A 72089-nucleotide genomic window follows, 5' to 3' on the forward strand; every position below is an offset into this window, starting at 1 on the left:
GCTTTTCTTTGTTGGGAGCCTTCTGAAAACAGCTTCGATCTCTTTTATTGTTATTGGTCTGTTCAGATTTTCTATATCTTCTTGGCTCCATTTTGGTAGTATGTGTGTGTCCAGAAATTTATCCATTTTCTTCAGATTTTCAAATTTGTTGGCATATAGTTGTTTATAGTAGTCTCTAATGATTCCTTGTATTTCTGAGGTATCAGTGGTAATATCACCTTTTTCATTTCTAAATTTTGTTATTTGGGTCTTCTCTCTTCTTAGTTAACCTTGCTAAAGGTTTATTGATTTTATTTATCTTTTCAAAAAACCAACTTTTTATTTCATTGATCTTTTGTATTGTTTTTCAGGTTTCTATTTAATTTAGTTCTGCTCTGATCTTATTTCTTTCCATCTATTAACTTTGGATTTGGATTGTTCTTGTTTTTCTAGTTCTTTAAGGTGAAGTGTTAGGTTGTTTATTTGCCATCTTTCTGTTCTTCTGAAGTAAGCATTTAATGTGATAAACTTCCCCCTTAATACTTCTTTTGCAGTATCTCACAGGTTTTGGTATGATGTGTCATTATTTTTATTAGTTTCAATAAATTTTTTGATTTCCTGTTAATTTCTTCTTGGACCCATATGACATTAAGTGGAATGTTGTTTAATTTCCATGTATTTGTATAGTTTCCAGAGTTTCATTTGTTATTGATTTCTAATTTTATTCTGTTGTGATCTGAAAAAATACATGGAATAATTCCAATTTTTCTGAATTTGTTGAGATTTGATTTGTGACCTAATATGTGGTCTATCCTGGAGAATGTTCCATGTGTTGACAAGAAGAATGAATATTCTGAGATTGTTGGATGGATTGTTCTGTAGATATCTGCCAAGTCCAATTGGTCTAAAGTGTTGTTTAGATCTTGTGTTTCTCTATTGATTTTTGCCTAGGTGATCTGTCCAATGTTGAGAGTGGGGTGTTCAGGTCCTCTGCTATTATGGTGTTAGTGTCTATCTCATTCTTTAGATCTAATAGTGTTTACTTTATAAATCTGGCCACTCTGATGTTGGGTGCATATATATTTATGATTGTTATGTCTTCTTGATGGATAGATCGTTTTATCATTATATAGTGGCCTTCTTCATCTCTTTTTATGGTTTTTGGTTTAAAGTTCATTTTATCTGATATAAGAATAGCTACCCCAGCTCATTTTTCATTTCTATTTGCATGGTATATCTTTTTCCATCCTTTCACTCTTAGTCTATGTGTATCTTTATAGGTCCCTTGAGTGCTGTCCACCTGAAGCCCCAGGCACCCCAATCCCTCTTCTGGGTCACCTGATTCCCATGACCCAGTGACTTAAGGGTTATGTGTGACTTGGCAGAGGGCCTCCAGAACTTGCTCCAGCCTTGCAGCCTGGCTGCTATTCTGATGCGTCAGTGCTGGGTCACATTTTGAATATCTTCCATCCTTTAGGAGTCTCAGAATTTCCCACTTATTAATTTTTATCCTTGTGATTCTTCCTTCCATTAGGAATGGAAGGAAGGAATCTCCTCTGTCCCTGGAATAAATGACATCTCCTCTTCCCTTGGAATAGGTGACATCTCCCCATCTTCTCATGTTCATATTCTGTCTACATGAAGACTCAACTCAGAAAGCACCTTCTCCATGAAACTTTCACTTATCTCTTCTAACTAAAAATCCTGTCTCTTCATTGATCTTTGTCTGCACTTTCTTTGTAGCCTGTGAGACAGTCTACCTTGAATTATAGCTAATTTTTCCCTGTTAGCCCCTTGAGGACAGGCTGTAGCATTCCCATCATACCTTTTTTTGGTGGCACCACCCACCTTCTAGAGGGCATTCAAAGTCCTCCTAGGACAAGGACGTGATGGGTTAGTATTAGGCATGAGGACTTTTATGTGACATATGAAGAACTTAAAGGTTCTTATAGTCTTTTTCAACAGTTTAACATTTTCATGCAATAAGACTTCCTCTGGTTTCAACTCTCCCTGGCTCCCATATCCCCCCCCCCAGCTCTTGTACGGCCTAGGAATGGACAGGTTAGCTTAGCAATGTTCCTAGTCTTTAGGAAGAAATTGTTATGTTAGGGTGTTTTGGGTAAAAGTGATAGAAACTTGACTCATGCTGGCTTATGTAATCATGAAATTATTATTTATTATCTTCATAAAAAGAGGTCCCAAGTCAGAGCAGCCTCCAGGGCTGATTGATTCAGCAGCTCGGTGATGTCATCAGGGATAAGGCTCTTCTCTCTTTTTATCCTGTGGTCCACATTACCCTTGTAATCATAGGACGGCCACCAAGTGCTCAAGTGGGAGAGCCTTGCTTCTCTGTCCCAGAATCCCTGAGCAAGCTTCTCTTGAGTCTCACTGACCAAAGTGGGTTAGGCCTGCCTATCTCCAAACGAGTTGCAGGCCAAAGGGACAGAATTACCTTAGCTAGCTAAGACAAATTGTTTGGGGTGGAATGGATATTGGGGAGCTTATATTTTCCAGAAATAGTTGTAACAATATCTGCTTCCCATGTGCTCTTCTTAAAATGTGATCTTCACACTCTTTCCTTCAAGAGGTGGGGTTTATGTTTCCTCCCCTTGTATCTGGGTGGGCTTGTGACTACCTCAGAAGTGATGATACATGATTTCTGAGACTTTCCATTAAAAGGAGATATGGTGTCTCCTTGGGACACTCTCTCATGGAACTTGGCCACCATGCTGGTGGACAGTCCCAGATGGAGGACAATCAATCATTAGCCAGCACCAAATTGCCAGCCACGTGAGTGAGCTCTCCTGGAAGTGGATCCTCCAGCCTCAGTCGAGCTGCCCCAGCTGAAGCCATGTGAAGCAGAGGAGAGCTGTTTCATAAGCCACTAAGTTTTGGGGTGGTTTGTTATATAACTCGAACAGGGGCCACTATATAAATAATGTGTTTCCTCAGTCCTTTCTCTAGTGTCTTACTCTTTTTGTGATTGGATTAGTTAGACGTCATGGGTGAGGCCTAAGTTGAGGGCATCATGGAAAGATTTGAAAACTAAAACCATTTTATTGTTTTAGGTCAAATTATTCACTAAGGCTAGAAATTCCTTACGAGATTTTGGGATCTAAGCTTTATAATAATAAACAGTGATTTTGCACATTTCCCTTGAGAAGTTTCAGTGGACCATGGCCGGTTGTAATTTGGATGTTTGGGATCCAGGGAAAATAATCATAATTAATATCTATTCCTTTTTAATTTAAAGTGTGGGCCACCGTGGAAGGAGTAAGCCTTGTTAAGTCATCTTTCTCTTAGGGGGGATTCTTACCTGTTTCACCTATTCCAGGGATCAGGATCTTGACCGTAGCTGTCAAAAGGGTCTACTCAATTAAAGTAAATATTCCTCAAAGGAATTTATTTATTTATTCTAGGTGAAGAAGAGAATGACTGAATTCACACTTTAGAAAAATCTGTATTTGGTTTTTATAGTGTTAACTCCATTGAAGATACATAAGTAATATAATAATAATATATGGTGTGATTTTGATGGTGACTGGAATTCTGTCTCCCTTAGGGACCTGTCTAAGCTCCTTAACTAGGTATGGCTAAAGGAATTACTGCTGTGTAGATCCTCTACTTTGTCATCCTGAGCTTGCTTATTTCCCTGCCCCTGCCTTGCTGCCCTCCAGTCATATGATCCAGATTGGTCACTTCTTTATATTCAGAGATATTTTGCAAAGCAGTTTTTGCAGAGAAGTCTCAGAGTCTGTCTATAATTTCTTAAAGTTTGAACTTCAAGCCCTGTCTTCACCAACTAATTGGCAGTTACAGATTTGAATACCATTGAAATACAGAAGATTTATCCCTTCTGTTGAGTACATTTTGCAAAGTGTCTGCTGCGGTGCCCTGTTCCTGGAAATGGCTTTTCTTTCTCTGTACGTCCTTTGCCCTGCAACCTGGCAACAGTTGGGCTTAAGTAGAACATCTGGACCTTTGACAAGAAGAGAACAACTTCTGCATTCAGCATTAACGAAGATCTCTATCCTCCACTGATGAGACGTGGAGGTAACCTTGGTTGCTCCTGAATGACAAGACCGGACCTTCCTGTGGTTTTGCGTGCTCTGGGTTTCTATCACTTCAAGGTTTCTGTTATGTGGGCCACCAAGACACTCAAAAGTATGTGTTGGGTGCATGAATGATTTTATATGGTTTGGCATCTTGGAGCCGATTCCATTAGAGATAAAGAAGATGAAGGCAAGATGGATTGCAGGACTGGTGAAGAGCAGAGGCAGGCTGAGAGCTAGGTCCCTTGGCCTTATGGCAAATATTTGTTCATCTTAAGACTCAGCCATTCTGAAGTCTTTCCTGCCCGATCTCTCCCTCCCTCTGTCCACCCTGTAAAGCTGACCACTGTCTCCACAACTTCCTCTACCGATGCTTTCACCAGTTTCAGGCACCTGTTTATCTCTTCCTGAAGAGACTGAAAGGTCTTCGAAGATAGAAGCCATACCTCAGGTCTTTTTTTCCCCAATCTGCAACACATAACACAATTTGGCCTTCAATATGTAAATGAATGACTAATTGAATGAATGAGGGAGTGAATATAGTGACTGTATATCCCAAATTTTTCTCTCACAATATTGAATTTTAACCTTTCCGTTCTTTCTCTTGATGACCATACCTGCAGGATCAAGTGCTTCAACACTATAATAGTTTTCCTTAGACACTGTATATATGTATATATATGTGCATTTAAACTTTTTCTTTCAACAAATTTTTATTATTAAAAAAGTACACGATTATTAGAAAAAATTTAAACAATGCCGAAGGGTTTAAAGTGAAAAGCAAAAGCTTCTCATTCCTCCTAGTCTCACTACCCTCTGTAATCAGTTTCTTGTGGTCTTTTCAGTAATTGTTTTGTTCAATTTACATGCATGGAGTCACACTGTACACATGCATCTGCCATTTGCTTTGTTTTCACTTAATGATCTATTTTGGACATCTTTTCATATCAGTGCATGGAGTTCCACCTTATTCCTCTTAATGACTACATAGTATTTTATAATGTAGATATAATATCAAATGTCTAAGAGTGGGTTTTTGTTGAAAGATAACTAGATACTTAAAATTTCATTTTTCTCCCTAAGAAATGTTCTAGAAATCCTGTATATGTACGGGCATATCTGAGGAAAATCTCCTGGAAATAGAATCGATGGTATTCAGGATATGAGCGTTTAAAATTCAGACAGATATTGCAAAATTGGCCCTCAAGGTTAGTACTTTTTGATAGGGAAAACAAGTCACATAAACTTGTGAGTCAGCAAGTTACTGAGACACAAAACATCAAATGGACATAAAATGCTGTGGTGCAGTCTTGTGGTCAGCTGCGGTGGGGGCACTTCTGGAGCCAGTTGCCTCTGGAACGTTGCTCTGGTTCTGGTTGGCTCCTCTGGCCTCCCCCTCCTCATTTCCCAGCTAAGCCCAGGGAACTCTCTTGGCTCCACGTTCAGTCTCTCAGCACCTGCTAAAATTCTCTATTTTTAGTCACTTCTTGATTGGGAGCCAAAGCAACAACCAGTCAGTACCATGAACAGGAATTACCTGTTTCTCAGTCAACCCCTGGTTGCCAGAACGTTGTGTGACTTCCCGGTTATATTTTAGGGCCTCTCACCCAGGCCTCGCTTTGTGGTTTGGTGGGTGCTGTCTGGAGGAAGAGAGAAAAGCAAACGCCCTTCTAGAGTAAGGCAGTTTAAATTTTAAGTGGTGAACTTAAAATGTAAAAGAAAGGTTGAAGAGAATCACAGTGTGGGCATGGGAAGATTATTTACTCAGTAAATATTTATTGTGCCCCTACCCTGTGCCAATTATTATTAATTTTGGGGGGCTGGATGGTATGGGGATCTGAACCCATGACCTTGTTTTTATAAGGCTGCCCTGTGCCAATTCAATGTACCAAGGTACAAAGGGTGAGACTGAGGGGAATGTTGGGCATAAGTAGGGCAGAGTGCCAGTCAGATGTATTAGGAGTAGATAGGACCCCTGTCTGGACCCTGCCTGCCAATTTTACTCCCTTCAGAGAAAGGCCTGCTGCTCTGCACCTCCCCTCCAAGCTAGGCTGTTTAGTAAAGAGATTACCTGTGGACAGGAAGCTATAGTGGTTTTGATGATCTGAGTGGAAAAAATTACCTTTGCTCCTGCTGGATTTTGGTCCTGGAGCGGAGTAGAGGCTCAGAGCCACTACCTGGGAAGTGACTCACCAACACGTGATATCTGACTTGCTGCTTCTAGTATCTTGCAGGAAGGCTTGTGGGTGGGTCCGTGGGTGGGTCCCTGGGCTGTGGCTGCAGGTGGAGCCACTATAGGCTGGGCCCACAGGTCCCAGCCTGAGTCCAGCCCTGCTAAGTTCTACTCCATTTCCTGAACTCACTAGCCAGAACTCACCTGTTGTCTCAGATATTTGGGGGCAATAAAATTGCCAGAAAACCCTGCCCCAGAAGCTGCCAGAAAGAAAGGCTGTTGTGGTCCCTCATTCCCTCCACCCCCTTCATTGCTCACAGTCCCAGAAGGTGGCAATTCCGGTGACTTCACTGGAAGTCTGGTGAGCCCAGCAGGGGGGGCCTGGAGTCGCTGCAGGAAGAGCAGAGGTGGGGAAGGTGGGGCAGTGTCCTGCAGAAGCCACCTAATCCATTTCAGGTTTCCTCAACTAATGAGGAACTTATCGAGTTCTAGGAATCTTATGAGGCCTTAACCTCGGTATACCAGGAAAAATCATCATCGTATTTACCATTTGGGTCCAATGGACACTTTTTATTTATGATTTGTCTATCTATCAAATCATTTTATAAATGATTTGTAGAAGAGAATAGTGAAAAATAAATTTATTGGGAATTATAATAAAAATTTAGATATAACAAACCCAAATTTTTATTCCATATTTTCCTTGATTGGAATATACACACACATATATTTACTTATTTTGTGTGTGTGTATGTATGTGTGTGAATTTCAGTTTATGTGTATTTGAGTTTGTTTGAATGCACCTAACTGCTTCTCAATTGTCACGCATGAACCTGGAATACATCCATCTTGAGAGTACTAATTCCACATTTCAAACACATCTCTAATAGATTCTAGCTTAGCACTACTTCTGTTTCATCTTGCACTTGCGTTGTTAAAATGCAATACTATAAAAAACTTTGATGGCTTATAATTTTGTTGAAGAGAGACGACCGTCTTCTTTGTTCCATAATTGCAAAACACTTTCATTTTTAGATTTATAAACTCCAATTCAAATGGCCAATCCAGTAAATGTTACCATTTCTACATTATCTATTTCTATCTAGTTGCCTGTTACACACATATGTCTTCAGCATTTGTCCACTTGTTCACTGTGTCAAGTAAATTTTGGTGCACAAACATAGGCAATAAAAGAATAATGTTGTATGTCCTTTTTAGCAAAATGGGGTGATTCAGGTTTTTGCAAAATATTGTATGATGCAGTCCTTCCTGTTGAACAACTAACTGGAAGAGAATTCCATATTTCTTTTTTTGTCCTTAGAAATATATCGTTCACTCATTGATTCTTGCAAGCTTGTTAATCCTTGACCGAATAGCAGTCTTCTCTATTGGGGAAAGCCATCTCCCTCCACTGAGCAAACACCTTTGGAAGAGACACATCTGAGCCTTGAGGAAGGAAGGTGGTGTCCACCTAGGCAGCCAGATCAGCCAAATCAACCCAGATCATCAGTGAGGTGACGATATTTCAGTGGGATTATATTTCCCTGAGTTTGAAAAAATTCATCTAAGATATTGTCATCTGAAGACTCATGAGGTTTCACTTCTATGATCAATTTCATTATTGTCATTAGAGGGTGAAATCGGTCTCTTTACATTTATCTTCTGGTTCATCTGGGAACTGTGAAATGCATTCTTTTGTCAATTTTCTTCTTTTTGTCATCATATGAAGAAAACGAAACATCCCAAATTTTCAGGTGTGTTCAAAGAAAGCTAAAACAAACAAACAAAAACAACACCGTATATAAAGATGGTGTCTTTACACTTTTTAAAATAACTTTTTGAAAGATGTTGCAGTACTTTGGCCATTACCATAGGAAAGCTGAAGGACAGTGTGATGTCATGGTGGTGATGTATTTCACTCTGTGGCATCCTTCTAAGTGATCCCATCACACCTTTTTTCATAGGATGTTAGTCATTTTTAGAATAGTTGAGAATAAAAATGATGAGATAATTCCTAGGATGATACAACAGCAACATGCTTTGAGATAATGGAAAAAATATGATCAATAAGACCCCAAAATATCTTAGATTTCTAAAAGGGCCCAATGGAACCATATGGAACATGCGAGACAAAATGGGTTTTATTCTACTTTGTAAAGTAAGTAAGTCTTCCCTTTGTTCTTCAGAAGAGCTCTAAGAAAGAATAAAAGTTATGACATATAAATCCTTACAAATAGATAGAACTGCTCAAAAAGAAAACTCAAAAAAATGTGTGTTTCTTTTAAAGGGTACAACAAAGCCGATGCTTGTCTGACATACTTTCCTTTTTATTCTCCCAGCATCTGGCAGTTGTTAGGGAAGAGATCAGCTGTGTAAGCAGAGTTAAAATTTTTCTGCTGCCTTTGTGGCAGCTACCATTAGTTCAGAGCCAGGCCTGAGGTTCTTACTCCTTTTCCATCATGGCTCGGTAAGAGGTGATGGACCTCACCTCTTTATTTCTGCTCTTCGGCTCACAGAGTCACTTGATCCCTGCATTTCTCTGTCTGCCACATCCCTTCAGGCCTTTTCCCTTATCTCCCAGGCTGGGCTCCAAGGATCACTTGAACAAGTCAGTGAACGGCATTCTCATTTCCCTTGAGTTGTTGTCTTTCTATCTGCCCAACAAGATCCTAAGGCCTCACAATGTCCTCTCAGCTGTGGCTGGGCCCAGAGATTACATAGTCATGGGATTTATGTTCTTTTGAAACTTGACCTTGTGTACCACTCATCAGTCCCTTAACTTGCCATTGATTAGCAAACTTCTTTGTTCCCCCAGGAACTGCCCCAGGTTCTGATGACTCTTCTCATCTCCCACCCTCCCACCCTCAGGAGTACCTTGCCTCCTAATTCATGGAGAAACTTAAGCCCCTTAGCCATGATTCCCCTCCATTTCTATCACCCACAAACTTATCTTCCTCCACACTCATGCTTACCTCTTTTTCTCCCTTCGCAGGGGCCTGGGGTGCCCCTTCTCTTCTGGGCCAGCACCCCCTCCTGCCCTTCATCTTGCCCCTTTCGTGTTCTCTCAGACTTTGGCTGTGGTTTTCTCCTTTCCCGTTGCTTTAATCTCTCTCTAGGGGTTCCTTATTTGCAGTCTATAAATACACTCAAGTGTTGCCATTGTAAGAAAAAGAAGCCTTTCTCTCCTATGTATCAATCAGAAGACAAAAATGCTCTGGTTATTTTAACAGAGAGAATTTAACACAGAGACTGTTAACTAGGTATAATGAATTGTTAGTTAATAACTGAAAGGGTAAAAAGAGAGCACTAGGGTACTGGGGGGTAGCAAGTTCAGGAAGCAACAGGTACCCCCAGGGCTGGTAACAAAGGGAAGAGAATGGAATTATTAGAAGCTTGAGGGAGGGGCTCTGAGACCTCAGCCTCTGAGAAAGGGTGCTTCTTGCTAGTGCAGGGGTGTTCTGAGGGCTGGGTCTGCAAGGCTTGGAAACACTGCAAACTAGATTCAACTGCCTTTAGGGAACAAAATCCAAGCTAGTTCAGACTCCTCCTGAAGGGCATCTCATTCGGTTGAAGGGAAACTGCCCTTCCAGGAGAAGAAAGAGGCTGGCGTGATGCTGGCAGGAACTGGAAGCCACAGGGAGGAGCAAATCCCTTCTCCTTTCCCAGTCTCCTCTACAGCCCCCACTGGCAGAGCCTAACAGATTTAGCTGTAAAGTGGAGACTTGGTTTGCAGAGTCTCAGCCCCAGCATCACAAAGTGTGCATAAAAAACTAGTTTTGGAGCTGACAGACACTAGCTTAACGACTGGCACACCCTACTCTCTCCCCTCTCTCTTTTTCTTTCCTTTTCAGCCATCCTTCTTGAATAGTTTTCACACAACATCTACTCTTCTGCTCCCACTAATTCTGCAAACTTCTGAAATGTGGCATTGCTATCCTCATGCTACTGAAACTGCTCTGGAAAAAGCCTCCTAATGACCAAATTCTGTGGCTTGTTTCTATGCTTGTTTCACTTGGCCTCCCTGAGTGAGGCAAATGACACAGTGGATGTGTCCCCTACCCCCCGGCTTCTGTGGTTGCTCACCGGCCTGTCTCTCCATGTACTTCTATGCCTATTTCTTCTGCTTCTCCTTCTAGGGTCCCTTCCTTCGCTTTCCTCTCAAATGATGGTGTTCTCCAGGCTTCTGTCCTCAGCCCACCTCTCTTCTTATTGTTCCTATTACCCATGGGGAATCTCCTCCTGTCTGATGGTTTTAACTAGTACCTACAAACAAATTGACCTTGAAATCTTTATCTCCCTACTCCATACTCCAACAGCCTGCTGGCCAAAAAATGTATTTATACTATAGTAAATTCTCATTAGAAATCATTTTTGTGTCCAAGGTAGGTTAAGTTAGGTCATATTTGGAGTGTACTTTTAAAAGTTAATTTCCCCTTTGCTAGCTCCACATTGGGAGGTGGGGCTTAATGGGCGGAGCCTTCATGAATGGATTAATGCCATTATAAAAATGGGTTGTGGGAGTGGGTTTGCTCTCTTTCACTCTTCTGCCATGTCAAGACAGAGTTCCTCTCTGGCCCTTCCACCTTTTGCTGTGTGAGGACGCAGTAAGAAGGCCCGCACCAGATGCTGGTATCTTGATCTTTGACTTCCCTGCCTTCATAACTGTGAGAAACAAGTTTCTGTTCTTTATCCATTACCCAGTATGTGTTATTCTGTTATAGCAGTACAAAATGGACTAAGAAATCCTTATGATTTACTTGTTCAGCATATACTTATTGAGAGCTTACCTATGCCAGACCCTCTTCTAGGGAATGGGGATTCAGCAGGGCAAAAAAAAAAGAAAGTACTTGCTCTCATGGAGATCACATTATACACATGTACATGTTGCAGAAATGTAAAAAAAAAAAAAAAATTAAAGCACCCACAATTTTGTCACCCAGGTTAATTTTCCAGCGTTAAGTTCTTCCTGGCTTGTGTTCTATACATACATAAACACTCATATTTTACTCAAAAGTGGGATGACTTGATTATTTTAACATGACTATTGTAAATACCTTTTCATGTAATTATTCTTCTACCTCATCATTTTTAGTGCCTGTATAGTATAATTGGAATCTACTTGATCAGAGTTTAAAATTGGCCAAGAGCATCCGGTACCTAACAATGAAGAGTCAACAATAAAGTGTATCATATTTGTTCAGGGAAGTGGTTCTCAAACTTCAGTGTGCATAAGACTTATCTTGAGAGCTTGTTAACAATTCAGGAGGTCACAAATCTGCATTTTAATAAGTCCTACTCTCCAACCAGGGAATTATGAGGTAGATGATACCCAGAGCCCACTGGGAAAATCTTTGGTATGACTTAAATGACTAGCACTTTCTTGGGTCACACTCCCTTTTCCACTCTATGGGGGTCTTAAATTAGGTTCTGCTCGAGGTAAAGTGGTTTAAGCTACAAAATGTCTTTAAGAGAATGAATCAGAGGGTTGAATTTGAGTTGGTGTAGGGACTGCTGAGGGTCAGAGCTGAGGAAAATACTACACCAAATCTAAGGGGTAGGGGTAGGGATGTGTTTGAAACAAGAGAGCAAGCTGAAAGTCAGCAGCCAGGAGGACCTGGAACAGAATGGAAGCAGGAAGAGGCTCCTGGCCATGTCTGTCAGTGTCAGTGGGGCTGCTGGGTGCTTGGCCTGGTCAGAAGAGCTTGGCTTGAAGGTGTAGAGTCAAGGAGGACGAGAGTTTATAAAGGCTCATGACTTATATTACCCATGTGTCAGCCAGAGATTCTCTGACTCTCAAGACTGAATAAAATGAACATGAACCATCCCCACGCTAACTCCGTGGCTGATGGAAGTCCCAAGCCCTGCTGGGTGATCTAGGTGGGTCCCCAGGGCTCACATCTCCCAGCGTGGACTTTCTGTCATAAAAACACTCATGCAAGTGTGTGTGTGTGTGAGTGTGTGTGTGAAGATTCGGTTGTCCTGAGCAGGCTGGCATCACGCCTCACCTCTCACGTCTCTCCACCACCTGTGACTCCACTGTGTTCTTTTCTCCGGTCGCTCTGGAGCTACCCAGCATGACTCGCAGTTTATCAGTCATTTCTCATCGCTTGTGTGAGTCCTCTGGGTCTCGCCCTACACCCTGAACTCATGTCAAGACATTTTTTCTTGGCACTTCCAGTCTGAAGAGCTATTTTGTTATTATAATAAAATTTCCTCCTTCTTGTACACAAGCCCGAGCCTGTACCCGTGGCAGGGGGCGGGCTTGGGAGGGGTGCTCATTTCCGGCTCAGCAAGCTGCAGGCGGCGTTGGTGGCCAATTTTCAGCCTAAAATTGTGGTCATGAGTGAAGGAATGGCCATCTGTTAGCTCTGCACGACTCCTCTAAGGGAAGGCCAAGTTACTTCTATAGTTACTATCTTGCCCTTTCTTCCCATACAGGGGCTCCTTTTGTTTCTTCAGCAAGGTAGCTGGCAGGAGGACTCCTCTGGGTAGTGACTTTTGAAATAATGGCGTTCCAGAGCTGGCTGCGATCATGTACAGAGTCATTGATGCTGAAATAAACACGTAGACCTTGTAGTAGACACAGCCCTTCCTGTCCCGAAGAGTTTGCAGGCGAAAACCACGTTCTAAAATCCTGAGTATTGGGGGCGCTGAACCTGGGAGGAAGAGGCAGCTGCGGCTGCGGCTGGGACGCGGCAACGCATAAAGGGGCCGCCGCCAGGTGACGCGGTGGTCGCTGCTGCAGGCCCGGGAGCTGAGTGTACCCGGCCCTCACCTCGTCCCGTCCCCCCGGACCCGCGCTTCCAGCTCCCCGTCTTCTCCGGCAGCCTCGGGCGTCCTTGCTCCTTCCCCGTCCCCTCCCCGCCCCCCAGGGGCGGCCGCCACCCTCTTCCCACCATGGCACCAAAAAGAATCCACAACGCATTGAATGACCTAACATGGGACCCCCCCAGCACAGTGTTCAGCAAGTCCTGTTGGAGATGATGTGTTCCATTGGCGAGCTACAATAATTGGGTCAAATGACAGTCCCTATTAGACTATCAGGGTGGAGTATTTTTCCTGACAATTGGTTTCCCAACAGATTATCCCTTCAAACCACCTAAGGTTGCATTTACAGCAAGAATTTATCATCCAGATATTAACAGTAATGGCTGCATTTGTCTTGATATTTTATGGTCACAGTGGTCTCCAGCATTAACTATTTCAAGAATACTCTTGTCCGTCTGTTCTCTGTTGTGATCCCAATCCAGATGATCCTTTAGTTCCTGAGATTGCTCTGGAGCTACAAAACAGATAGAGAAAAGTACAGCAGAATGGCTTGGGAATGGACTCAGAAGTATGTAATGCAATTAAAGAAACTGTTGGATAACCTCTACAAATAAAGACAGGGGAACTCTGAAAGAGAAAGTCCTTTTGATTTCCATTTGACTTTCTATGAGCCCACACCTCATCTTCCCTTGTGCACATGTTTACCTGATACAGCAGTGCTGCGTGTTGTACTTACTTGGAACAACAGACTAGAAACACTGTACTTCTGTACCAACATTGCCTCCTAGCAGAGGAGTGTGTGTGTGACAAGCCAGTTCTCCAGGCATAACCTGTGTTACACTTTCCTCTGTGTAACTGAGCCGGAAAAAAGAGAAAGAAAGCATTCACTCAAAGTACCATCAATGAGGCCTGGAGAGACTGCCGACCATCAGGGGAGCAACAGCCCCTGGAGGGACTGCCGCCCATCAGGGGAGTAGCCCCGATCCAAAACCAGCCTTTCTTTTTATTGACAAGACAAGGAAGTTTCACAAGAAAAATCAGTTGGTTCAATCATCAAAGAAGGACATAAAAATAGGCAGTGTAAAACTTGTAACAGCAGTGAATTAACAATGTGACATTCCAGAATGTAATTTGTGAAAAGCTAGGTTAATTCACCAACAAACAGCTTGTCCTTAGCAAACATTTTCTTTTCCACATACTTCCCTACAGCAATTTCCTTAGCATATTTAAACAGCATTCAAGCAGTTTCCTTAACATATTTTAAGAACAATCAGTAGGTTAAATAGTCAAAAGTCCTTCAAGCTAGAATCAAACCAGTGACCTAAAATAGTCAAAGTACACAATCCCATCCCTAAACAGTGATTAGAATTGATTAGATGGCTTTTGCCAACCTAATCTGTGGACTTTCGTCCCCTTACTCAAGAGCCTTTTGGCTCATTCATGCATTACCTAAAAATCCTATTCTAAGATCAAAGGAGAATCAAGATTTCTAACCCACTACATAAATGTAAGACTAAAAATCTTTCCTTATTGACTTAAATTTGGATAATTGCAAGGTGTGAGGGGTGGTGGGTGGGGTGTGTTCTTGGATGGGTAAGAAAAGCCTCACTGACCTGTAGGAGATTGTTTTTAAGTGGAATTCTTTAAAACTCAAAACAGTTATGAAAAGCAAGGTGAAGAACATGAAGCTGTTTCTGTAGGCATTTTATTCTGAAGGACCTACGTCTTAGGTGAAAGTCATGACCAACCAGATTCAACTCTACCCACATCCTGTACTTTAAAGTCTAAGTCTAACTGGTCAACATTTAAGTGGATTGGAGCTATTAGTACATACAGTGTGATGGGCTTTGTTCCCAGGTCTTACACCTCCTCACACCTTCAGCTTCCATCCTTTCAACCCCTCTTTCTCTCTTCCATATTCTTTGGTTTGTATGTGGTTTTTCAGTTAATACATAGCTAATAGCGCTTTTTTTCCCTTATGTTTTTAACTGCTTAGGTCTATTTGGATGTAAGGGTGAAAATTCATTTGATGGAAATATTTGTGTACAATTAAAGACCCAATTGCTCCTCTGGAGCTTATACCTCCAAGTATGATTAATCTGTGTAATAAACTGATTACTACAGTCTTTACATTAAAAAATCCTATTTATGTTTTAATATTTCTAAAATCTAGATGCGTCTTAAAATTGAAGTGTACATCTAATGTAAGGTTTAACCCCTCCTCCCAAATGCTCACTTTTAATAGATAATGCTCATTATAATCCAGTATCTTAAAATAAAGGAAATGCAGTAGGAACACTACTACCTATCCCCAAAGGATCTGGGTTTAGGGACCGTGCAGCACTCTTCACCTTATAACCTGAGTTACAGAAGGGAAGAATCTCCTGTCCTTTTGAAATTCCAAGGAGGATCACAAGATGTGACACCTCACTGTTAGCCCAGGGCCAGGGCGGGGAAGTGAGTTTCTTTCTCAGTTCCCTATTGCCTAATGATGGGTCTGCTTGGGAACATTGCAATCAGTCACCGCAAGGCGGCACACAAGCCCCCGGCATGAAGTTCTGAGGCCTACACACCGCCAAGACCCGGTCCCTTCTGTATGGCTGTTAAAGGACAGTTGAGTGGTTACATACACTGTGGGTGAACTGGCTGAACCTGATGAAGTCACAGACTTTGTGGAACAGCTGGAAGAGGAGAGAGAAGTTAGGACTCATACATTAGAGTAACAATATCTATTGAATGAGCTAGTACTGGAAGGGCATTTTAGAAATACATTCATTGAGATGAGATTTAATGTCATGTGCTCAGCTTCTATAGAGGATTACTGCAATTACAGGCATAGAAGAGATTCTTATTGTGGGGTTTAGTTCAATGCATATGAACTTTTTTGAACTTCTTTTATGAACTTCTTTTATGTCATAGTCACACATTTAACCTGGAGGGGCCTCAAAAAGTCTGGGGCTGGGCCCCCTTCTCAGCTGCACGAGAGCATGAGAGGTCTGGGTGTGTAGGGAACAAAGCTTCCACAGTTAGGTTTCAGGTCTCAAGGTGACCTACGGCATTTCTTCCCCCTCATGATTCAGTGTGTTACTCACTGCTCTACCTCTTGGCACATGGCCTTGTTTCCTGTACCAGAGAGAATAGAGCTGGCAGGCACAGACTCCTTCAGCTCTTCCCTGCCCCACCCACCACCTTTATCCAACCTCATCCACACCTTCACCATTGCTAATTGTTTCTGCCACCTCAGCAGGAGAGGTGCCCCTGCCCCATGCCCTGGACCCTATAACCTCCCACCTATCTCCTCAGTCTTCATTTCATCAATTATCCCCTTTCTTTCCAGCATTTTTCTGCTTTCTGCTCTCTACTGACTTCTCCTCACCAAATAAACAATTTCAGATCAACCAGCCAGCCAGCCCTCTCCTGACCCTTGTCTCTTTAGCTATATCCCATCTCCGTTTCTGTTCCAGCCACGCTCCTGGAAAGAGTGAGCATCCAGATTTGAATATTTCTTCTTCATAAAACACTAATCCTCACGGTTATACTTGGATGTACTTCTGGACTTTTTATCATGTGTCATCATTCTCTTTTATATTACGACTACTATCACAGTATTTTAATAAGTTTAGCTTATGATACTTTTAATATATAATAGAATAAGTCCTCTTATTGATACCTTTTCTCAAATTTTCCTGACTACTCTTGCCTATATATTTTTCCTGATAAATTTTAGAATCATTTTTATGCAATTCCCAAAACTGTATCATTCCTATACAGTTCATATTCGAGGTATAGACCAGTAAGGGGATAATCTGCATCCTTATAATTGTGAGTCCTGCATCCAAGAACAAGATGTCTCTGTGTAACGGAGTTTCTTTTACATCTTTAGGTCAGTTTTATATCACAGGCATATTCACATTAATTATTCCTAAGTACGTTATGTTGTTGTTATTATTATTATAAACATAATCTTCCATTGTATTATTTAACAGGTTCTATGGATATATAAGAAAATTATTGTTTTGGGGGGTATGTTTATTCTATAACTGCATGTTACTAAACTTTCTATACCTAATAACTTTTCAGTCACTTCCCTTAGATGTCCTAGGTGGAAATACTGGTATCTTAAACAGTGATCATTTTGCTTCTTCCTTTTGAATTGGTGTAGCTAGTTTCTTTCTTTTCTGTTCTCCCTGCATTGTTGCAAAATCCCATGGCATGGAACATATCCTTGTTACATCACTTCCTCAGACAGGCTTTCTCTGACCTCCTTTCTGATTTGCATTTTGTTTTCCTTATCTATCTATCTATCTATCTATCTATCTATCTATCTATCTATCTGTCTGTCTGTCTGTCTGTCTGTCTGTCTGTCTGTCTGTCTGTCTGTCTGTCTGTCTGACTGTCTGTCTGTCTGTCTATTTATTTATTTAATAGTATCCACCCTTTTCCTGCACAACTCTTCTTATATTTTATAATTTTAACAGTAATCCTCCCTATGCTCTAATTTGCAAAGCTGTTTCATCATTGTGTAGCCTGTGCCCTGCCATTGTCTGTCACATAGGAGGAAATCCATAAGTGTTTGTGGAATGAAGAAAATTTCCTAGCAAAAAGCAGTGCTATATTTCACTGTTCAACATTGTATTAACCAGTTTTCTGTTGGTTATAGAAGAACACCTGAAACTGGGTAATTTGCAAAGAAGTGGGATTTATTTCTTACAGTTTTGGAGGCTGGGAAGTCCAAGGTCAAGGAGTGCAGCTGGTGAGGACTTCTTGGTAGGGACTGTGCAGACTCCTGTGGCAATGCAGGGTATCACATGGTGAGGGCTGAGCATTTCTACATGCTCTCTTCCTTTCCTTTTTGTTTTTTTTTAAAAAATTTTATTTTGTCGATATACATCGTGGCTGATTATTGCTCCCCATCACCAAAAGCTCCCTCCCACCTCCCTCCCCTGCTCTCCCCCAACAATGTCCTTTCTGTTTGCTTGTCGTATCAACTTCAAGTAATTGTGGTTGTTATATCTTCTTCCCCCACCTCCGGTTTTTTTTTTTTTTTTTGGTGTGTGTGTGTGTGTGTATGAATTTATATATTAATTTTTAGCTCCCACCAATAAGTGACAACGTGGTATTTCTCTTTCTGTGCCTGACTTGTTTCACTCAATATAATTCTCTCGAGGTCCATCCATGTTGTTGCAAATGGCAGTATTTCATTCGTTTTTATAGCTGAGTAGTATTCCATTGTGTAGATATACCACATTTTCCGTATCCACTCATCCGATGATGGACATTTGGGCTGGTTCCAACTCTTGGCTATTGTAAAGAGTGCTGCGATGAACATTGGGGAACAGGTATACCTTCGACTTGATGATTTCCATTCCTCTGGGTATATTCCCAGTAGTGGGATAGCTGGGTCATATGGCAGATCTATCTGCAATTGTTTGAGGAACCTCCATACCATTTTCCATAGAGGCTGCACCATTTTGCAGTCCCACCAACAATGTATGAGAGTTCCTTTTTCTCCGCAACCTTGCCAGCATTTATCGTTCAGTGTCTTTTGGATTTTAGCCATCCTAACTGGGATTAGATGGTATCTCAGTGTGGTTTTGATTTGCATTTCCCGGATGCTGAGTGATGTTGAGCATTTTTTCATATGTCTGTTGGCCATTTGTATATCTTCCTTAGAGAAATGCCTACTTAGCTCTTTTGCCCATTTTTTAATTGGGTTGCTTGTTTTCTTCTTGTAAAGTTGTTTGAGTTGCTTATATATTCTGGATATTAATCCTTTGTCCGATATATATTTTGCAAATATTTTCTCCCACTCTGTTGGTTGTCTTTTAACTCTGTTAATTGTTTCTTTTGCTGTGCAGAAGCTTTTTAGTTTGATATAATCCCATTTGTTTATTTTTCCTTTGGTTGCCTGTGCTTTTGGGGTTGTATTCATGAAATCTGTGTCCAGTCCTATTTCCTGAAGTGTTTCTCCTATGTTTTCTTTAAGAAGTTTTATTGTTTCAGGGTGTATATTTAAATTCTTAATCCATTTTGAGTTGATTTTAGTATAGGGTGAGAGGTATGGATCTAGTTTCATTCTCCTGCATATGGATATCCAGTTATCCCAGCACCATTTGCTGAAGAGGCAGTCCCTTCCCCAGTGAATAGGCTTGGTGCCTTTGTCAAAGATCAGATGGCAGTAAGTGTGTGGGTTGATTTCTGGATTCTCTATTCTATTCCATTGGTCAGTGTGTCTGTTTTTATGCCAGTACCATACTGTTTTGGTTATTATAGCTTTGTAGTATAGCTTAAAGTCAGGTAGTGTTATGCCTCCAGCTTTATTTTTTTTGCTCAGCATTGCTTTGGCTATGCATGGTCTTTTATTGTTCCATATAAATGTCTGAATAGTTTTTTCCATTTCTGAGAAAAATGTCTTTGGAATTTTGAAGGGGATTGCATTGAATTTGAATATCACTTTGGGTAGTATGGACATTTTCACTATGTTGATTCTTCCAATCCAAGAGCATGGGATATCTTTCCATCTTCTTGTATCCTCTCTAATTTCTCTCAGCAGTGGTTTGTAGTTCTCATTATAGAGATTTTTTCACCTCCTTGGTTAACTCAATTCCTAAGTATTTTATTTTTTTGGTGGCTATTGTAAATGGGCAGGCTTTCTTGATTTCTCCTTCTGCATGTTCACTATTGGAGAAAAGAAATGCTACTGATTTTTGTGTGTTGATTTTGTATCCTGCTACTGTGCTGAAATCATTTATCAATTCCAACAGTTTTTTTGTAGAGGTTTTAGGCTGTTCGATCTATAGGATCATGTCATCTGCAAACAGGGACAGTTTGACTTCATCTTTTCCAATCTGGATGCCCTTTATTTCCTTCTCTTCTCTGATTGCTCTGGCTAGTACTTCCAACACTATGTTGAATAGGAGTGGTGAGAGTGGGCATCCTTGTCTAGTTCCTGTTCTTAAAGGAAAAGCTTTCAGCTTTTCCCCATTCAGGATGATATTGGCAGTGGGTTTGGCATATATGGCTTTAATTATGTTGAGATATTTTCCCTGTATACCTAACTTATAGAGGGTCTTTGTCATGAATGAGTGCTGAACATTATCAAATGCTTTTTCAGCATCTATAGATATGATCATATGGTCCTTGTGTTTGAGTTTATTAATATGGTGTATCACATTTATTGATTTGCGAATGTTGAACCAACCTTGCATCCCTGGGATGAATCCCACTTGATCGTGATGAATAATTTTACGTATGTGTTGCTGTATTCTGTTTGCTAGTATTTTAGTGAGGATTTTTGCATCTATATTCATCAAGGATATCGGCCTGTAGTTTTCTTTTTGGGTTATATCTTTACCTGGTTTTGGTATCAGGATGATGTTTGCTTCATAGAATGAGTTTGGGAGATTTGCGTCTTCTTTAATGCCGGCCTGAAACCTCAAATCCTGAATAGGGCAGCTGGCCGCCTTCAGCGCGGCCCCGGCCTCCGGGATCCTGGCTGCATCCACAGCAGCCCTGGTGCTGTGTTCCCTGTTTCGAGACTCACTTTTGAAGCTAAGAAACAGTTCTTTTCCTGCTCCACACTTCAAAGCTGTTGCCTGTAAATGAGGCAGCCTGTCCTGCCGGGGGCAAAGTGATGGTCACCCCCCACGACCAGCCAGCAGCAGCGGTCCTCCCTTAAGAGATGGCGAGAGGAAGGTCCACAAGTTTCCCGGCTGCCTGAGGCCCAGTGGCTGCCTTTTCCACCTCAGCTACTCCGCGCCAACCGCCGCAGCCACCGCCATCTTGAAAACCCCTTCCTTTCCTTTTGAAGCCCCCAGTCTACTCCCTAATAACCCATTAAACCATTAACCCATAAATCCATGAATGGATCAATCCATCCATGAGGGCAGAGTCCTCAAGATCCAATCGTGTCCCAAAGTCCCCACCCTTCAAATACCGTAACCAAATTTCCCATCCTTTTAACACTGTTACAATGGGGATCAAGCTTCCACATGAGGCTTGGAGGGGACATACATTCAGACCATAGCAAGTGTGATGCTGGGCTGTTGATTTTAGATGGATTTTTCCTTTCACAATCTTAAATTAAAAAATTTAACATGGATTAAAAATAATTCAGCATCTCTGTAAAGATGAGCACATAGGCTTTCTCCTCTGCCAAGTTTAGGATGAACTGCATGAATAGGTTCCCTTGGTGAGCTGGGGCTTTCCTAAAATGAGTCTGCATGGTGGCCCGGAGTATTCTTTCATGGCATCCAAGTGAAAGGAAAAACTGATGTTGATTATTATTTTGTTGAGGGGTTTTCAAATACATTTAAAAATGGAATTGATGTGATTTTTTGGGGAACTTTGGAATTTTGGTATTAGGGTTACACTACCTTTGAAAAAAAACCCCTGTAAATGGTTCCTTATATTCGTATTCTCTAATAGGGTTTAAATAGTGTAGGGATGATTTGTTCCATGAATGTTTAAAAACATTCACCTGTGAAACAGTCTTGCCTAAAGGTTTAGAGAGGGTAGTTATTTGACAACCTTCTCAATTCTTTCTGTGGTTATGGTTATACTTCTTTTGGAATCAGTTTTTCTAGGAAAATCTTTTACTATTTCCCTCAGACTTTTTCCTTTACCTCTTCTCTTTCTGTCTTTCTAAGAATTAAGTTGTTTTCTCTTTCTTAATTATTTTAATTATTTATCAAATGTCTTGAGTTCTTTGGCTTATTAATCAATTCCATTAATGTTTTTTAGTTCATGAATTCCTACTTTTAAAAATACATTTTCCTTTTTCCTGATATTCTTTTTTTCCCCAAATTTTATTGAGATGTAATTGATAAACAAAAAACTGAATACATTTAATGTATAAAGGTATAAGTTTGGAGGTATACATACACCATGATACCATCACCATAACCAAGGTACTAAACATATTCTTCACATCCAAAAATTTCCTCATATTCTTTGGTGGTTTGTTTCAGTAAGAACACTTAACATGAAATATAGCCTTCTAATATATTTTAACGTGCACAATACCACATTGTTAACTATAGATGCTATCTTATATCTAGATCCCTAGAACATATTCATCTTGCATAGGAGAAACTTCATATCCATTGAAAAACAATTCCCCATTTCTCCTTCCTCCTAGTCCCTGTCAATCACCATTCTATTCTTTGCTTTTGTAAGTTTAACTATTTTAGATACCTCATATAAGTGGAATCATACAGTGTTTGTCCTTCTGTGGTTGGCTTACTTCACTTTGCATAATGTTCTCTGGCTTCATGCATGTTGTCGCAAATGGCAGGGCTTCCTTCTTTTTTAGGGGCGGATAATATTTCACTTCCCTGCTTTTCCTAGGTCTGTTTTGTGTCTTATTTTTCTAACTTACTGAATTGAATGCTTAGTTTATTTTTTATTTACTCTTTCTTGTTTAGTAAATAAAATGTTTAATGCTGCAGTTGGAGAGTCTAATATTTTGTGGCTTTTTGTTGTTATTTTAAAAATGTTTTCTTACTGTTTTGCTTTCCTTCTTGAGTTATTTAGAGGAGTGCTTTTAAAATTTCAAGTATTTTTGATACATTTATCTATTTTAATTTCTAGTTTCATTGCATTATCATCAAGCATGTAACCTGATTATTCATGCCTTTTGAAATTTATTGAAGTTTTAATTGTGTTCTGATTAGTTTTTATGAATCTTTCATGGTGCTTAAAAATATGTGTATCTTCTAAAGTGTATAGAGTTTATATACATCTATTAGATCAAAAATAGATGTTCCTAAAAAAAGGTATTAAGTATCATCTTTTGAGCACTTTCTATATGTCAGGAACTATATGAAGCATTTTAGTTCATTAATGCAGTTAAAGGTTTTAGTGCTCAGCATCATAAATGTAGTATGATGGAGCCACAGATCCAAACTGGGTTGGCTTATCTGCAAAGCACATGGTCTTCACTACTAGTTTAAAGAAATTTTCTGTGAATTTATTTATTTTCTATTTTACTGCTGAAGATGGGGAGGTATATTCACACTCCTATTGTTTTTCTGTCTGTTTCCCCTTGTATTTCTAGCTCATTTTTCTTTTTATTTGGATGCCATATTGTTGGGCATATTTGACACATGACTTCCCTCACTACCTTTAAGCTCCATGGCGGGAGGCTTTGTCCTGTTTACAGCTCATCCCCAACACCTAGGACAGTGCTTGGCACATTGTAGTTGTTCAAGAAGTAGCTGTTGAATAATTGAATGACAGTTGTATCTTTATGGTGGACTGTACCCATCAACAATAAAAAAGGATTCATTGATTGCTTTTTATGTCGGGTTATATTGGTCTGACCTTAATATTGCAAACTCTGCTTTGCTTGTGTGTTTGCATCTACACAATGCATTTTGTTCCTTCTTTGGCTTCTCAATGGAGAGGTTTTGTTTTAGAGGCATCTTTCATAGCGCACACAGCAGGACTTGTTTTTGCTTTTCTTAGACTCCAAAAAGTGAGTATAATCATATTCACATTTATAATCAGTTTTCAATCTGAGTAAATGAAAACCAATGAGAAATTAATGCTTGCTAATTATTTATTGTTAAATTTTTATAAGGTTTATAATTTGACTATGCAGGCTGTTCAGATGAGCCTTGAGAGAGTTATGATTCATTCATGTTAAAATCATAGGATTATTGAAGCATATTGTACAGCATATAATTCATTTCACTATAAGCCATTCCTAAAAAATTTTAGAGCCCTAGAAACCAAAAGTTGAAGCATTGTACTTATTATGGATTAGAACTAGATGTCTGACATTTATGGAGAAAGAAAACGCCAAGAATGCCTAAATCAATGGTTTAGCCAAATGAGGAAGTAGAATTTCTTGGAGCATCGGGAAGTGACTTTAGAATTCATCCTCAGAGGATCTGATGTGGTTGCCAAATTTCTAAAGAAGATGTCAATAGTCCTGCTGGTCATCAACATGGTCTTCCCATCTTTCTTCCTCATCCTGGTACGAATATTCTTCTTCTGGATCCCAAATTGGGTAGTAGCCATAACATCCTCTACTCCTGTGATTCTTAAACATCCCCAAACCTGTGTAATTGAGCCTATGTCTTGTATTTGTTGTTTCAGATGGGTCATGTACACAATAGCATAACCAGTTACCTTTCTGTTTAGAAAAAAAGTATACCTCACAAGTTATTGGACCAATTTTTCTGGTGGATGATGATTCCCAAGGATCTAAACCTCTAAGCTCAGCTTTCTCTTGCCTGGGAAAACGCTTTTCATCGTCTTTCCCCAGCTGCTGCTTTGTTGTATGGTCAGGTTCTCTCAGAGATATGCCTCTTCCAGAGTTTCTGTCACTGTTGCCCCTAAGACGACTCTCATCCTTTCTTGAAGGTGGCCTTTGCTCTCTAACCTCTTGTCTCCCATCATTTCTGAGTTCTGGTCTCATGTCTTTTCCTTGGTGTCTTCCATAATTCCTAGGCTCTGGGCTCAGGTCTCTCTCTTGGTATCGTCTGTCGTTCCTAGGTTGTGTGCTCAGATCTCTTACTTGGCCACTTCCATCATCTCTCGGTGCAGAGATCCGCTCTCTATGTTGGAAATCTTCGTGCTGTATTGGAGCTGATTTCTGCTCCCTAACTTGACTTCTCCCATCATGCGTATGCTCTGGTCTCATGTCTCTCACTTGGTATCTCCTATCAAAGCGGGGCTCAGGGCTTAGGTCTCCCGCTTGGTGTCTCCTTTCATCCCTTGGTGTGGGGATCTGGTCTCTATCTTGGAATCTCTCATGCTGTCTTGCAGCTGGTTTCTGTTCCCTAACTTGGTATCCTACATCATTATTGGGTTCAGGGCTCAGATCTCTCACTTGACTTCTCCTGTTATCTCCAGGTGCTGGGGTTTGTCCTCTCACTTGGTATCTCTGATTTTCTGTTGGAGCTGGTTTCTGGTCCCAATTGTACTGTTCCCCATCATTACTGAGTTCTGGGCCCAGGTCTCTCACCTGGTATGTCCCATCATGCTTTGGTTCAGGGCTCAAGTCACTCACTTGGCTACTATCATCATCCCTTGGTGTGTAGATCTGGTTTCTATGTTGGAATCTGTCATATTGTCTTGCAGCTGTCCTCTGCACACTTAATTGACTTCTCCCATCATTCCTGGGCTCAGGCCTCTGGTCTCTCACTTGGTTTCTTACATCATTTCTTGGTGCAGAGATCTGGTCTCTATGCTGAAATCTTTCATTTTGTGTTGGAGCTGGTCTCCAATCCCTAACTTGACTTCTATCATTCCTGTGTTCTGGAATCTGCTCCCTAATGTGGTGTCTCTCATCATTCCTGGGCTCAGGACTCAGGACTCTCACTTGGTTTCTTACATCGTTTCCTGGTGCAGAGACCTGCTCTCTGTGTTGGAGTCCTTCACATTGTCTGGAAGTTGGTCTCTGCTCCCTATTTCGACTTCTCTCATCATACCTGGCTTCTGGTCTTGACTCCCTAATCTGGCATTCTCCATTATTGCTAGGCTCTGGGCCTAGGTCTCTCACTTGGCTTCTCTCATTATCCCTGGGTGCTGAGATATGGGGTCTATGTTGGAATCTTTCATATTGTTGTGGAGCTGGTCTTTGCTCCCTAACTTGACTTCTCCCATTATCCCTTGATTCTGGGGCTTCATTTCTCACTTGGTGTGTCTCACCTTCTCTTGGAGCTGATCTCTGCTCCCTAAGTTGGTGTCTCTCTTCACTTCTGGACTTTGTTCTGAGATCTGTCAGTTGATACCTCCCGTCATCTCTTGGTGCTGGTTTGTCATTTCTCATCTGGTGTCTCTCACCTTCTGTTGAAACTGATCTCTGCTCCCTAACTTGGTGTCTTCCATTATTCTCAGGTTCTGGGCTCAGGTCTCTCACTTGATATCTTTCATCATTTCTGGGCTCTGGTCTCTGTTCCCTAAATTGGTGTCTCTCATCATTCCTGGGTTCAGAGTTCAGGTCTCTTACTTGGCTTTTCTCATAATCCCTTGGTGTGAGGATCTGGTCTCTATCTTGGAATCTCTCATGCTGTCTTGCAGCTGGTTTCCGTTCCCTAACTTGGTATCCTACATCATTATTGGGTTCAGGACTCAGATCTCTCACTCGATTTCTCTCATTATCTCTGGGTGCTGGGGTTCGTTCTCTCACTTGGTATCTCTGATTTTCTGTTGGAGCTGGTCTCTCGTCCCAGCTGTACTGTTCCTCATCATTATCGAGTTCTGGGCCCAGGTCTCTCACCTGGTATGTCCCATCATGCTTTGGTTCAGGGCTCAAGTCACTCACTTGGCTACTATCATCATCCCTTGGTGTGTAGATCTGGTTTCTATGTTGGAATCTTTCATATTGTCTTGCAGCTGTCCTCTGCACACTTAATTGACTTCTCCCATCATTCCTGCGTTCTGGTCTCTGCTCCATAATTAGGTGTCTCTCATCATTCCCAGGCTCAGGACTCAGGTCTCTCACTTGGTTTCTTACATCGTTTCCTGGTGCAGAGACCTGCTCTCTGTGTTGGAGTCCTTCACATTGTCTGGCAGTTGGTCTCTGCTCCCTATTTTGACTTCTCTCATCATACCTGGCTTCTGGTCTTGACTCCCTAATCTGGCATTCTCCATTATTGCTAGGCTCTGGGTCTAGGTCTCTCACTTGGCTTCTCTCATTATCCCTGGGTGCTGAGATCTGGGGTCTATGTTGGAATCTTTCGTATTGCTGTGGAGCTGGTCTTTGCTCCCTAACTTGACTTCTCCTATCATCCCTTGGTACTGTTCTTTTATCTCTCACTTGATTTCTCTCACCTTCCATCGAAGCTGATCTCTGCTCCCTGACTTGGTGTCTCTCATCGTTATTAGTTTCAGGGCTCAGGTCTCTTGCTTGATGTCTTTCTTCATCGCTTGATGCTGGGGTTCCATTTCTCACTTGGTGTCTCTTACCTTCCATTGAAGCTGATCTCTGTTCCCTTACTTGGTGTCTCTCAGTATTCTCAGGTTCAGGGATCAGGTCTCTCACTTGATGTCTTTCCTCATTCCTTGATTGTGGAGTTTCATTTCTCACTTGGTGTCTCTCATCTTTTCTTGGAGCTGATCTCTTCTCCCTAACTTTGTATCCCTCTTCACTTTTGGGGTTTGGTCTGAGCTCTCTCGGTTGATGCCTTCCATCATCCCACGTTGCTGGGGTGTCATTTATCACTTGGTGTCTGTCACCTTCTGTTGGAGCTGATCTCTGCTCCCTAACTTGGAGTCTTCCATTATTCTCAGGTTCAGGGCTCGGGTCTCTCACTTCATGTCTTTCAAGATTCCTTGATGCTGAGGTTTCGTTTCTCACTTGGTGTCTCCCACTTTCTGTTGGAGCTGAACTCTGTTCTCTAATTTGGTGTCTCCTATATTTCCTGGGCTCTGAGCTCAGGTCTTCCACTTGGGGTTTCTCATCACTATTTGTCACCAGAGTCTGAATCCTCACCTTGTATTTCCCATTCTCCTGTGCTGTTGGGCTCTGAACACTAATTCCCAGTCTCTCATCTTCTCTTGGAGATGGTCTCTGCTCTCTAATTCGCTGTCTTTCATTGTTTTCTATATCTGAACTCAGCCCTGTCACTGTATGTCTCTCTTCATCCATTGGTGCTGAATTCTGAGCAGTCATCTGTTGCCTCTCATTGTCCCTCCCCTCTGGTCTTCGCTTTCTGATTTGTTGTGGTTCATTACCTCTGGATTGTGTACTCGGTTCTCTCATTGGGTATCTCCTGTCATCATTTCTTGGTCCTGTGGTCTGATAAATAACATGCTGTATCTCATTCTCTCTTGGTGAAGTTCTCTGTTCTACAATTTGTATCCCACTGTGACTTAGTTCTGGGCTCTGATTTCTTACATCATGATGCTCGCCAGTTTTTGGTGTTGGGGTCTGATCCCTATTTCGTTGCCTTGTGTTATACCGGAATTCTGGTCTCTCATCTCTCATTTGATACTTTCCAACATCATTTGGTGTTGGAGTATAGTCTCTCATTTGACGGCTTCCCTCATTTATTGGTGTTGGGCTCTGGCTTCCTACTTGGTTACTCTCATCAACTCCTGGTTCTAGAGTTTGCACACCACCTTGTTGCCTTGACTGATCTTGTGCCTCTGGTCTGTGGTCTTGTACTTGATATCTCTCATCATTTCTTGGAGCTTGAGCCTGGTTTCTCACTTGTTGGTTTCCAACATTCTCAGATACTAGGGTCTCATCTTCTCTCACTTTATGGCCACCGATATCCTTTGGGGTTGGGTTCTGGATTCTTACTTGGTGGTACTCATCACCTCTTGATTCTAAGATCTCCTCCCTACCAGGTTGTCTTGAATAATCTTGGTGTTCTAGCCTCTGGTCTCTCATTTGAAGACTCCTTTGATCACTTTTTGTTGGGATCTGGTTTCTCATAGATCCCTGGGATTCTAGGCTTGGGTCCCTCACTTGTCGCCTATCATCATTTGTCATTGGGATTTGGTTTCTCACTTGGTGTCTCTGTACATCCTGGAAATCTTGCCTCTGATCTCTCACTTGGTGTCTTCCAATATATTGTAGTTCAGGGCTCAGGTCTCTCACTTGCTGTGATTCCAGGCTCTGGTCTCTAACTCCATGACTTTCATCATCACTAGGTGCTGGGATCTGGTCTCTCTCTTCATGTCTCTGAACATCCTGAGACTCTTGGCTCTGGTCTCTGTCTTGGAGTTTTTCTTTCTCTAGTTGCCTGCCATTGAGCCCTGTTGCTTCTGGTCCTTGAATTTCAGATATTCTTTCCCTTTCCTTTAATTCAGGACAGAGAAGAGGTTTTATGCATGCATAATAGGCTTTTGTCAGTCTGAACACCAGCAAAATGAATTCACTGAAGTCAACTGTTTTGTCACCATCTTGATCCAGCTGTTGGAAGATTTTTTCTCTTGCCTCAGAATTATTTGTTTTCTGTAAGAAAAACAATCAAGAAAGGAAGTAGTTGATTAATCATTAAAAATTTTTTTTCTTTCTCTCATATCTTCTTTGTTACCTAGAAAATTTCTTGCAGGACATTTAATAGTTCTGTTTCCTAGTTCTTTTTGTTAGCTACCTCATTGGATAATATTTTCTATGGCAGTATTATGTATATTTATATATGGATATATAAAGTTTTTTTTTGTGGCTGTCTGGTACAGAGATCTGAACCCTTGACCTTGGTGTTATCAGCACTGCGCTCTAACCAACTGAGCTAATTGGCCAGTCCTATTTTCATATTTTGAGATCACAATTAATGAAATGTTTATACCTAACAAGTATTACTAAATATAGTATTGTTTCATTAAGTATTTGTTGATCGCAAACACCCCCAACTCTCATTGATGACTATTGCATATTTCAAAAATAAAATACACGTCATCAAACTAGAACTCTCTCATCTATCCAAGCAAAGGAACAAAACCTACTCTGTGTAAGAGGAAGTTCATCTGTTTCTATCACATGCAAATCCATCTATTTGTAATTTGGAGTTCATTTCCTTTTCCTTCAAAATGACTGAGTCTCTTCTGATAATCCCTCTGTCTTGATTTTTCAACATTTTAGTTTCTAGCAGATCATTCCTGACAGAGTAGCAGTATGCCTTATTAGCTCTCATATTTCAGAAAATCTTCCTGTGCACCACATTCTTATATCTCACATCTCTTTCTTTCTACCACCCGTTATTGCTTCTCACCATTTATTGCCAAGCTTCTTGAAAGAGTAATCTGTAAATGTCTACACTTCTTTACCCTTCATTCTCTTTTGAACACATGTCATTCAGGCATCCACGTTCACAAGCATACCAAATGGCTTCCTTGATGCCAAAACAGAATGGACACAATCATCCCCTTATTTGACCTCTGAGCTTCAATTAACGCAACTGACTAATTCTTCATTTGGAAACATTTTCTTCTCTTAGATTCTATAACATCTCACTCTCCTTGTTTTCTTCCTATATCTCTAGCCACATTTTTTTCATTTCCTATTCTCATTTCTCCTCCTCTACCTGTTCTCTAAATATTGGAGTTGCTCAGGGTTTAGTCTGGACACTCTTCTCATCCGGTTTTTTTTTTTTTTTTTTTTTTTTGTCGTTTTTTCGTGACCGGCACTCAGCCAGTGAGTGCACTGGTCAGTCCTATATAGGATCCGAACCCGCGGCGGGAGCGTTGCCGCGCTCCCAGCGCAGCACTCTACCAAGTGCGCCACGGGCTCGGCCCTTCTCATCCTGTTTTTACCTTCTTATCCATTCCCATGGTTTCATATCAGCAACTAGCAGATGATAATGAGATTTTTGTCTTTGGGTCACATTGCTCTTCTGAGCTCCAGACCTGTATGTCCAACTGCTTGGTGACATCTTCTCTGTGATATATCACAGGAAGAAGAAATTCAGCACATCCAACTCTGAACTGTTGACTTTCCCTCTGTTCCTACTCCTCATCACATCCACCCCATCTCTGCAAATGGCAGCTCCATCCTCCCAGTTTCTCAAATCAGAAGCTTAGTTGCTGTCTTTGATTCTTTCCTCTCACTTACCCCTCCAATCCAGCCCATAATAAAGCCTTTTGTTTCTGCCTCTAAAATATATTATCAATTCATCCACTTCTTTTTTTCTCCATTGCTTGGTCTCCAATCCAAGCTAACATTATCTTTTGCCTGTACTATGGCAGTAGCCTTCTAATTGGTCTACTTGCTTTTTCTTTTGCCCCCCTTACAATCTATTCTCTACCCAGACATCAAGCTAATTAAAAAACCTGTAAAATAGATTTTTGCTATTTCTCTGCTCAGAACTCTTTCATGGCTTCCTGTTACATTTGGAGAAAATGTCTAAATTCTGTAACATCATTTAAAAAGCTCTGCATGATTTAGTCCCTGCCTAGCTCTCCACCTTCATCTCTTGCCATCTTCCTGTCCACCTACACTGGACTTCTTCCAGTTCCTTAAACACGTGAAGCCATTTCCTGACTTGGTGACTTTATTCATAATCTTCTTTTTTCTTGGAACACTTCTGCATACTCTTCACCCAGCCAACGTTTACACATCCTCCAAGTCGTGACTTAAATATCACTTGCTGAAAAAACCTTCTCTGACTCCCTAGAACATTAACATTTGCTATTGTTTTTAACTGTATATTGTTATGCTTATTTGTTTATTGTTTGTCAGGAACCATGTCTATTTTGCTAGCTAATCTTCTGCAGAGCCTAGGAAGATACCTGGCACATACTTGATGCTAAGTAAATATTGGTAGAGTACGTGAATCATGAGTATGTGTCAGGAATGGTGACAAGTGCCAGAGATACAAAAGGAGAACGTAACAGACATGGTTGAATTTGAGAAGCTTGCACGATATCTAATGGAGATGTTCCATGTGTCTGAAGCTCAGAGAGAGATGTGGCTCATGAGGTGACTCTGAAAGTCTCAGCATACAGATAGTTTTTGCAGCAAAGAGAGTCACAGTGAAATCACCAGGGGAAATGCTTAGAATGAGAAGAGAATTCCAGAGAAAATCAACCCTTAAGTGATGGACTGAGGGACGGGAACTTGAAGTGGCCCTGAGTGGCAACACCTGAAGAAGCAGGAGGCAGAGCAAGACAAGCTAGTGTCACCAGAGCCAAGAAGACAGTCCCAGGTAACAGTCAATGGGCAAAGAGAGTAAGTCCCTGTCCTTCTTACCTCCAGGGCCATTCCAAACTCTTGTTTGAGAAGTGTCTTGAGTTCTGTCTCCTTCAGCCTCTGGCAGTCTCCACCATGCTTCGCACGCTCGTGGAAAACATCAATGATACTGACGATGCTCCTCAGAAGAGACTGAGTCATTTTGTTTTACCAGCTGGGGTGCACCTGGAAGGCAATGAACAATACCCAACTTGCTTCATTTTCCTAGATTTCTAGAATTCTTGAATCTCTTCTTTGGAGAAATTCTTCTTTCTCCATCTCTTGGAGGCAGATTACAGTGCAAAGATCTGACCAGATGTCTAGTTGGCATTTGTGACATTTGGCATTTTTGGTTCACCTTTCATTTCCAATGATAGTGCTTTTACTATAATCCCCCAAAAGAATACGGCAGAAACTGAACTGGCCCTTTTGGCTCTGTAGCCATGAATGCACCGCACAGAACTCGCCTGGAGTGGGGACAGCGTGGCTTCTCTTTTTACAACTGAAGTGTCCACTGTAGGCAGTGCTTATGGAAGGGTTCTGGAAGCCTGTCTACAATAGACTGCCTGATCCAGGAAGTAAAGAGCAGGTCTAGAGAGTCATTTGCATCAAATTACTTTTTTCTTTGTACTTACCCCTGTTGTGATACATGTCACAGTGTATTACACTAACTAAACTAATTGCCTGATTCTTATCTGACTCCTTTAGAGATTGTTCTGTAAAAGCCAGGACCATATGTTATCTATTTTATATTTATCCTAGTGCCTAGAATACAGTAGGAGTTCCATCAATGCTTGATGAATGGATATATGAACAAATTACTGATCCCTGGCTTAAGTGGTATATTGGATTAGGTCTGTAATTCCCAAACTTTGCTTCACTTCAGAATCACCAGGGGCACCTTTAGAGAAATAAAGACTCCAGATCCTACCCCCAGGGAGAGTGATTCAGTAAGTCTGTGGTGGGACCGTAGACTCGGAATTTAAGAAGTTCCTGGCTGATTCTGATGCAGCTGCTGGCCACTTGACCTCTGAGGTCCTTTGCAGCTAGAAGATTCTGCAATGGCAATAATAACGAATAAACTGATCCAGTGAGCATTTGTTAACAATTTCCTTTGTGCCAGTGCTGTGGTGTGGTTTAGGAAGGGGCAATGAATAAGAGACAGTTCCTTTTCTCAAGGAACTCAAAGCCTGGGGGAGGAGATGCAGAGTTATCTCAGTAGCCATAATGGACATGTAGCTGTGGCTAGGGACTAAGACAGAAACCGTTCTTCAGATACTTCCCTTCTTGATGACAATAAAGGGGTATTTTGAAAAAATTAGCATTTGGGCAAAGCCCACTAGAATTTTGCTCCTCTCGTTCTAATAAGAACTTGTCAGTGTTAGGGATGTCATAGAATTTTCCAGAAAGCCAAATACATCTGCACAATCATATTGTCTATGTAAAAGTATCAAGAAAGGCAAACATTTATAAAAGCAGAAATATAATTTTTTTCTTGAAGGACTTACCTAGGTTGCTGGAGAAATGAAGTACTTAGGCCTGAGAGCTCATGGAATACTGGGCTTGGAGATCTTGGTGCTTATATAGGGGTTTTAATTGCACCCTTTAACCGGACATCTTTTACAGGCAACACCCTTGGTCTATTATGGACTGATTCATTGCCAACCAAACCCTATTCCACCTGTTTCTTCTCTAGCGGGCTTTTAAACTCAGCATTTCCTTAAATCCATTCCTATTTTGCATACTCTCTGTGTCTATACCCCGGCCCCTGAGGGACAGCAGCATCTCACACCCACTGTAAGGTCATAGCACCACCAGAAAGTGTTGACAATGTGCTGAAGTGCTCTCAAGAAAAACCCTGTGAGCTGACAGTGGCCTCATCTCCTGAATGTAAAATAAGCTGATCCTTAATCTGAGCTTTTCAGTTCTGAGTGAGATCTCTTTCACAGTTTGTAATAGCACATTTTATTTGGATATGTTGAGGCGGAAGTGCCCCACTATGTTAGATGCTTGCTGTAATGTGATGATGAACACAAACATGGGTCTGTCTTAACTCCTGCCTGTTCCCTAGGCTGGTGGCTCGGCACCTTACCACCCCCCTCCCTGTGTCCACCTGCTCTCGAAGCATAAGATGTTTGCACTGCATAACAGATAACAGCTTTTCTTGTTTGATGGTAGCAGCAAGATGTTGGACCCAGGACAGAATCTGCTGCAGAGTTGGTGGTCTGTTGAAATTTCACTGCTTTTATGGAATTTCGCCAACCTAGGACCTTTCCTATTTGGTTCTATTCACCTTAACTATCATGAGCTCAGGAAGAAATCTTGTTTTCATTATTATTAAAAACCATTTTCAGTTTCACCAGCTTACAAGTGGTTCCTTAGTTTCTAAAGAAATTGTGAATAGGTGGATACCCTCTAACAGAATCTTTTATGACAATAAAAATAATTTCCACACACCTTTATTGCAGAAATTTTGTAGACTTCTCTTAGAGATAGTTAGTCCTATTACCTTGTTAATGGCTATGAGATAAATGGCATTGGAAAAATCTCTAGTAGTCTGGTGGATTTGACAAACTGATAACTATAAAATCAGATAAAGTGAATATAGGCAAATTTATTTTCTGAGGAGTGTGGCAGTTCCTTTTTTGTTGGTCACACTGATTTTGAGACTCCATGAGCAGACACTTTCACCTCTCTTTCTTGCATAGGAACACTGAGGGCCCAGGAGGCTGCTGTTTCCCAAAATAACTCTTTTCACCTCCATTTGGTTTGCTTGTTTAAGTCTCCTACATGACTTCCATACTTGTATGTAATAAAGATACCTTGAGCTTTTTCTCCATGTCTGTAATAAAAACAAAAAATGTCAACTTTACTCAGTTTCTCTCCTGAATATTCCCATGGCCCTGGCAGTCTTTTTTTTTTTTTTTTTTTTTTTTACAGAATGTTCAAAGTGTATTATTTATTCAAAACAAAACAAAAATAGCTTTTGTGAGGTATTCCAGGTATTCAACTCAATAATATTTTATTGCTCTTGAATTTGTGTAGGAAACTCTTTCACACCTGTGTTCAGAGGGCCCCGGGATGTGGGCTGAAATGTTTTCTGGCTGCTGGAGGTGGAGGAGGCAGGTCTGACTCCCCAGCTCGCACCCCCACACCCTGTGACCCTGGAGGAGCCGGTTGCCCTTTGTGTCTAAAAGGCAGGCACCTGATGAATGGGCTCCTTATGGTCATTAATTGCGATTGTTGGGGTGATTAATACAGTAATACAAATAATTATAATTCTTGCTTAGAAAAACCTTTCTTTTGAGAAGAATTATCCTTGTGTAAATGTCTCCCCACCCTCTTGGTAAATCGGTCTTTGGCAGCTGGCCCTGCTGCCTCTGGGTTTTGCATGTGGTCACAGGGCTACTGTTGCTGACGCTGAGGTCTGCTGACCTTGCCTTTTGGGTTTGGCTTATCTAATTCTTGGGATTTTCTTGCTTTTCTGACCTCTCTCTCTTTATCATTTTTTGATTGTCCCTGTCTCTTCTCTTTTCAGTCTTCCTTTTGTCTTCTCCTCCTTTTGATGTTTCAATCTCTTTCTGTCTCTCATGGTCTCTTTCTTCCTGTGCTTTTCTTACCTCTGTCTCTTCCACCACCCCACACCCACCCCATCTCCATTAATTTTGGTCTTGTCTTTCACTCTCTTTGCTAAAAATGTATCATTTTTCTATCAGAGAAAATAAAAGCGAAGTGCATTGAAAATGGATATGTCCACTTGCTGTGAGAAGGAAAAGGGGCATTTGCTGAGCACCAACTCTGTTCACGTGGGAGATGGAAAGCCTGCCACAGTCATGCAGTGGGGGCATGACTTCTGGTGATGTGGCCTTTGACCCCCAGCTTCAAGATCTGTCTGTGGCACTGCCAGGGAGAAGCTCCTTGGAGAGTGTCTGCGTCATGGTTACAGATGAGAGGAGACTGCTAGGGTCTCTTGAAGGCATCAAGCCCTCTGTGAGAGAAGCTCAGTGATCGGAGGAGTCACTGCTGGGGGCGGCTACCCTGAGTGCCCATTTGGACTCTGCCCGCTGTGCCACCTCAGGTACCTTAGGAAAGCTCTCTCAGCCTCAGCAGTGAGATCAGTTGGTCACCACATCCTGGATGTGTCACAAGGATACTGTGCAGCTCGAGGAAACAGTGTGTTTTAAGCTCATATAAGGAAAAGCACAGTGTAAACCCCAGTCATCAAGGCTATTTTGGGGTTCGGCATGATCAGATGTGAGGCATTTATTCCATCTGAATGAGGCTTCATCTTTTTTCTGGGGCTGGTAATTACAGAAATGCAGGACTCTCCTGCCATGTTCTCATCCAGGAAGGAGTGTCACAGTGAGCTGGGACATGAGGTGGACTCTGAGATCCTTGACACATTCTTGCTTAGCTCAGTCAAGCTTTCCTTGATCAGAAAATGGAAAAAACCAGAAAACTCTTGTTCCTTGTGTCTTAGGACCTAATTTTGAAACTATAATTTTTAAGGAATTAAAATAAGACCTAAATCAGTATGGGGTATGATTTTCTTTTTCATGATTCATCTTTCAAATCTTTTTCTTTGCCTTTTTATTTTTATGATTAGAGAAAACCAGAGTGGACATGGTCCACAAGTCTCCACATATTTTCCCCTATGGCTTAGCCCTGTCTCCTTGGCCAGTGTATGCTTCTTGAGACTAGAAACCGCACCTCCTACTTGATGTGATTCCACCCCTACCACCCACTCCCAAGCCTGGCATAGAACCATAGGGGTTGGAGGGCAATGGTGAGGTATAGCTAACTAAAAACTCGTTTGAGAGAAATTATTGTACAGCATTTTACTCAAGTAGAGTTAGTAACATGGCTAGGAAGAGTTCCAGATTCTGTGTTTCAACACCACCACCCCAGCCCCGACTCCCATCGAAACCAGAACATCCTCTTAAGAATTTTTTAAAAATGCCTAGAGCTTAACTTTAAACCATCTTTAAAGGGCTTAACTTTAGACTCTCTTTCCAAATAATTGAAGCACTGCTGATGACAAGAGTCTTGCTGTTGTCCCTCATCTGCCTCAGGCCTCCCGGTGTTCTCATGCTCTGTTTTCCTAGAGTGGGTAGCTGTGTCTAGTCAGCCATGCTCAGTGCTGGCTCTGAAACATTCCCCGATTTCTCCTTTGTTGGTTTATAGAGGGCAGAAAGAAATATTTGTGATGTTTCTTAGAGGTTCTGGAACAATCTTAAAGTTCTCATGAGACCTAGTTGCCCCTTCAGGCAACATGTGCACCCAAATCCATATCAGAATTTATGAAAAAAGCCTATCTTTTCATCAAGTTCTATTTTCTCTCTTTTTCCCTCTTTTTAAAAAATGGTGCCTGGTGTGGGACCCATATTGGGTCCCCGTGGAAAGGACAGGGCTGGGATTGTTACTCCTGCTCAAGTGTTTTCTGAGAAGCTCTCAAGATATCAGGTTTATGCTGTTTTTGTGAGACTCCATCACAGGCCCCTCCTTGCCATCCAGGCTTCTCTCTCTGGAATTGGATTGATTTTGTACTCTAGTCTCTGCAGGCACACACCCTTGTGTTCTCTTCCCTGCCCCCATGCCTTTGTTCATGGGGTCCCTGTTGGCCAGAGAGGCAGCCACATTCCGTCCTAGCCAGGCCTCATCTTCCTCCAGGAGCCTTCCCTGGTGACTTGGTTGGGTCCACACTGCCTCTGACCTCACCTTCTTTCACCGTCCCCATCATTCATTGCCCACTCTGTTGCGGCCATACCGCCCTTCTAGTTGTTCCTTGAACATACTAGGCATGCCCTTCTGCTCATCTCTGGGCCTTAGCATGTGCTGCTATTCCTTCTGATGGAATGCTCTTCCCCTAGTAACCATCGCGTGGTTCCCTTCCCCACCTCCTGCAGGTCTCTGCTCAGGTGTCATCTGACCTGTGAGTGAGCCACGGAACCTTGCCCAAGAGCGCTCCCATTAAAGCTTGCCTCGAACCCCTTGCCTGGCTCCTTTTATTACTTACCACTGCTGATTTGAACCGGACAGCAAATATTCATTGAACAAACAAATCAATGACGTTAACTATGAGAGTCTTGCCCTTTTTATCAGTTTCTACACTGATTGTTGAGGCCATGCCCAGCCAAGCCTGGACTGAGGCACTTGGAAGGAGCTGGACGTTGATGCCTTGTTCAGGCCTCTGTCACTTAACTGCATATCTACAATTGTTTTATGAGTACATCTTGCCTGCTCAATTATATTGTGAGCTGCATGGGGGCAGAAATCAAATTTTATTCTTCTTGACTGCTTAACACTTGAACTGGTGCATGGTTCCATTAGTAAGTATTTATTTGTTTGTTGATTCATAACCTGTCATGCTCCAAAAAGGGATTAAAGGTTGCTAATGGTGGAATCGCAGTGTGTGGTCAATAACTGCTGATTGACTGACTGATCAGTGACGGCAACTCCTGATGGGGTCAAATTGACCCTAAGGACAGAGTGGATTTGGCTGTTGGAATCTGCATTTGCTCACTTTACGTGAAATTCGGGGTCCTGCTGTCTGTCTCTAATTGGTGTCCTGATATCCTTGGCTCTTCCTTTCTCCTTCCTAATTTAGATTCTGATAAACATATTCCTGTCGTTAAGAGTGGTTATAAAATTGGAAACGTATATCACTGTATATAAACCAAAGTATGTCTTTATCTACCATTTATATAGTAATCTTTGAGAGAGGAACTCGATTTTTCCTTTTTAATGCATTTATTTATAGCCTCTTCAGATAGATTTGAAGCTGCTTACCATAAAATACGCAGACAATAAATAGTAAAATAAAAAAGAAGTGGAAAATCAGAACTAAGAAAAAAGGAGAATTCAAATTCACCAACCATAAGGGTCAACACAATTGCTGCTGTTACACTTTGGTCTTGGCTCAGAGCTTTCAGGCAGCTGTTCCCCAAAGAAAACATCATCAGTTATATGGCCCTCATGATCAGAAAGTAAGAGAACTGTCATTCTTTTTGTGGGAAAAGAGCATTTCTTAGAATTGAATTCTAAAAAGAGTATCTCATGTGGGACTTTGTAAAGGTGGGTACCTCATGATAAAATGGACAAAGTTCCCAACAGCATTTTGACAGCCAACACAGTGGTGAATTTCATGTTTGTTTCTTATAGTTTTGACAAAAATTGAGGATGTAAATGGCGAGTTGTTATTCACTTGTAAAAAATTGAGGATGTGACTTAATACGTACCTCTGTGAAAGCAGTTCTGAAATGTAGATTAATGTGGTCCCTCTCCATGGCTTGCTTAAGATTAAGCTTGAGCCAAAGACAGAATTTAGGTATTTGAGGAGTGAGGGGATTTATGTTTCATATACAATTGTCCATAAACAACATTCCCCCAGCAGCAGTGTGGAGGTTGTGGTCTTTGGTGAGGGCACTGCATGCTGTACTCCCTCAGCCTTCTGGTGGAGGGTGGATCTTTATACTCTAAAACCAGAAGAGCCCGTGTCAGGCAGGATGACAAGAAAATGGAGGCAGTGAAGCAGTCTTTTCAGTGGATAAGAGACTGCCACATCTCTGCTGGGAGATGGGCTGCAAGGGCAATCTTTCTCTTGACTGGTAGAATACTTGACTTACTGCACTGCCTGAGTCATCAGGTCAGGAATGACTGAAAGCAGCGTGCACTTTTGAGTGCATCAGCTGGGCAAATAGAATGGGTATTAGATTTAATTAAGAGGTGATTCTGATCGGCCTTGGGAGACTGGACTCCACCTGCTCTATTTGAAGGTTTTGATCGGGGCACTCTTCAGCATACTGGCATCTTCAATGGAGCCGTCAAAATCCCCAACAGCACCCACATGCAGCCACTGACTCAGTGTGATTGCTCCCAGGGGAATTTGGGCTGGAAGGAAAAGGCAACATTTATGAAGCTGTTTTCTTTAGACTACCCCTTGTCTTTTGGTTTGTGTCCCATTTAAATGTATAGTTTGTGTCCCATGTAAGTTTCAATCACCAGAACCTGAATGGTGATTGAACAATGAAGTTATACATGGATGTATGCTGTATGCAGGGAGTCAAAGTCTGAGATCTGGAAGGAGCTGTGCCTGGGAACCTGGGAGTCCTGTGCAGTAGTCTTGTCTCTGCCTCTCAGGGGCTAAATGACCTTGGGCAAGGCACTTCCCTTCTCTGGGTCTCACTTAGCGCTTCTGCAGACTGTTGTGAAGTTCAGGAATCCCTAGAAAGGGGTCTCTAATCTATGTTCAGGATTAGTTGGTGAACTTGTTGAACTTTTGTGCAGTATTTTAAACTCATGTATAAAATGAAGCACAGAGAGATTAAGGAACTTGCCCAAGGACTCAGTGTAAGTGACTGGCTACCTAGGATTGATTCATAGTCTAACTCCTGAGCCTCTATTCTCCACTACTACTCCATTCTTCCTTTATTCCTCATTTTTGCATGTCTTAGATACTTGTCTCTTGGCATTTTGAGAGGAATCGTGAATTTTTATTCATGATTGCCATAATACACTGTCGAAGTAATGTATATTGAATGATATAGACATGCCTTCAAGGTCGATACTGAGTGCTTTGTGGGTCATTAATTTCCCAGAGTTGATCCTCCCAACTTTGCTTTCCTAGGGTTCAGTAATCAAGCTTGGAAACATGCCAGTTTTTCAGAGAGATCTTCTATGACCTCAGTTTAAATTAGGTCTCCCTATTTTTTTAATAGCACTTATTGAAGTTTGTAATTATGCACTGTTTTCGTGTTAATTTTTCAAATGACTCTCTTCCCTATCAGAATATATGCTCCATGAGGTCAAGAATTATGTCTGTTTTCTTCATTACTGTATGCATAGTTCAGTAGATGGTCACTTGTTGAATTAATGGATGAATGAAGTGCCTCACATATTTGGTACTATTCTGGGTACACTGTTAAATAGTAAACATGTATGTATTGAGAACTAACTAATAGTGCCAGGCAGTTTGCTGGGCGCTTTCATATATATTATTCCATTTATCCTTTTTTAAACAAACTTTATTATTGCAGCATAATATCCATATTATGTGTACAGCTTGATGAATTGTCACGAAGTACACACTTCCATGTAATCACCATCTAAATCAAGAGCTAGAACATTAACCAGTGCCCCAGAAGTCCCCGTCTTACCCATATTCTACCTAGGCTTCCTCTATAGTAGTAAGCATTATCCTAATTCTAGTACCATAGATTAGTTTTTCTCTTTTTGAACTTTATATAAATGCAGTCATTCAGTATGAAGACTTCTGTGTCTGGTTTTATTTTGCTCACCATCATGCTCATGAAGTTCTTCTAAGTTGTGGCTTACGGCTTTAATTCTTTGTCTCATTGCTGTGTAATCGTACATGGTGTGAAGATAGCACAATTTGTTGTTGTCCGTTTTCAGTTAATGAACCTTTGGGTTGTTTTCTCTTTTGGGCTGCTACGAATCATGTGACTATGAGTATTTTTGAACATGGCTTTTGATGCATTTCTGTTAGGTTATATACCTGGGGTGGAATTACTTAGTCATTGGGTTTGCATATGTTCAGGTTTAGTACATATATGTCCTACAGTTCTCCAAAATGATTATTATATCAATTTATGCTTCTACTACCAGTGTGAGAGTTCTAGTTGTTCTATATCACTGCATACACTTGATATTATTACTTTTTAATTTCAGACATTTGGTCGGTATGAGTGGTTCTACTGTGGTTTAATTTGCATTTACATGATATCTAATGAAGTTGAGTACTTTTTCATTGATTTTTTTTTGATGTCCTCTTTTGTGTCTTTTATATTATTTTTGGAAATTAGGTTACCTTTTGCTCATTGACTTATGGGAATTCTTTGTATATTCTGGATACTAACTTTATTTTTCCACAACAGCCCTGTGGGTTATAATGGCATTTTACACAGGCAGATGTTGAATTCAGAGAAATTAAGTAACTTGCTCAAAAACACTAGGGGTATTAGAATCTAAGAATCATTCTTTCTCTCCAGTGGCTTAGAATCTATTTAGCTGGGGCAATACCACTCAGAGAACAATTAGTAATACTAGCCAGTAAGTATTAAAGTACTAATCTGGGTGGTGCAGGATATGAATGATATGATAGTTAAAGGATCGGTGTGGTCTTCCTAGTGGAGGTAGGCTTTAGTCTAGTACTTTAAGGACAGGTATAATTGAGGAAGCGGAAAGGAAGTGGAAAAGCATTTCAGGGAGGGTGAACCACAAAAGCAGAGGTGTGGAGATAGAAGTAATAATACTACTAACAACTTGCCTTTGAAGGACTTCTTTTTTTTTTTTAGTTTTTTTTTCAGGACTTTCCAGTTGTCTTATGCAGGACTATATCCTTCATGAGAGTGGGGGCCATGACTGTTCCATTCACTTGGGCATGTTCAGTGTTCACCACAGCACCTGGAATATAGTCAGTACTTAACAAATATGTTTAAATGAAATGAATAAATGAATAGAATCCCAACAATGTCCGTGTAAACTTAGTAGAATATGATGTAAATGATCAAGGTAAGGGTCAAAAGACAATCAGACAATCAACCTGATGCTTTCAGTAAGATTTCTACTGAAACTAGTGGTAAATTTTAATTACAGGGTTAGATTATAGAGTTTTATCAGTTTAGACTTGATGTGGTACATAGGAAAGTATAAGGTAGTACTGAGAGGTCTTGAACAGAGGTAGGTGACGAGATGAAAACAGTGTTTTGCAAAATTCATGAGTGATTGAATGGAGAATTGTCTGGAAGCAGGGGGATCAGCTAAGAGGCTGTTGCAATGACACAGGCATTCATTTACTTATTCAACAAACATTTATTGAAACCATACTATGCATCCAGTGCTAAACTCCATGCCAATGAAGGATAGCAAGATGTGTACCTTGTGAACCTTGCCATCAAGGAGTTTATAGTCTGAGAGGAGACCTGAGACAAGCAAACAAATAATTGCAATTCAAGGAAGAAAGTTAAAAAGGAGGAACAAGTAAAGACTATGAAGTTCAGGAGAGGATAAGATCTATTGTGGCTGGGGGTGTGGGGAAGGGCTACAGCAGGGTCTAGGGCAGCGCTTCTGCCTGCTCTTTCTACCTGCTCCCCACCTCCTCTCCGCCATGTCACCTGGCCTCAGTGCCTGGACTTATCTTGTTTTCTTATTGTGGTTCTTGTTTGTTGTCTGTCTCTCCCTCCCTCATTAGAATATAAGCTTTGAGATGGAGAGTACTTACTTGTTTCGGTCACTGCTGTCTCCCTAATGCCTCGCCCAGTGTCTGGCACTAACATGGGTTTTCAAAATCATTTTTTTAATGAATGGATAAAGTGGCATTGGCGTTGGATCCCGTAGGATGGGCAGGATTTCAACATCCAGTTGGGGGGAGGGAGAGATATTATTTTAGGTGAAGTTTCCATGAGGTCTTATAGGGAGTGGAGATTGAAAGATGGACCTGGAAGACAGACTTAAGGAACACTCTATTGAGATTCCCTAGTGGATTAGATATGAAGAATAAAAGACAAGGCAAATGGTGATTCCAAAGTTCGTGCCTTTGAAGCCTGATAGAACAGGGATTAAGAGAGTGATAGGGAAAAGGGAATTGAGAAGACAAACCAGCTTATTAGGGAGTGGTTGACAGTCTCGGGGTGATAGCGAGGATTTGCTTTTGTCACCATCCTTCAAAAATTCTACCTATGACAGTAACATTGCCCTCATCTGACAAGCCTAAAGACCTCTAAACTTCGTGTTTTTGGACCTCTCTGTGGCAGCTGACACTGATGACTGCCCTTCCTGAAAACTTCCTTCGTTGGTCTTTCCCCATCTCCTTTGTGAATTCTTCTCATCCAGTCCCCAAGACTGTGGGCCTTTTCCAAGGGCTCTTTTTATGGACTTTGTCCCTTGGAGAACCCATTCTTGGTCCAAGTTACTATTTCATCTTCTACACTGATGAGTCTCAATTCATCTTGTTCAAATCTGACCGTATACTTTCGATTATTTCTTGAGATTAGAGTCACAGGTTTTTAATTATTTGTTAAAAATAGCAATTTTTGTTTTTCTGATTGCAAATGTATCATATCTTCATTGTAGAAAATTTAGAAAATGAAGAAAATTTCAAAACAGGAAGCAAATGTTATTTATAGTTGCTCTAACTAGAGATAACTACTGTTAAGATTTTGGTCTCATACTCTGTTTATCCATTAATATTTAAGTGGGATCATACTTTATATACCATTTAATGATCATTCGAAGCTTAGTATCTTATGAATCCTTCCTCATTTAACTAAATAATATTCTATCTCATAATTTCTAATGTTTTTTGGCATTCCATGGTATCTAGTAACCATAATTTAGTTAACCATTCCCATAATGATGGACCGTTAGCTTATTCCTGGTTTTTGCTATTTTTTAATATGTTGACTATCTTTGTAGATGAATCTTTATACACATCCTGATTATTCCCTTATAATACTATTTGAAAAATATTTTAAGTTTTTTTTGCATTTATTTTTACTTTTATTTTATTTTATTATACAATTTTGATGCATGTTATTAAATTGCCTTCCAGGAAGATTGTACAAATTTATACTCCTATCAGCTGTATTTGAGAGTTCCTGTTTCCCCACACTTTCAACCTCACTGTGTGATTATTAAAAACAAACAAACCAACAAACAAAAAACTTTTACTAATTTGTTAAGTGAAAAAACTATTTGTAATTGTATTTCCTTGAAGTCTAGTGAGGACTTCATATGTTTATTGTCCATCTGTATAGTTTCTTCTGTGAATTTATTATAATTTGTCATTTTTATGGACCCAGATACATACTGCCAAATCACTTGCCAAGAGCAAAAGGGCCAGGCTTCTAGTCAAGATGGCAGAATAGACAGTCCCCAGCATCACTGTCTCCCACAAATCAACCAATTTTCAACTCTAAAAAAGCAACAACAGCCAAGCTGGGGCCGCTAGAGATCAGGAGAAGAGGAGGAAAGACCCACAGGGTGCATGAAGGTGGGAGAAGCCACGATGAGAAAAAGAAAAAACCACTCTGACCATTTTGTGCCATGGCTGCTTTAAGGCTGGAGCTGCTGTGTGCATGGAGCAAGAGCCAGCAAAAGCCACAGCTGTGCCCTTCAGATGGAGTTGCTTGGAGGTGGCAGGGGAGAAGAGAGCCTTGGTGGCCCCGAGAACAGCAAGACCACTAATAGGGTTCCCATGGACCCACATAGGAGCAAGGAGCCAGAACAGCTGAAAAAAGGAGCCACTTAGAGGCTGTTCCTGCCCAGGCACACCGCCAGTGCCTTGGGGCCTGCCAGTGGGCCTGAGGCATGGAGCCAGAGACCGTACCCCAGTGCACAACCAGGCACACCACCAGCACCAAGGAGCATGCCAAAAACATCACCTCCATGTGGGTGGCCCACCACAGGTACCCCGGTAACCATGGCTGCTGCGAAAGTGGCTAGACATCACAACCACCATGCAGATGGTCCACCAGCCACTGGAGTGCATTGACACAAGGAGAGTCACCAGCAGAGACCAAAGAAAGGAAGAGGATGTCTCTCTCCACAAAGCCCATTCCAGAGTGACAGGAGAAGCATCTGATCTATGATGTTATTGGGGGACCTGAACACACCTCTCAGATTGGAGAGATCATCTAGGCAACAAATCAACAGAGTAACCATTATTCTTTCAGAGGGAGAGAAGAAATGTAGCGTAATTAGAGGGGGGAGGGGGAGAGAGGGGATGGGGAGAGGTTGGACAAGGGGCATAAAGAATAAGTACAATTTGTGACAATATATATGCTAGTAATATTGATTTGATCAACATAACTCAACATTGAACCTCCAAAATATGTATAATCAATATTAAAATAATAAAAAGAAACAAAAGCAAAAGGGCCGATTAGTTTATTTTCTAGTATATACATATATACATATGTGTGTGTGTGTGTGTGTGTGTGTGTGTGTGTGTGTGTGTAGTGAATTGTCTCATGTCTCTTACTCATTTAAGAGAATATTTTTCAGATAAGTACATTTATTCATGTTTGAAGGTAGAATGAAAAGAGCTGAAAATGTTGGGGGAGGAGGGTATATGTTTGGATTTTAGGTTCTGGAAGAGGTGTAAGTTAAAGTGAAAGGATATGGAAACTTGAAGGCAGAATACAATGGGAGATGAGGTATTGGACTGCTTTTTGGCTTCAGAAAACCTTATGATAGCTATTTTATTCCTTTCCTGGGTCATTACTAAGCTCTGAGAGCATCCTTTAATTATGGTCTTTTGAAAAAACATAAATAACTAAGATTGTTTTTGTTTCTGGTCAGTGTCTTCAAGGCAAGGTGGAGAATGAAGGAAAAAAATGAACAAACAAAAGAAATTGATCATCAGGTTATTTAATTATTAATGTTAATTCAATGTGCTTAGTAAAGCATACGGGTAAGCTAGTAGGCTCACTGGATGGTTGGTTACAAGAGCTTCTTATGGAATCAAGCATACTTTGGATTTGTAATCGCTCTCTCTCTCTCATAATTATTCTGATTACTTATTTCAGTCAGAAGCTATAAATGGGTTGTGTAAGGAGTGGGATTTCATAAAAGTTTGTTGAATGAATAAACAAATGAATGGTATAGATTCAGCTGCACCTGGACATGGGCAAAGAGTCATAGATTTACTTTAATCAGGTGCTAGAAAATCATAATTAAGCTATGGTGGTATCTCAAATTATTTTGAGGGATAAAATTTTAGGATAAAATTGAAATTCCTCTAGGAAATGTCATGAAGCAGAATAATTTGCATCTATGAATTAATATTTTATGATTATAACATATAATTGCAGAGACTCATAACTTCCTAAAACCACATTTTAAAAAGTCAATAAATCAACTGAAGAAATTGGCACCTGCTAAAGATATGGATGGGATTTTTCTATTTTCAGTGATGGGTAGATTGAGATAAATTGTCTCATGAGAAAGTCCAGTTTGGTACTTGGAAGTAGCATAGTATGGTAGGATTTTCACTGATTTTATTTGTTTGGTCAGATGTTTCTTTGATGGTGGCTCCTACTGCTGTATACTTTATTATTTGCTCTTGCAGGAATTTAGGAAGGGAATTTAAAGGATTATTAAGCTGCATCTGAATGTGAGTGCATTAGTGTTGAGGGTGATTGAGAGGGAAAAAGTCTGGGGCATGTTGAGATGTATGAAGTTCTTCATAACTTCTCCTTGATAAAGGTAATGATTCACTTCTTTGTGATGCTTGCTTCCAATTTTGGTACTGTTTCCTCTTTCTAAGGGTGACTCTGCTTATCTTCCGAGGCCTGGGGAGCTGATGTTTGCTGATATTTGCTGTGCATCAGCAGGATCCTCATCAGGCAGAAGTTCCGTGGTGTACTGTTGAGATGCTTGGCTGTGGTTGAAAAAGGCAGGACAACCTGAGATCTCGCTGGTGAGGGATGCTCTTGATTGGTCTTTGCAAAGCTCTGGACCTGATGCCTGTGCTGTCTGAGATTGATTTGGATGCTCCTCTTGGATTATGTTTGTTTTCTGCAGTATCTTCTCCTGTTGGTCCTCGTATCGTGGACTGTAACAGAAGGCACCCCTCTCCACAGCATAGGGCTCTCAGTATCTCTGCATCCTCTCTTCAAGGCCTGACCGGGGGACTGAGGAGCGGTACTCTTTCTTGGTGGGACTTTGTTGGTCATCACCTTCTTTTGCCAGCTCTTGGGGACCTTCATCCTCCTCCTCCAATTTTACAGGTTCCTCTGTTTCAAGGTATGTCTTGGGGAAGGCTGAATTGTCCTCATCCAGACTTTTTAGCAGTGTATCCTGGGTCTCTGATGTTCCACCTTCCTCTTCTTTGGTACTCAGGCCCCTTAGCTCTTTCTTGCTGTCTCCCTTTTCAGGGAGCTGTGTTGTGGATATGTAGCCAGTGAAGTCTGCATCCAAGGTGCCCGGGATCTCTGTGCCTGGGGACTTTCTCATTTTGCCTCCTGCTGTGTACTCCTGTGCCTCCAGGTATCCACTGGGCTCTGCAGCTGCACCTGGGCCTTTGGTCCCTGAGCTGTGACTCTTGTGTTTTCCTCTGGTAGGCTGTTCCTGTTCCTCTGTGAGCTGCACATCCTCTCCTTGGACTGCCCGCACCACTGCCTCCCAAGCTCTGTTTTTCTCACCTGGTGCTCCCTGTTTCTGTGTATCTGGGTTATTATTATGACCTCCTCGCACAGGCAGTTCACCTGTCTCTGAGCTGCTGTTATCTTCCTCTGGAGCCAGGCTGTTGGAAGTTTCAGAAGACCCCTCATCATTCTGTGTGACTGATGACTCAGGACCCTCCCCCTGGTGACCATCATCCTCTTTGATTAGGTTGGTGACCCCATTACTTTCTACTTCTGACTGGTTCTCAAGTGATGCTGATTCTTGTGTTCTTTCTTTTGCTCCTAGTGTTCCTTCTGCTGCGGAGCCATTGTTGCTGTTCACAAATGCTTCTGCTTTACCTTCCTCAGCCTGTCTTGCCTCTTCTCCTGAGACTGCTGATCCTTCAGTTTTAGGGTGATTCTGATCACCTTCTGAACTTAGATATTGTGTCTCAGAACCCTTTTCAGTGTCTTTTTCCTTTGGTGATCCCTGGAGTTGCTGATACTTCCTATCATCATGTGTTTGGGATTCCAGGGCTGGTGGCTGAATTTTTCTCTCACTTTCTTTCTGCCCTGCTGTTCCATGGGCCTCAGAGCCTCTCCCCTCTTTCCTTTCAGCTCTAACATCAGGTGTTTCTGAACCATCTGTGCTACCACATTGGGCTGGAGAGCCTTTGGCTTCACATTCTTTTTCTTGTGCTGGTGATTCTTGGGTGTCAGATGTTGTACCGTGATCCTCAGGTCCATCTGAATTCTTTGTCTCAGGTCGTATCCTCTCAGCGTCCTTTCCTGGTTCCTGAGTCTCAGATGTTCTACTGCCATCCTCAGGATCAGTTGATCTCTGAGTGTGAGATGGTTTCCTAGCAGTAGCTTGTTCTGGCAGGTCAGCGTGCTCTGAAATGGGTTCATCTTCTCCTTGCAGGGGTGGTTCTTGTGTTTTAGCATGTTTCTTAACAACTCTTTTTGCTGCAACTTCCTGATCTTCAGATGGTCTCTGTGTTGTTTCTTCTGGTGGAGAACTTTGGGTTCCAAAGCTTCCTTCCTTTTCCCCAAACTGATCCCTTGTCTTGGTGCCACTTTGTTCTGTGGCTGGTTTATCTCCCTTCCTGGGGATCTCCTTGTCCTGTCCCTCTCCCCTTGTGGGACTGCTGGTCTGTTCTGATCCTGCCATTGGCTTATTTATCTTAAGTTGGGCCTCATTTTCTTCTGTGGCTGGTACATGTTGGACCACTTCCTGGCTCTGTTTATCTCCTTCCAGGTGTTGGTTCTTAGGGCCCTTGTGCTCAGATGCTTCTTCTGGAGGGTTGTGAGTCTCGGCATCTCCCCATCGGTTCACCTTATTGTGTCTAACTGCTCCACTCTCTCCATGGATGAGCTGAGATGACGATGCCATTCCTGAAGGGAGCACTAACTGTTTTTGAGTTGATGGAGTTCCTGCTGTCTGCTGACTATTTCTGGTGGTCGCCTGAAGATCCACACCATATGGCTTCCCCTTCTCTGGTTTAGACACTTGTCTTGGTTCTGAACTCAGTAATGTTTGTACATCAAGATAACAGAGATTCAACAAGTTGAAGATTGCAAGAACAAATTCGTCAAAACTGATGGTGCCATCACTGTCAATACCCAGAAGATTCAAGTTTCTCTCCACAGCACGAGTGACACGTGGCTGCATAAAAACACAGTGAGAATTCAGCTTATTCATATGTGGTCAAGTGTCTTGAGTGTCTGCATGTGTCCCCTAAATCCTCTTTTCTTGACTTAATTCCTCAGAAACTGGTGAAATTTCCCCAAACAGTAAGAACTCATTGGTTCTGGATGCCATTTTTCATAGAGAGCTATGACTGAGAAGGGGCATTTACATCACTTCTGAGTTGCATGTATATGCGTAATGGCTTGTGACTACTCTCAGAAGTCTACTTTGCTGAAGCAAAAGTCACAGTGATTAAAAAACCTCACTTTTTCCTAAAGGATTGACTAAGCAATTGCACAGAGTAGGGAACTGAGACTGAAAGAAGTTGTTCAAAAGTCAGTGAGTGCCGAGACTGGTAGCCAAGTGTAAAATGGGCAACCATCACTTATGCAGTTGGGGAAGAATTTCACAGCTCTGTGAGCACCTCACCTGAAGAAAGTCCCCAAATTCTTCATGGAGGAGTTGCCTCAGCTCCCCGAAAGTCAGCAGCGCCCCGTCACTGTCCTCACTGGCATACTTGTGAAATGTCTCAATTACACAGAAGGCATCTCTCAGGAGACGAGGCATCTTTACAAACTCAGGAGAGACTGTGAGAAAGAACAAGAAAAGCCCAGTTTCTGGGATGGGTCCTTCAGGAAGGGGATACCAAGGTCGTCCTTCTTTCTGTTCCTCCCTCAGATTCCCCTGCATCACCTGCCCTATTCTGTATCTTAAAATAATGTATCTGAACTCCAGGGGTGATTTGATTTGACACCAGACGTTGTGGTGAGATTAGATCTAGCACAGGTAGGTATTAGAAGAGACACTTTATCCCACCCTGCAGTAAATAGCAACACTCATGTGTTCAGAGAAAGCTTCCTTGCAAAAGGAGGGTGAAGAAAGAACTCAAGCATAAGCATTGAAAGGCACAAATGGAGCTGACAGAGTGGGACCAGTCCTTCCAGCCTCATCTGAAATTGTCCACCTGCTTTCCTTCCCCCTCGGCCCAGTTTAGTCTCTTCTGCTTAGGAAAGTATAATTTTAAAGTTAGTAAAGCTTCTAGAGGAAAGAGAAGCAATGCCAAGAAAATCAATCCCTATGTTTGCAGGCAGAAGCAACATGTTTTTATCGAGAAGACATGGTTTCATGTGAACTCACTGGTAAAACAAATTGAGTCCCAGCCCCTCAGTCATTGCTCATCATTTAAATGACTCTACATTTTCATTTTATTATAGATCTGAGTCCCATGTCTTGTTAAATAGTATTCATGTCTATATTATACAATTTATATATATTTTTTTAAAAGAAAAAGATCAAGGAAATTCCATAAGCAAGGAATGCATTTAGGTGGCTGGAGCTCCCAGTTTAGTATTATTAATAGGGGTTGACTTAGAGTATGTTTCCTCTGAAATCCTAGCACAATTTCATATAAACAAAGCAGCAGCTGAGACCTTAAGTATGCTCAAGCAGATAATCTATGAGACTTACCTTGTTCACGAGTAAGAGCAAGTAGAATGTGGGGCAGCGGGCTGTGAGATGACAGTAGGCGCTGGAACCTTTTATTGAGTCCCTAATTGCAAAGTTGGGAAGAAGACTCCCTCCAGGTCTAATGACCTGGTTCATCACCGCCAAATCCAGTCTCCCCTCCTTCTCTGCTGTCAGCTTATCTTATTTTTATTTTCCTTCTTTAGGGGGCTTCAGTTAAGCTTCTTGGCTTCAGACTCATCCAAAGGAAGGGGAAGGGGTTTCTTGTTTTACTTACTGACTTTTGCGGGTTATAGCTTACTGACTTTTGTAGGTTACAGTTTTGAGGAATCTTCAAGATGGTGTTGGCTTTTTTTTTTCTTTTTTAATCTAAGGACAATTACAGTTTGAGAAATCATAGGGCTGGCAGGGACCTCAGGAGTCATCTGATTCCTCTGTCTGCCCACAGCATGGCCTGTATTTAACCCAACTCTGAGAGATGGGTGTCAATCATGTGTTTAAAAACAAAGGCCCCATTTAGCCATGTGACAAAAGTGGAGATACCAGTTGATTCAGTTGTTTCAATGCTCTGCTGTCCTTGCCCAGAGGCAGAGTTAGGAAGAAGAGATCTCTTGATGGGTGTGCAGAACCTTGTTTACCAAAGATGTGCTATTTTAAAAATGCAATTGATATCTGTTTTTTAAAGGCATCTTTATAATCTGAGGAGCTTAGAAGTGAGCATCCATATTACTGTGTTCTCTCTGTTTAGGGGAAAGGGAAACGTGGAAATAAATCATCAAGCTGAGCACAAAAGTGAGATACTGAACTGGCAAATATTTTTTATTGCCTCCTAGATCTAGGTCCTCTTAGTAGCGAATATGTCACTAACAAGACAATTAGATTCATTTGTTTTCTTAGAGATTTAAAAAGAAAATAGGGTACATTTTAAAACAGCCTTACCTCCTTTTTTCAAAGGATGTAAGAAATACACAACAGATGCATGAAAACAAGTGTAAAAGACCAAGTCCAAGTTAATGAAGTGTCGAGAATGGGGAGATTATATGAGAAAACTGAGGCTAAGGGAAGCATTGCTATTAAGCAAAAACCTCGTTCTGAGTTTCCTGATAATCCAGGGAAGTATAAGGAAAGTGGACGTTGGGGAAAAAAATCCATGATGATAGTTTACACTTGTAAACAATTTCTCAGCATCCCCCCAAAAGGGAGAAGCCTTCTCCTGAGAATTAGGATTGTCATGTGAAGGTTGTCTTAATTCTTATTAGTTAACATCCCCTGAATACCAACTATTTCTCAAACACTATGCCAGGCACTGGGGTATTTAGAGTTGAGTAAGTTATGTCTCCCTGCTCTGAAGCTCACAGGCCAGTCTCATGAGAAGTGGTTGAAGAAAACTGCGTATGTTCAAGGCTGGACTGGAAAGAAAGACTTAGGGGAGGCAGAACAACTGTCTTTGAATATTTGAAGTATCTTCATGAGTGTGGAAGAGAAATAAACTAATGTTATTTGAACACATGATATGTCAGGAGCTTTATATGGGCTATCTTAATCCTCACGGTTCTTTCAGGTAGTTATTATCCCCTTTTAAAACACAAGGAAGGTAAGGCTCTTAGACGCTGAGCAATTTACCTGTGAACATGTATCTATCTAGTAAATGGCAGAGCCAGGATTCAGAATTGAAATGCCTCAATAGCAGTCCTTCTATTACCCTGAGTTCCTTATTCTGTGTAATGCCAGAGAATACAGCTGGAATCAATGGTTGAAACTTTCTAAAAAGCAGACTCTAGTTTTTGTTGAGAACTTTCTAAGGAGTACAGTTGTCTGACAACGATATGGGCTGCTCCTAAGCATTGGGGTCTCTGTCACTAGAACTGTTCGGATGGAGGCTGAATCATTATCTATTGGCTGAGTTGCAGGAGGAGTCCTACCACTGGAAGAGATAAGACAGGAGTGGCTTACAGTGAAGGGCACAGAGCTCTTCCAACTTTAAATGTCTATGGTTTTATTATAGTTTCTATTTAGAACGTCATGCTTTCGGGTTAGCTTAGTCGGTTAGAGCATGGTCCTGATAACACCAAGGTCCAGGGTTCGATCCTTGACTGGCCAGCTGCTTTCCCCGGCCCCCCACTCCCCAGAAAAAAAGTCAAGGTTGGCTTTTGCCTTGTTTCTTAACAATATATGGGCTCCCTCAAACCCTTTTGCAGGCACTCCTACTTTTTTAGTGCTTACTCAAGATTGTTTAATTAATACCTATACTTTGGGTGAGTAGTGACTCAGAGGGATGGCAGAAAGAGAAAAGAGATCATTCTGTATCTAATGCTTAAAAAAAGTATTTAGACTGCTGTAAAATAAGACACAAACAACTCTATCATTACCAAAGAGAAGACGCTGATTGCCCTTTCTTCTCCTTCTGAACAGATCCTTCTATCGGTTCCTCTGTGATGTTCTTTCCCTTCTAGTTTTGTGTGAGGGTAGCACAGGAGGGAGGCAGAGAGAGAGAGGGAGCGAGAGAGAGAGAGGGAGGGAGAGAGAGAGGGAGGGAGAGAGAGAGGGAGAGAGAGAGGGAGGGAGGGGGAGAGAGAGAGGGAGAGAGAGAGGGGGAGAGAGAGAGGGAGAGAGAGAGGGAGGGAGGGAGAGAGAGAGGGAGGGAGGGAGAGAGAGAGGGAGGGAGCACACAATGAAAAGAAGTTGATTAATATTGAACAATCTTTAAGAGCCTATGACTCTTCAAAGTTTGTAATTGAAGTCTTGAATGGGGGCTTTAAATAAAACCAGTATCATGCCTACTTTGGAAAAGAATGGCTAATAAAACAATTTTAAATGATTAAAATACTGGAAAATTTGGCAAGCAAAAAAGAGGGCTTCAGCTTCTATTTATTTTTTCATTATCTTTTTTACATATTGTAAAGTTAATAGGAGTTTGTTCAAGGTGATGATGGACTAAGCAAATGTGTATTCTTTTTTTTTTCTTCCAAATTTTATTTTATTTTGTCAATATACAATGTGGTTGATTATTGTGGCTCATTACTGAAACCTCCCTCCCCCCTCGCTCCCAACAATGTCCTTTCTGTTCGCTTGTCGTATCAACTTCAAGGAATTGTAATTGTTGTGTCTTCTTCCCTCCCCCACCCTGTTTTTCTTTTGTGTATTTATTTATTTATTTTTAGCTCCCACAAATAAGTGAGAACATGTGATGTTTCTCTTTCTGTGCCTGACTTGTTTCACTTAATATAATTCTCTCTAGGTCCATCCATATCGTTGCAAATGGCAGTATTTCATTCTTTTTTATAGCAGAGTAGCATTCCATTGTGTAGATATACCACATTTTCCATATCCACTCATCTGATGCAAATGTGTATTCTTAATGTCTCTCTTGGGATACTCTAAAATAAAAGTATAGATATGCAAAAAGAAAAAAAAAATACCCTGGAATTATGAACAGAACTGGAGGAGAATCATAACTGAGTGAGATATTTCAATAAATTTATGGAAAATGGAAAGTGGGTGGTAGAAAGTCAATGGCTCAAACAAGTAGAGAAAGGCACAGCCTGGAATGTGTTATGAGGGCACAGCAGAGGTGAAGGCAGTTCTGACCATCAGAACCTGGAGAAGGGCTGGACTAAGAATTAGCAGGTAAAATGCAGGTGTGAATGAGAAGTGGGGCTGTAAACAGGAACCATAATTGAAGATTTTTATAAGGGACTCTGTTTCAGTCGTCATTCCCATCTCCCTCCTCCACTTTAGAGTATAGAGCATAGACATCTGGACATTTACTGACTAATCTCCCTAGCAAAATCCCAAATAGCTCTTCCCTAAAGAATTTGAACAAGTTTCATAGAAATGCTAAATGTAAGCTCCTTGAGGGCAGGACTCCATGTGCCTTATTTTCCACTTTATCCTCAGAATTTGCAAGAGTACTTGGACTATAGTAGGTGTTCTGTCAATATTTGTTCACGGACTAATAGACTGACTGAAAGCTAAGATGTCTAGTATAGATATTGGTGTTCCAGAAAAACCTGCTCCATTATGGCATTCAGGGTTGTGGGGTGAGACTGCAACCTGACATCCATTTACTTGCAAATTGACAGACTTCTCTCTAACCTTGCTACAAATTTCCCACTTAGTGTGAAAATGGTCCTATTTAGGCAAATCAGGAGAAACCCAAATGTTTTTATTGATATAAATGGGCAGCTAGGAATATTTAGGCATATGAATAAGTCAGCAGCATGAAAGAGAAAGAACAAGACTAACAGAAAAACTGACCCCAGAGGAAATAGATATAATTCATAAAATAGAAAAGAAGTTAAGGAACTCTAATTAATATTTTAAATTTTTTGAGGAAACTGCATACTGTTTTTCATAATGACTGTACCAATTTACAGTCCTACCAACAGTGTACAAGGCTCTTCTTTTCTCCACATCCTTGCTAACACTTATTATTTTTTTTCTTTTTGATAATAGCCATTCTAATAGGTATGAGGTGATATCTCATTGTGGTTTTGATTTGTGTTTCCCTGATGATTAGTGATGTTGAACATTTTTTCATATACCTGTTAGCCATTTGTATGTGTTCTTTTAGAGATACGTGTATTCAGGTGCTTTGCCCATTTTTATTTTTCTTAAAATTTTTTTTTCATCCATTAATATAACATTTTATTTATTTTTATTGAAGGGGTACTATGTTGATTACTGTCACCTGTGTACAATGATGTTGATCAAATCAATATTATTAGCATTCATTATTACAAATCGTACTTATTCTTTAGGCCCCTTATCCAATCTTTCCCCATCCCCCCTCCCTCCTCCTCTTCCCTCTAATAACCATAGATTTGTTCTCTCCTTCTGAAAGATTAACAGTTTCTCTGTTGATTTGTTGCCTAAATGATCTGTCCAATGCTGAGGGAGGAGTGTTCATGTCCCCCATTATTGTTGGAGAGCAGATACTTCTTCTATTACTCTGGAGTGGGCTTTGTGGAGGGAGACGTGCTCTTCCTTTTTTTTTTGGTTTCTGCTGGTGACTCTCCTTGTGTCAATACAATTGAGTGTCTGGCAGGCCACCTGCATGGTGGCTGTCACTACTGCTGTGGCGTCTAGCTGCTTTGGGGGCAGCTGTGGCTATTGTGGTGGCTGTGGTGGGTCACCCACGTGGAAGTGGTGTTTTTGGTGTGCTCCTTGCCTGGTTGCAGGCAGAGGTGGTGGCCCTTGGCTCCTGCCTCAGGACCCTGGGCAGGCACCATGGCAGCAGTGTGCCTAGTTGCAGGCAGAGGGGATGGCCCTCAGCTCCATCTTTGCCCACTTTTAAATTGGGTCATTTGTTTTTTTCTATTGTGTTACTGAGCTCCTTATATATTTTGGATATTAACCCCAAGTATTCCACTCAGTCTGGGTATACATCCTAAGGAAATGTAGTCAGTATGTCAAAGATATCTGCACGCCCATGTTCATTGAAGCAGTACTCACAATAGTCAAGATATGGAATCAACCTAGTGTCCATCAACAGATGAGTGGATAAAAAAATGTGTTATATATACACAATGAAATCAATACTACTCAACCTTAAAAAAGAAGGAAATATATAGTTTGTGACAACATCAATGGACCTGGAGGAAATTATTCTAAGTGAAATAAGCCATGCACAGTAACACAAATACTGAATGATTTCACTTATATTTGGAATCTGAAAAAGTCAAACTCATGGACACAGATAGTAAAATGCTTGTTACCAGGGTCCAGGTGCGAGGGGAAATGGGGAGGTGTTGGTCAAAGAGTGCAAAGTTTCTGTCAGACAGGAGGAACATTTCTGGAGATCTATTGCACAGCATGGTGACTACAGTTAACAATAATGTATTGTATATTTAAAAATTGCTAAGAGAGTAGATTTTAAATGTTCTCACCACCAAAAAAGATAAGTATGTGAGGTGATGGATGTGTTAATTAGCTTAATTTAATCTGTCCACAGTGTGTGTGTGTATAGATATCACATTGTACACCATAAATATATATAACTTTTGTCAATTAAAAGAGCTAATAAAACCTCTAGTTAATGTACTACAAAGAACTTAAATGAGACAAGAGCAAGATGCTCTAAAAAGAGGCAGTCAGAGAACAAAAAAGTATTTTTATATTAAAAGTAGCTTCTGAAAAAAAAACAAAACCCCAAAGTTTACAAAATCTTGTAGAGTAGCATTATTCAATAGAACTTTAGAAATTTGCACTGTCCAATATAGTAGCCACTAGTTATATGAGGCTATTAAGCATTTCAAATGTGACTAGTGTTATTAAGGAACTAAATTTTTTATTTTATTTAATATTTATTAATTTAAATTTAAATGTAAATAGCCACATGGGGCTAGTGACTACCTTATTGAACAATACAGCTTTTGAATACAAGGCAAAAAGAGAAAGAAATTTGAAAGGTGGGAGAAAAGATACGAAACATATATATATAAATCAACTTGGGAGGTCCTACTTCCAACTAATAAGAACCTTGGAAAAATAAAATAGGAAAAAAGTAGGAGATACATTTACCAAAGAATTAACAGAAATTCCTAGAGACTTCAGATTTTAAAAGGTTTACAAAATATTCACTTAGAATTATCCTTGTTTAAATACCAAGGATGAGGAAAAGAAAGGTATCTTGCCCAAGGCTGTTAAACTAGTAAGTGGTAAACCCAGTTTTTGCTCTTAGTCAATCTTACTTCTATGCCTATTTGCTTTGTATAACAGTGTAGACATTTACTGGCTTACAAGGGTTAGAGGCTGTCCATGGAAAAAGCATGGCATGTTTGGCTGTGGTTGGAAATGTAAAAGTGTAAGTGATATTGTCAAAAGTTGATTGGAAAAAGCAAAATAAGTATATTATTTAGAGTTAGAAAAGTAACAGAAAATTAAAACAATAAAAATATCAAACATGGAGAAAGGGAGAGGAGAAGAGAGGTAGTATAAATGATTTAAATCCCCACCTGTCAGAGTGGAGATATCATTTTAAATTGATAATTTTTACTACCAGAGGTTACTGCCAGAAGAATAAATATAAAATATTTTTTAAAAAATTTATTTATTTATTTATTACGAATATTCATGAGATACAAAGCTGATTGTCCCCACTCCTGCCCATGATGTGGGGGCCAGATTCATACAAAAATAAAAAATTGAAAAAGTTTTTCTCTAAACAATGGGACTGGGGTTGAAGAGATGTGGGGCAGGACACTTGTTTATTCATTTTTATCATAAGCTTTTCTGTATTATTTGACATTGCATCATTTATCTTCTAAATTACTTTAATACAATAATTTTGACATTATTAATATTAATTGTAGGATATATAGAAGAGAAACGAACATTTATCAACTGTTCTTACTTAGTAAGTATTTTATGTGTGTAAAAGTTATCTTGTCAACTACATTTTAGTTACCTGAAGGGAGCGACTGTGAACTATAGATTCTTTATGGTGATTAGCTTTTCTAGAAGAAATATAGTGAAAAAACCCTACTTGAGTTAGAATTAGACAACCTGGATTTAAAACTTACCCCCAAAACTTATCAATTGTATATTACCAGTGTTTACATTTTGTTGTGTATATGTTTCCTTGTTTTCTCTAAAATTTTTTTTACAAAACTGAAATCATTCTCTTACCATTCTGCATACCATTTTCTAGTTTGCTTTGTTTTATATGATGAACAACTTTCCAGTTCATTAAACATTTTTCTACATGTTTGGATATGTACATAGCACTCCATTATATGAATGTATGATAGTATACGTAACCATCTCTTTTTTGGATATCTTAATTATTTCCAGTTTTTAATTATTATGAGCCATGGTGTGATGAATATTTTGTAACTAAATCCTTGTGTACACCATAGTCAAATTTTGAAGTGTCATCAGCTTCTCCCAATTATCCCTTCTTAAAAGCACAGTTTTGTTAATGATGTTGATGTTTGTTATAGCTAGTGCATCATTTTGGGTTAAAGTGGAAAAATGTTTTCATGGATTGTACAAGCACTTAATAATGCGTTGAGACCCTTGTATAATCAACATGTACAGTGTATTTATGCTCATATTACAGGATTTTCTTTCAGTGCCTATTAGGTGGCTATGAAATAACTGGTGAATAAATGAATGAGGAAGTCTACATGGGTGTGGCTCTGATCTTTAGTAATGATCTAATCTTAGAAAGTTTCTAAACCATTCTGAGTTTGATTTCTTTATTTGGAAATGGGGAAAATTGCAGGGTGGGGGTGGGGGGTGCAATATTTTCCAGAATTCCAGAATTTTAGTGTTGATTGAACAAAGTAACATATGTAAAAACATTTAGCAAAAACTTTTGGCTTATAGTGCATTCTGCTGAATTAACAGCTACGACAAGGCTGGGACTATGTCTGTCTTGATCACTGTTACATCGCCAGCTCAGCACAGTTCTTGGAACATAGTAGGTGTGCAATAAATATTTAAGTGAAAAAGATGGAGAAAAGTGTACTAAAATGAAAGAGACCAGAAGTAAAAGAGCTGGACTTATTTTTATCTCCAGTTCTATAATGTTGAGTCTTTTATTTCTGTAGATTTAGTATTCTCATGAAAACTGAAGCAGATGGACTAGACAATAGTAATCTCTCTCACTTATTGACTGCTCACTTTATATATATATTTTTATTTTTTATTTTTTAAATTTTTTTTTGTTTATTTTTTTATTTTTCTTTTTTGTTTATTTATTTTTTTAAATTTTATTTTGTCGATATACATTGTAGCTGATTATTGCTCCCCATCACCAAAACCTCCCTCCCTTCTCCCTCCCCCCCTCCCCCCCAACAATGTCCTTTCTGTTTGCTTGTCGTATCAACTTCAAATAATTGTGGTTGTTATATCTTCTTCCCCCCCCCCGGTTTGTGTGTGTGTGTGTGTATGTGTGTGTGTGAATTTATATATTAATTTTTAGCTCCCTCCAATAAGTGAGAACATGTGGTATTTCTCTTTCTGTGCCTGACTTGTTTCACTTAATATAATTCTCTCAAGGTCCATCCATGTTGTTGCAAATGGCAGTATTTCATTCGTTTTTATAGCTGAGTAGTATTCCATTGTGTAGATGAACCACATTTTCCGTATCCACTCATCTGATGATGGGCATTTGGGTTGGTTCCAACTCTTGGCTATTGTAAAGAGTGCTGCGATGAACATTGGGGAACAGGTATACCTTTGACTTGATGATTTCCATTCCTCTGGGTATATTCCCAACAGTGGGATGGCTGGGTCGTATGGTAGATCTATTTGCAATTGTTTAAGGAACCTCCATATCATTTTCCATAGAGGCTGCACCATTTTGCAGTCCCACCAACAATGTATGAGAGTTCCTTTTTCTCCGCAGCCTCGCCAGCATTTATCGTTCAGAGTCTTTTGGATTTTACCCATCCTAACTGGGGTTAGATGGTATCTCAATGTGGTTTTGATTTGCATTTCCCGGATGCTGAGTGATGTTGAGCATTTTTTCATATGTCTGTTGGCCATTTGGATATCTTCCTTAGAGAAATGCCTACTTAGCTCTATTGCCCATTTTTTAATTGGGTTGCTTGTTTTCTTCTTGTAAAGTTGTTTGAGTTCCTTATATATTCTGGATATTAATCCTTTGTCAGATGTATATTTTGCAAATATTTTCTCCCACTCTGTTGGTTGTCTTTTAACTCTTTTAATTGTTTCTTTTGCTGTGCAGAAGCTTTTTAGTTTGATATAATCCCATTTGTTTATTTTTCCTTTGGTTGCCTGTGCTTTTGGGGTCGTATTCATGAAGTCTGTGCCCAGTCCTATTTCCTGAAGTGTTTCTCCTATGTTTTCTTTAAGAAGTTTTATTGTCTCAGGGTGTATATTTAAATCCTTAATCCATTTTGAGTTGATTTTAGTGTACGGTGAGAGGTATGGATCTAGTTTCATTCTCCTGCATATGGATATCCAGTTATCCCAGCACCACTTGCTGAAGAGGCAGTCCCTTCCCCAGTGAATAGGCTTGGTGCCTTTGTCAAAGATCAGATGGCAGTAAGTGTGTGGGTTGATTTCTGGATTCTCTATTCTATTCCATTGGTCAGTGTGTCTGTTTTTATGCCAGTACCATACTGTTTTGGTTATTATAGCTTTGTAGTATAGCTTAAAGTCAGGTAGTGTTATGCCTCCAGCTTTACTTTTTTTGCTCAGCATTACTTTGGCTATTCGTGGTCTTTTATTGTTCCATATAAATGTCTGAATAGTTTTTTCCATTTCTGAGAAAAATGTCTTTGGAATTTTGATGGGGATTGCATTGAATTTGTATATCACTTTGGGTAGTATGGACATTTTCACTATGTTGATTCTTCCAATCCAAGAGCATGGAATATCTTTCCATCTTCTTGTATCCTCTCTAATTTCTCTCAGCAGTGGTTTGTAGTTCTCATTATAGAGATTTTTCACCTCCTTGGTTAACTCAATTCCTAAGTATTTTATTTTTTTGGTGGCTATTGTAAATGGGCAGGCTTTCTTGATTTCTCCTTCTGCATGTTCACTATTGGAGAAAAGAAATGCTACTGATTTTTGCGTGTTGATTTTGTATCCTGCTACTGTGCTGAAATCATTTATCAATTCCAACAGTTTTTTTGTAGAGGTTTTAGGCTGTTCGATCTATAGGATCATGTCATCTGCAAACAGGGACAGTTTGACTTCATCTTTTCCAATCTGGATGCCCTTTATTTCCTTCTCTTCTCTGATTGCTCTGGCTAGTACTTCCAACACTATGTTGAATAGGAGTGGTGAGAGTGGGCATCCTTGTCTAGTGCTTGTTCTTAAAGGAAAAGCTTTCAGCTTTTCCCCATTCAGGATGATATTGGCAGTGGGTTTGTCATATATGGCTTTAATTATGTTGAGATACTTTCCCTCTATACCTAAGTTATAGAGGGTCTTTGTCATGAATGAGTGCTGAACTTTATCAAATGCTTTTTCAGCATCTATAGAGATGATCATATGGTCCTTGTGTTTGAGTTTATTAATATGGTGTATCACATTTATTGATTTGCGTATGTTGAACCAACCTTGCATCCCTGGGATGAATCCCACTTGATCGTGATGAATAATTTTTCGTATGTGTTGCTGTATTCTGTTTGCTAGTATTTTAGTGAGGATTTTTGCATCTATATTCATCAAGGATATCGGCCTGTAGTTTTCTTTTTTGGTTATATCTTTACCTGGTTTTGGTATCAGGATGATGTTTGCTTCATAGAATGAGTTTGGGAGATTTGCGTCCGTTTCAATCTTTTGGAATAGTTTGTAAAGAATCGGTGTCAATTCCTCTTTGAATGTTTGGTAAAATTCTGCTGTGAATCCATCTGGTCCTGGGCTTTTCTTTGTTGGGAGCCTTCTGATAACAGCTTCAATCTCCTTTATTGTTATTGGTCTGTTCAAATTTTCTACGTCTTCACGGTTCAGTTTTGGGAGCTTGTGTGTGTCCAGAAATTTATCCATTTCCTCCAGATTTTCAAATTTGTTGGCGTATAGTTGTTTATAGTAGTCTCGAATGATTCCTTGTATTTCAGATGAATCAGTTGTAATATCGCCTTTTTCATTTCTAATTTTTGTTATTTGTGTCTTCTCTCTTCTTTTTTTTGTTAGCCATGCTAATGGTTTGTCAATTTTATTTATCTTTTCAAAAAACCAACTTTTTGATTCGTTGATCTTTTGAATTGTTTTTTGGTTTTCAATTTCATTCAGTTCTGCTCTGATCTTAATGATTTCTTTCCATCTGCTAACTTTAGGATTGGATTGTTCTTGTTTTTCTAGTTCTTTAAGGTGAAGTGTTAGGTTGTTCACTTGCCATCTTTCCATTCTTCTGAAGTGAGCATTTAATGCAATAAATTTTCCCCTCAATACTGCTTTTGCAGTATCCCACAGGTTTTGGTATGATGTATCATTGTTTTCATTAGTTTCAATAAACTTTTTGATTTCCTGCTTGATTTCTTCTTGGACCCATATGTCATTAAGTAGAATGCTGTTTAATTTCCATGTGTTTGTATAGTTTCCAGAGTTTTGTTTGTTATTAATTTCTAGTTTTAATCCATTGTGGTCTGAGAAGATACATGGGATAATTCCAATTTTTTTGAATTTATTGAGACTTGATTTGTGACCTAATATGTGATCTATCCTGGAGAATGATCCATGTGCTGATGAGAAGAATGAATATTCTGAGGTTGTTGGGTGGAATGTTCTGTAGATATCTGCCAATTCCAATTGGTCTAGAGTCTTGTTTAGATCTTGTGTTTCTCTACTGATTCTTTGCCTAGATGATCTGTCTAATATTGACAGTGGGGTGTTCAGGTCCCCTGCTATTATGGTATTAGTGTCTATTTCCTTCTTTAGGTCTAATAGAGTTTGTTTTATAAATCTGGCTGCTCCAACATTGGGTGCGTACATATTTATGATTGTTATGTCTTCTTGATGGATCAGTCCTTTTATCATTAAGTAGTGTCCCTCATTGTCTCTTTTAATGGTTTTGAGTTTAAAGTCTATTTTGTCAGATATAAGAATAGCCACTCCAGCTCGTTTTTCTTTTCTGTTTGCATGGTAAATCTTTTTCCATCCTTTCACTCTTAGTCTGTGTGAATCTTTATGGGTGAGGTGGGTCTCTTGTAGGCAGCATATAGTTGGGTCCTGCTTTTTGATCCAGTCAGCCAGTCTGTGTCTTTTAATTGGGGAATTTAAGCCTTTAACATTGAGTTGTTATTGAAAGCTGTTGATTTATTCCTAGCATTTTATTGGTTGTTTGGTTGTCTTAGGTGTCTTTTGTTCCTTGCTTTCTGATTTACTGTTTGGTTTCTTTGTTTGTTGGTTCCTTAGGTTGTAGATAGTGTTTTTGTTAGCTTGTTTTCTCTTCATGAATGCCATTTTTATTGTACTAGCGGGTTTAGATTTTTCTTAGGTTTTTATGGCAGTGGTAGTTATTTTTCAGGAACCAAACCCAGTACTCCCTTGAGGATTTCTTGTAAGGGTGGTCTTGTGGTAGTGAACTCCCGCAGTTTTTGTTTGTCTGAGAAATATACTATTTGCCCCTCATTTCGGAAGGATAGCCTTGCAGGGTAGAGTATTCTTGGCTGGCAATCTTTGTCTTTTAGTATTTTGAAAATATCATCCCATTCCTTTCTAGCTTTTAGGGTTTGTGATGAAAAGTCTGATGTTAACCTGATTGGGGCTCCCTTATAGGTGATTTGATGCTTCTCTCTTGCAGCTTTTAAGATTCTCTCTTTGTCTCTGAGTTTTGCCAATTTGACTATGACATGTCTTGGAGAAGGCCTTTTTGGGTTGAATACGTTTGGAGATCATTGAGCTTCCTGGATCTGAAGATCTGTGATTTTTCCTATACCTGGGAAGTTTTCTGCCACTATTTTGTTGAATATGTTTTCAATGGAATCTCCATTTTCCTCCCCTTCTGGAATACCCATGACTCGGATATTTGAGCGCTTGAGGTTGTCTGATATCTCTCTCAGATTTTCTTCCATGTCCTTGATTCTTTTTTCTTTCTTTTTGTCTGCTTGTGTTATTTCAAACAGCCCATCTTCAAGTTCAGAGGTTCTCTCTTCAACTTCGACAAGCCTGCTGGTTAAACTCTCCGTTGTGTTTTTTATTTCGCTGAATAACTTCTTCAGTTCAGCAAGTTCTGCTACATTTTTTTTCAGGACATTGATTTCCTTGTATATTTCCTCTTTCAGATCCTGTATACTTTTCCTCATTTCATCATGATGTCTAGCTGAGTTTTCTTGTATCTCATTCAGTTTCCTTAGAATTATCACTCGAAATTCCTTGTCAGTTATTTCAAGGGCTTCTTGTTCTATAGGATCTAGAGTATGAGATTTATTAACTTTTGGTGGTGTACTTTCTTGATTTTTTGTATTTCTGGTGTCTTTTTTTGGGTGTTTATTCATTGTGGCAGGGGGTTTCACAGTCCACCGGTTTGAGACTAATGACTAACTAGGATGTTGCTGTGGTTGCCAATTTGGTATGGCTCCCGCCGTGACTGCTCAGTTGGCCTCTAGTGTCTTGTGTGTGTGGTTGCCTCGGGTCTTGGGCTTCTCCGGGGATCCACCTTTCTGGTCAGCTTGTACTCTGCTGGGCTGGTGGATCACGTACCACAGGGTGTGTGATCTCTGTTGAGCTTTCACTTTCTGTACCGGACTTCTCCCTGTTCCGTGTGCTCTGGCCCAGGCTGTTAGATCGTGCAGTGGCGACCCCACCGGGTGTGTGGTTTCTGTCGAGTCTCCGCCTCCCTGGCCGCACGTCTCCCCACTCTGTTGCCTGTAAATGAGGCAGCCTCTCCTGCCGGGGGCAAAGTGGCGTTGAGCCCCCACGACCGGCCAGCAGCAGCCGTCCTCCCTTAAGAGATGGCCAGAGGAAGGTCCACAAGTTTCCCGGCTGCCTGAGGCCCAGTGGCCACCTTTTCCACCTCAGCTACTCCGCGCCAGCCGCCGCAGCCGCCGCCATCTTGAAACTCACTCACTTTATATTTTGCACATATTATTTTTACCCTTCATAATCCTAAAAGGTAGGGATTATTATAAGGAAACTAAATCTTAAAGAGATTATGTAAATTGACTAATGTTAGAGTGTGAGGCTGTATACCTGGGGTTTCATGACTCCAAAATCTGAGTTTTTTCTGCTATACTTTGCTATCTCCCTGCTAATAGCTACAGTCCTGTCTTAATCAGCTCAGGCTGCTATAACAAAGTACCATAGACTGGGTGGCTTATAAACCAACAGAAATTTATTTCTCACAATTCTGGAGGCTGGAAGTTTGAGATCAGGGTGCCAGTATGGTTGGGTTCTGGTGAGGGCCTGCTTTCTGGTTCATAGATAGCCATCTTCTCCCCATATTCTCATGTGGCACAAGGGTGGTGAGAGCTCTCTGGGGTCTCCATCATGAGGGCACTAATCTCATTCATGAGGGTTCTTTTCCACTCTACTGTGGTGGACCAATTAGTTTTTTAGACTTCTAGGAACAATAGTAGGAGGAAAAAAGTCAGTGTAACTATTTTATAAAGAAGTATTATTTTATTACATGCTACCCTGGAACTTATTACTTGGAACCATCCCCACTTTGGGAATAATAAATTCATAGTTTCAGTCTCTCTGATAAGTGTCTTGTTTTGGTCATTTCTTATTTTCCTCATTTCATTGAATTGTTTCTCTATATCTTTTAAAAGTTCAGTGAGCTTCCTTAGAATAGTTATTTTGAATTCTTTGTCAGGCAGTTCACACATCTCCATTTTTTATAGTTGCTTTATTTTTGTCCCTTTGCTGATGTCATGTTTCCCTGATTGTTCTTGATCCTTGTGACTGTGTGGTGGTGTCTGCACATCTGAAGAGGCAGGTACTTATTCCAGTCTTTGCAAGCTGGTTTTGTCTGGGAAAGCCCTTCCCCAGTCAACCTGTCCAGAGATTCTGGAAAGGCTGCCTGGAAACTGGGACAATAAATTCAGTTTTTACAACCCCTGTCCACAGCCTCCTCTCTTTAGAGCTCTCCCTTTCACTGATTCCCGAGATACTGGATTTTCTATCTCATTGAAACCTCCAGCTCACATACCCATGTCAAAGTCTTTGCCTGTACTGACTTGTTTTCCTCTCCTGCTTAGATTCCATGATAGTTAATTTAATATGTCAACTTGTCTGGGCCATTGTGCCCAGATGTGTGGTCTGACACTATTCTGAATGTTTCTGTGGGGGTGTTTTTGAATGGGATCAAAATTTAAATAGGTGAACTCTGAGTAAAGCAGTTTGCCTCCGTAATGTGGGAAGGCTTCACCCAGTCAGTTGAAGGTTTGAATGGAAATAAAAAAGAATGAATTCCCCTGAGCAGAGGAAATTCTGCCAGCAAATGGCCCTTGGAGTTGAACTGAAGCATCAACTTTTTCCTGGGACTCCAGCTTGCTGGCCCACCCTGCAGATTTTGGACTTGTCAGCCTTCATAGTGGGGTGGGCTAATTCCGTAAAATAAATCTCTCTGTCTCTATACACACACTCTGCATAAAATAGGTTCTTTTTATAGGTTCTGTTTCTCTGGAGAACCCCAACTAATATAGATTTCACAGCCCATTTTTTCATTTCAAAGCCCATTACTTCAACAGCCCCATTTTTTTGCTGGTATCCTCAGTTCCCCCTTCCTGTTTGTCTTTCAGTCGCATTTGCTTAGAAAAACCTCAGCCCTGGTTGGTTCTAACTCTGTATTCTGTGTTTGTGTTACTGAGCATGGCTGGAGAGAATCTCACAGCTGAACACATTGGTGCCATAATAAATTCATGATCTCTAACTTCAACTGGAAGTTCAGCAATTTTTGGTGATCATACAGCTTCCATGGTTAGTTTTCTATTCTGTGTTCTACAACAGTTACTTTAAACCATCTCTACTCTCTTTGGTTATTTGACCCCCTCCCCTCTCTTGTCACTCTTGGAAGGTGATCTTGCTTCTTTACTTCATAAAGAAAATAAAAACCATCAAACCAGAATCCCTAAAGTTTCTTGCACCAAACTACAAACTTACTAGCATCTAATTATATTTATATATATATTTTTCTGTTCCATCAGAAAAAGTGTCCATCTAAACCTAATTTCTCTCTGTGGATGCTTCTTCTGCCTTCTCAGGAAACATGCTATGTTGATCATTCCCTTCCTTTTCTATACTCCAACCTGCCTTTATTGGTTCCTTTCCATTAACATTTATACATACTCAAGTCTCTCCCATTTTACAAAGTCCTACCTTGTACCCACAACCCTACCTGACCCTTGTCCTCCCCTTCATAGTTAGTATTCTTGAAAAATTTGTCTTTTAATGTTTCTACTTATTTTCCTTGGCATTCTTCAACCTGATCATTGGCCATCACTGACTGCCATGTTGCAAATCATCAGGCACTATTTAGCATTTATTTTATTTGGCTTCTCAGAAATATTTGATAATAACTACCTCCTCTTTTTTGCAGCATGTTCTTTCCTAGCTTTTGTGACATGATTTACTTCTGTTTTTCTCCCTACCTCTTTGAATGTTCCTTTTAATTTTCCTTTTTAGTTTTTTCTTTTGCCTTTCCCTTAAATATTGCTGTTCCTCAGTGTCCATCCTACCCCAGTTCTCGATCTTTCTCTTCCCCCATGTCCTGAATAATCTCATCTACTCTTATGGCTTCCATTACTACTGACAGGTTGATATTTTCTATTATAAAATCCAAACCTCTCAATTGCACTCCAGACTCATATAACCGGCTGCCAACAAGATATCTCCCTGAAACCCTCAAAGTCACCTTTAACTCCATGTAAGTAAAACTGAATTTATCACCTCCCCTCACTACAAACCTGAGGTTCCTTTGTGCTTTCATCTCATAAGGGCATCATTATCCCCCAGTTTCCCCAACTAAACATCTTATATCTTTTATTTCCTCCCGTCCATCATCTCTTCAATATGTTACCAACTCCTGCTGATTCTAATTCTCAAATATCTCTCAAATATATCTATTTTTCTCTTTACCCACTCCCATTCTCCTAGCTGGGCCACCCCAGGGACTGTTGTAGTATCACAAGGACTAGCTGTCTCTCACAGGGACTATTGTAATATCCTCCTAATGTTCTCCTTGCTTCCATGTTGACTCTCTCCAACCCATTCTCCACCCCGTAGCCAGAGTGATTCTCATAAACTGTAAATCTGGTTGATCAATCCCTTGCTTAAAATGACAATGATTCTTTGTTGCCCTCAAGATAAATCTAGGCTTGCAAGGCCCTCATAAACCTCTCTAGCTTCATCTCTTGCCGTTTATCTCCTTGTAGTCTAGGCTCTCGTCAGATTTAATTTTGACTTCCTTAAACCCACTGTGCTTTCTCTTGCCTCCAGTCTTTAACTATGAATTTCGCTCTGCCTGGAAAGCTCTTTCTTTTCCTCTTCACCAGCCTAACATCCTACATATCCTCAGGTCTCAGCTTAAACATCAGCTCCCTTGGGGAGGCCTTTCTTGACTCTGCTAAATGTAGGTAGATGGTGCTTTTCTTATATACTCTGTGCTTCTCTGACCATAGCACTTGTGAAACTTGTCTCCCTCTCCGACTTCTACCCACCTCCTGTCCACACATGGTCAGGGATAAAACCTGGGGTTGACTTGGTTATGGTCCACATATTATACATAGCTAATATGGGGACATTTTGTAATGTACTCCAGAGAAAAAGGAAGGTACATGCCCTCTTAGCATAATAAAACCAGGTTTATTATTTCATAAGAAATAGAGTCAAAATAATAATTATAGGAAGAATAAAATCTACTCATATATATCAGACATGGAGGCTTTCAAAAGGAAAATACTCCTTATGGTGATGACTTATTTGAATTCAAATGCATGAGAAAACCAGCTACAGCCTGGAATTGAAATCTCACCTCTGCTTCTCACTACCCATCCCCCAACAACACATGGGACCAGAATTCACCTTTCACTTGACCTACGCTTGAATTCTCATCCCTCTAAGGGGCACTGACAGATACTAAGACCAGAGCTCGTTCCAATTCCCAGGCAGAACTAGAATAAATTGAGGGAAAAGAAATCAGTAACACCTCAGTAATGCCCAAGGTTGAAGAATTTTCAAGATATGAGAAAAGACTTAGGGCTTCAGTATTTAGAAGGGTGGGATGACATATTTCACAGAGGGGGAGTAGAGGCCCTGGACAGAAAAGAGCTATAAGGAATATATTAATTCATTCACTTGACACATATCTACTGAATGCCTACATTATGAATTATGCCTAATTCTCAGAACTCCTTGAGCCAGGTTTCTTAGCATGAAGTTAAGGAGACTGCATCAGAACTAATGCTTTTGAAATGCCAGGCAAAATTTTGGGGTATATATTTTTCCAGTGAGAGAGTCCACGTATTTCTTCAGAATTTAAAAAACTCTGTTACTTATTGCATATCATGGAAAGAATATACAAAATAATGTCTAAGTTGTAGTCTCTGTTTTCAAGGTATTTGCAATATAATTAGAAAGATGAAGCAAGTATAGTGCCAACTAAGGCAGGATTGTAATCACTTAATGAGTAGTAAAGATAATAGATGATCTTAGAACCTCAATGAAGAGAGAGAGACCATTATACATCAGGGTGATTAGAAAAAATTTTAGGGAGGAGGTAGGACTCAACCTGGGTCTTGTAAACTGAATAGAAATTGCCCATACAGACAGGAAGGAGGGAGGCACTCCAAACAGATAAAATTATGCCAGTATGTTTTTGATGTAAAGACAATCCATAAGGCATCCTAATGACAACAAATAGAATAGTCTAGTACGAACATAAGGTTTGTTCTGGGGATATCATGGGAGACAGTATTTAAAAGGCAGATTGATGCTACATTGTGGAGGGCCTTAAATTCCAGACTGAAGACCTTGGATTTTATCTTGCAGAAAATGCCACATAATTTTTATAAAAGTGGAGTGGTGACAAATAAGATTTTTTGACATTTTTGTAATAAGAGTGCTTACTATGAATGTTCTGAGAGTTCAGAAAATAACCTGTTCAGAAATCTACCTTTTGTGTTAGTTTCAGATTGCATGTGACTGTCAGCTCCTTACTAACAAGGGAAATGTGCTTATTACATATTTCATAGATTACAATGTTTAGCAGATTATAGTCCCAGCACCCTTGTTTGAAAATCTCATAATTACCAGGACCGAATGCAAATATTAGCAATGTGTAATTAGTGCAGAAGATGTAGGAGAGATGAGCTCATATAGCTAATGGCCACTAAATTTAGTTTGAAAGGGATCAAATTCTAGGACTTAGTTTTCTCCTTAGAAAAGAATGAGTATAATTCAATGCATATGTGATGTTCATAAATCAGAGGGGAAGTGATTTTGGTAGTACTAGAGTCAAAGAAAATGGTGTAGACTTAGGGTCTTCTACCTTAATAAGTAAACTTGGGATGACAGGAAGGAGCTCTGGGGAGGAGTTTGGGAGATAAATGAAGGGAAATTTAGGGCTAGTTGGCTAGAAAGGAAAGATCATTGAAGCTGGAACTAGGCTCTGATGATTGCCTTCATCACTTAGTTCTTTTTCCTGTTTTCTGTTATCTAAAGGCAGAAGCTGGGATGAGGGATTATTTGAGTTGCTTTGAGAGTTTCAACTGAACAAGCTGAATGTTAAAAATTTTTTTTTTCAGTGTAGAGAATAACCTTGGTGCTGGTTATTCCAACCCCATAATTTGAATTATGAAAGAGTGAAGGTCCAGAAAGCTTAAGTGGCTCACACAAAAACACAGAAATAGTAAAGTGAAGGAACAGGCCAGAATGACTACTTTACCACTGTATGTATATATGCCTGGAACAATGACTGGCACATAGCAGGAGCTCAATAAAAGTTTATTGAATGAATGAATGAATGATCCCCAGGCTCGTCATTCTTGTAGCATTCTTTCCACTGCACTATAGAAACTATGGCAGATTTAATAAAAAAAAGTGTGTCCTTAAGCAACAAGAACCTGCTTGAATAATTCCAAGGATAAAGATAATCACAAGACGGATAGACTTACCTAGCGACATGCCCTCACCTTAACTGGTATATTAGTTTTCCAGGGCTGTCATAATGAAGTACCACAGACTGGGTGACTTAAACAACAAAAATTAATTTTCTCACAATTCTGGAGACTAGAAGTCCAAAATAAAGGTATTGATAGAATTGCTTTCTTCTGATGACTATAAGGGAAGGATCTATTCCAGGTCTTTGTCCTTGGCTTGTAGATGGCCATCTTCTCCCTGTGTCTTTATGTCATCTGCCTCCTGTGCATGTATGTATCCAAATCTCCTCTTGTTATAAGGACACCAGTCATACTGGATTAGGACCCAACCTAACACCTCATTTAAATTTAATTACCTCTTTTTACCATGTCTCCAAATATGGTTACATTCAGGGTATACTGAAGTTAGGACTTCAACATATGAACTTTTGGCCGGGGGTTGGAGGGGGGAAAAAATTCAGTCCACAACACATGGAAACCAGCTGTTTTTATCACAGCCTATTAAACCCTCCAACCCATTCTCCAGCTGTAGCCAAGGTGATGTTAATAGAGCTCCCAGTTTATAGCTGAAGAGACACTCGCCCAACAGCCTCAAGGTTCTGCCCATGCATGTACGTTATTCAGGTGGGGCAGGAGGTTTGTCCACCACCATGTCCTGCCAGCACGCTAAAAGAACAGCTAGAGGG

General features: G+C 40.5%; 1 protein-coding gene and 1 pseudogene across 1 annotated transcript; one reads left to right on the forward strand and one right to left on the reverse strand.

Annotated features, from left to right (window-relative positions):
• Positions 1–13101: 13101 nt before the first annotated feature.
• Positions 13102–13586, forward strand: LOC134384265 (ubiquitin-conjugating enzyme E2 D2-like; annotated as a pseudogene).
• A 33250-nt stretch (positions 13587–46836) lies between these two features.
• TCHHL1 (trichohyalin like 1) lies at positions 46837–49984 on the reverse strand. Its single transcript, XM_063103851.1, is given in 3 exon segments — positions 46837–46935; positions 46937–49393; positions 49847–49984. Coding segments are annotated over 3 exon segments (2694 nt in total).
• Positions 49985–72089: the final 22105 nt, after the last annotated feature.

The sequence above is a fragment of the Cynocephalus volans genome, chromosome 8 (assembly GCF_027409185.1).
Source record: "Cynocephalus volans isolate mCynVol1 chromosome 8, mCynVol1.pri, whole genome shotgun sequence".
In the NCBI taxonomy this organism is placed as follows: Eukaryota; Metazoa; Chordata; class Mammalia; order Dermoptera; family Cynocephalidae; genus Cynocephalus; species Cynocephalus volans.